The sequence below is a fragment of the Salmo trutta genome, chromosome 3 (genome assembly GCF_901001165.1).
Source record: "Salmo trutta chromosome 3, fSalTru1.1, whole genome shotgun sequence".
Lineage (NCBI taxonomy): Eukaryota > Metazoa > Chordata > Actinopteri > Salmoniformes > Salmonidae > Salmo > Salmo trutta.
In genome coordinates this window covers 41,699,072-41,771,160 of record NC_042959.1, presented here as the reverse complement: position 1 = coordinate 41,771,160, position 72,089 = coordinate 41,699,072, and the positions used below count along the sequence as shown (strand labels likewise).

At 42.7% G+C, this 72,089-nt stretch overlaps 1 protein-coding gene, 1 long non-coding RNA gene and 2 pseudogenes across 9 annotated transcripts; 1 reads left to right on the top strand and 3 right to left on the bottom strand.

Annotated features, from left to right (window-relative positions):
- Positions 1 to 7,356, bottom strand: part of LOC115165376 (receptor-type tyrosine-protein phosphatase U-like) — a 282,163-nt pseudogene extending 274,807 nt beyond the window's left edge.
- A 23,186-nt stretch (positions 7,357 to 30,542) lies between these two features.
- Positions 30,543 to 49,522, bottom strand: LOC115175320 (uncharacterized). Of its 3 annotated transcripts, none has more exons than XR_003872020.1 (4): positions 48,360 to 49,522; positions 48,146 to 48,222; positions 47,676 to 48,055; positions 30,543 to 31,225 (listed from the first exon to the last, which is right to left on the bottom strand). It is a non-coding gene; the product is annotated as an uncharacterized LOC115175320 (long non-coding RNA). The 3 variants fall into 3 exon arrangements; XR_003872021.1 differs by lacking the exon at positions 30,543 to 31,225 and adding an exon at positions 45,025 to 45,181; XR_003872019.1 differs by lacking the exon at positions 30,543 to 31,225 and having other exon boundaries at positions 47,428 to 48,055; positions 48,360 to 49,520.
- Positions 49,523 to 49,637: 115 nt separating this feature from the next.
- On the top strand, positions 49,638 to 56,360 carry LOC115175265 (transcription initiation factor TFIID subunit 12). Of its 6 annotated transcripts, none has more exons than XM_029734471.1 (7): positions 49,638 to 49,754; positions 49,959 to 50,100; positions 50,941 to 51,191; positions 51,615 to 51,692; positions 51,812 to 51,926; positions 52,825 to 52,913; positions 55,527 to 56,360. In XM_029734471.1, exons 3-7 carry the CDS (start codon positions 51,021 to 51,023, stop codon positions 55,560 to 55,562), a joined length of 489 nt encoding a protein of 162 aa, XP_029590331.1. In that variant the 5' UTR covers positions 49,638 to 49,754; positions 49,959 to 50,100; positions 50,941 to 51,020; the 3' UTR covers positions 55,563 to 56,360. The 6 variants fall into 6 exon arrangements, with proteins under 6 accessions (XP_029590331.1, XP_029590332.1, XP_029590333.1 ...); XM_029734473.1 differs by having other exon boundaries at positions 49,661 to 49,754; positions 49,959 to 50,082; XM_029734472.1 differs by lacking the exon at positions 49,959 to 50,100 and having other exon boundaries at positions 49,650 to 49,754.
- Positions 56,361 to 58,489: 2,129 nt separating this feature from the next.
- LOC115165367 (ras-related protein Rab-39A pseudogene) lies at positions 58,490 to 59,331 on the bottom strand (annotated as a pseudogene).
- Between the last annotated feature and the right edge of the window lie 12,758 nt (positions 59,332 to 72,089).

Here is a 72,089-nt window from a genome sequence, read left to right as displayed (position 1 = left end):
AGAACTTTGCAGGGGAGTGTAGGAGATAAGAGACTAGTCAGACATTCCACGAATAAATCAACTTTGGGGAGTGGACATTTATTGTCTAGGCCTTAGAAAACACTGGAACTACTCTTGCAAGTTTATATAGCTGTGTATGCATGGACTTGGTCTGAAGAGTAGAAGGTAATGATGCATACAGTGACATCACAAGGGCTGGACTTCGGGTTTAATAAAATAACTTGGGACCTTTAAAATTTTGCAGAACTTACTCGGAAACATGCGTTATGTTCCTGATGTCAACTTCTGTCTGCAATTGCATTAATAAAGGTTTTTGAATGATTTAGTTAAAGATATTGTCATAATGCTAATTTCACCAATTGGACAATGATTGACAAGGAACAAGGAAACGAACCCCAACAGCTTCCAGAGGCAATTTGGAACTTGGTAGTGAGTGTTGCAACCAAGGATAGACAGTTTTTACCCACTATGCACTTAAGCGGTCCCGTTCTGTGAGCTTGTGTGGCCTACCACTTCACGGCTGAGCTGTTGAAGCTTCTAGATGTTTCCACTTCACAATAACAGCACTTACAGTTGACCGGGGCAGTTCTAGTAAAGCAAAAATTGTACTAACTGACTTGTTGGAAAGTTGGAATCCTATGACGGTGCCACATTGAAAGTCACTGAGCTAGTCAGTAAGGCCATCTACTGCCAATGTTTGATTTTTTTCACACCTTTATTTAACCAGGTAGGCTAGTTAAGTTCTCATTTACAACTGCGACCTGGCAATGATAAAGCAAAGCAGTGCGACATAAACAACAACACAGAGTTACACATGGAATAAAACATACAGTCAATAACACAATAGAAAAAGTCTATATACAGTGTGTGCAAATGAGGTAGATTAAGGGAGGTAAGGCAATAAATAGGCCATAGTGGCGTCGTAATTACAATATAGCATTTAAACACGGGAGTGATAGATGTGCAGAAGATGAATGTGCAAGTAGACATACTGGGGTGCAAAGGAGCAAAATAAATAAAATAACAGTATGGGGATGAGGTAGTTGGATGGGCTATTTACAGATGGGATATGTACAGGTGCAGTGATCTGTAGGCTGCTCTGACAGCTGGTGCTTAAAGTTAGTGAGGGAGATAGATATCAGTCATTGGCAGCAGAGAACTGGAAGGAAAGGCAGCCAAAGGAGGAATTGGCTTTGGGTGTGACCAGTGAAATATACCTGCTGGCGCGCGTGCTACAGGTGGGTTCTGCTATGGTGATCAGTGAGCTGAGATAAAGCAGAGCTTTACCTAGCATAGACTTATAGATGACCTGGAGACAGTGGGTTTGGCAACAAAAATGAAGCGAGGGCCAGCTAACGTGAGTGTACAGGTCGCAGTGGTGGGTAGTATATGGGGCTTTGGTGATAGACTGCATCCAATTTGCTCAGTAAAGAGTGTTGGAGGCTATTTTGTAAATGACATCGCCGAAGTAAAGGATCGCTAGGATGGTCAGTTTTACGAGGGTATGTTTGGCAGCATGAGTGAAGGAGGTGGATATGAGAATCACCCGCAGCAAGATCGACATCATTGATGTATACAGAGAAGAGAGTCGGCCCAAGAATTGAACCCCGTGGCACCCCCATAGAGACTGCCAGAGGTCCGGACAACAGCCCCCCGATTTGACACACTGAACTCTATCAGAGAAGTAGTTAGTGAACCAGGCGAGGCAGTCATTTGAGAAATCAAGGCTGTTGAGTCTGCCGATAAGAATGTGGTGATTGACAGAGTCGCAAGCCTTGCCAGGTCGATGAATACAGCTGCACAGTAGTGTCTTTTCTCGATGGCGGTTATGATATCCTTTAAGACCTTGAGCGTGGCTGAGGTGCACCCATGACCAGCTCGGAAACCAGATTGCATAGCGGAGAAGGTACGGTGGGATTCGAAATGGTCAGTGATCTGTTTGTCAACTTGGCTTTCGAAGACCTTAGACCTATATCTATCCTACCTTTCTGTAGCAGTTTGGGTCTAGAGTGTCTCCCCCTTTGAAGAGGGGGATGATCGCGGCAGCTTTCCAATCTTTGGAGATCTCAGATGATACGAAAGAGAGGTTGAACAGGCTAGTAATAGGGGTTGCAACAATTTTGGTGGATAATTTTAGAAAGAGAGGGTCCAGATTGTCTAGCCCGGCTGATTTGTAAGGGTCCAGATTTTGCAGTTCTTTCAGAACATCTGCTATCTGGATTTGGGTGAAGGAGAAATGGGGGAGGCTTGGGCGAGTTGCCGGGGGGGGTGCAGGGCTGTTGACCATGGTAGGGGTAGCCAGGTGGAAAGCATGGCCAGCCATATAAAAATGCTTATTGAAATTTATCGGTGGTGACAGTGTTTCCTAGCCTCAGTGCAGTGGGCAGCTGGGAGGAGGTGCTCTTATTCTCCATGGACTTTACAGTGTCCCAGAACTTCTTGGAGTTTGTGTTACAGGATGCAAATTTCTGTTTGAAAAAGCTAGCCTTTGCTTTCCTAACTTCCCTGAAAAGTTGCATATCGCGAGGGCTATTCGATGCTAATGCAGTACACCACAGGATGTTTTTGTGCTGGTCAAGGGCAGTCAGGTCTGGAGTGAACCAAGGGCTATATCTTTTCCTGGTTCTATTTTTTTTATGGGGCATGCTTATTTAAGATGGTGAGGAAAGCACTTTTAAAGAATAACCAGGCATCCTCTACTGACGGAATGAGTTTAATATCCTTCCAGGATACCCAGGCCAGGTCGATTAGAAAGGCTTGCTCGCTGAAGTGTTTTAGGGAGCACTTGCCAGTGATGAGGGGTGGTCGTTTGACCGCAGACCCATTACGGACGCAGGCAATGAGGCAGTGATCGCTGAGATCCTGGTTGAAGACAGCAAAGGTATTTGGAGGGCAGGTTGGTTAGGATGATATCTATGAGGTTGCCCGTGTTAACGGATTTGGGGTTGTACCTGGTAGGTTCATTGATAATTTGTGTGAGATTGAGGGCATCAAGCTTAGATTGTAGGATGGCCAGGGTGTTAAGCATGTCCCAGTTTAGGTCACCTAACAGCACGAGCTCTGAAGATAGACGGGGGGGGGCAGTCAATTCACATATGGTGTCCAGGGCACAGCTAGAGACAGAAGGTGGTCTATAGCAAGTGGCAATGGTGAGAGACTTGTTTCTGGAAAGGTGGATTTTTATAAGTAGAAGCTCAAATTGTTTGGGCACAGACCTGGATAGTAAGACAGAACTCTGCAGGCTAACTCTGCCCCCTTTGGCAGTTCTATCTTGTCGGAAAATGTTATAGTTATGGATGGACATTTCAGGGTTTTTCGTGGTCTTCCTAAGCCAGGATTCCGACACGGCTAGGACATCTGGGTTGGCATAGTGTGCTAAAGCAGTGAATTAAAAAGACTTAGGGAGGAGGCTTCTAATGTTAACATGCATGAAGCTAAGGCTTTTACAGAGTGCCTGGGTAATGGGAGTGGAGCTAAAGGCTATAAGAACTGGTCGTCTAGTACGTTTGGAACAGAGAGTAAAAGGAGCAGGTTTCTGGGCACGGTAGAATAGATTCAAGGCATAATGGACAGACAAAGAAAGGTATGGTAGGATATGAATACAGTGGCGGTAAACCTATGCATTGAGTGACAATGAGAGATGATGTCTCAAGAAACATCATTTAAACCAGGTGAGGTCACCGCATGTGTGGGAGGTGGAACTAAAAGGTTAGCTAAGGAATATTGAGCAGGGCTAGAGGCTCTACAGTGAAATAAGGCACTAACCAAAACAGCAATGGACAAGGCATATTGACATTAGGGAGAGGCATGCGTAGCCGAGTGATCATAGAGGTCCAATGAGTAGCTAGGCGGGCTGAAGACACGGCCATTCAGACAGCTAGCGGGCCGAGGCATTTGGTTTAAATAATGCAAAAACAAAGTGTTGGAGAAGAAAGTAAAACTGCAATATGTGCCATGTAAAAAAGCTAACATTTAAGTTCCTTGCTCAGAACATATGAAAGCTGGTGGTTCCTTTTAACATGAGTCTTCAATATTCCCAGGTAAGAAGTTTTAGGTTGTAGTTATTATAGGAATTATAGGACTATTTCTCTCTATACAAATTTGTATTTCATATACCTTTGATTATTGGATGTTCTTATAGGCACTTTAGTATTGCCAGTGTAACAGTATAGCTTCCGTCCCTCTCATCGCTACCTGGGCTCGAACCAGGAACACATCGACAACAGCCACCCTCGAAGCAGCGTTACCCATGCAGAGCAAGGGGAACAACTACTCCAAGTCTCAGAGCGAGTGACGTTTGAAACGCTATTAGCGCACATCCCGCTAACTAGCTCGCCATTTCACATCGGTTACACCAGCCTAATCTCGGGAGTTGATAGGCTTGAAGTCATAAACAGCACAATGCTTGAATTATTACGGAGAGCTGCTGGCAAATGCACGAAAGTGCTGTTTGAATGAATGCTTACGAGCCTGCTGGTGCCTACCATCGCTCAGTCAGACTGCTCTATCAAATCATAAACTTAATTATAACATAATAACACACGGAAATACGAGCCTTTGGTCATTAAAATGGTCGAATCCGGAAACTATCATTTCGAAAACAAAACGTTTATTCTTTCAGTGAAATACGGAACCGTTCCGTATTTTATCTAACGGATGGCATCCCTAAGTCTAAATATTGCTGTTACATTATACAACCTTCAATGTTGTGTCATAATTAATTACGGCCTGTTAGGAATAAATGGAGTTCACACAGTTCGCAATGAGCCAGGCGGCCCAAACTGCTGCATATACCCTGACTGCTTGCACGGAACGCAAGAGAAGTGACACAATTTCCCTGGTTATAAAGAATTTATGTTAGCAGGCGATATTAACTAAATATGCAGGTTTAAAAATATATACTTGTGTATTGATTTTAAAGAGAAGGCATTGATGTTTATGGTTAGGTACATTGGTGCAACAACAGTGCTTTTTTCGCAAATGCACTTGTTAAATTATCACCCGTTTGTCGAAGTAGGCTGTGATTCAATGAGAAATTAACAGGAACCGCATCGATAATATGCAATGCAGGACACCCTAGATAAACTAGGAATATCATCAACCATGTGTAGTTAACTAGTGATTATGTTATTAAGATTGATTGTTATGAAAACTTGAAATCGGCCCTAATTAATTGGCCATTCCGATTAATCGGTCGACCTCTAGGTCCAGGCCAATTGGCAAAATAGCTATATTGACGGGCCTCTTCAGTTAACAGTCCGATATGCTCTAGACAGCTAGCGGGCCGCGGCTAGCAGGCTAGCAGATGGGCATTCAGGGGGAGGTCGCGATGGAGGAGCCTGTTGAGAAGACCCTTGGGCAGATTACGTTGGTAGTCCAGTCGTGATGGATCGGCGGGGCTCCATAATCGGCAGTAAAAGGGGTATAGGCCAATTGGCAAAATAGGTATTGTAGCCCGAGGAGTGGCTGATGGACCTCTTCAGCTAGCAGGGAGATGGGCCTAGCATAGGCTAGCTCCAGGTTAATTGGTGCTTGCTTCGTGACAGAGATGTTAGCCAGGAGTGGCCACTCGGATAGCAGATAGCTAGCTGCGATGATCCAGGTGAAACGGTTCAGAGCTTGCTGTAGGAATCCGGAGATATGGAGAAAAATAAGTCCGATTTGCTCTGGTTTGAATTGCGCTGTGCAGACTGGCAAGAGCTGTCCGGGCTAAAAGTTAACTGATGACCACTAGCAGTGGCTAGCTGACTACTAGCTAGTAGCTAGTTAGCTGGCTAGCTACTGTTGGGGGTTCTGGTTCTAAAGTAAAGAAAATAGCAGATCCATACCACATTGAGTGAGGCGGATTGCAGGAGAGTATGTTGAAGTTGAGGTTAAGAAAAATATATGCAAAGAAAAAATATATATACACGGGACATATGGCATCTTGGATGTCGATTATGGAGATTGCATGGCTGTGTGCTCGATTTTATACACGTCAGCAACGGCTGTGGCTGAAATAGCCGAATCCACTCATTTGATTGGATGTCCACATACTTTTGTATATATAGCGTAGGTGTTTCTCCAGGTGGGAGAGGGCAGTGTAATAGAGATTGCGTCATCTGTGGAGGCTGTATGCAAATTGGAATGGGTCCAGGGTGTTTGGGATGATGGTGTTTATGTGAGCCATTACTAACCTTTCATGGCTACAGATTTGATGCTATGAGGTGATAGTCATTTAGACAGTTATATTGGCGTTCTTGGGCACATAGCCTATGGTGGTCTGCTTGAAACATGTAGGTATTACAGACTGGGTCAGGGAGAGGTTGAAAATGACAGTGTAGACACTTGCCAGCTGGTCAGCACATGTTCTCAATCAAAGCGTGATTTTCCCTCAGCAGTCTGCATATTTCAATTAGATATGAGGCTTTAAAACGGAACTTAACACAAAACATCGGTGAAGCTGTATCCACATTTACAGGTTGGAATGCAATTTCGGGAATTTAATGTCCAGAAATGTTCATCTAGAATTAGAGTAGCAAAAAATACGAATAGGTTATCATGACAGGGTAGCCGACGCACTGTTTGAATAGCCTACTTCCAAGGGGGAAATATTGGCTGTAAAGGATTAGGCGAATATACTAATAACATACCCTAGACTACCCGTTTCTTTAAATATGGTAAAGCTATAACAAAAAGCGGGAATGTGAGGTGGATTCTGATCTGTTAAACTGAGGGTCAAGTCTTAAAACAGTAAGCCACAAAACAAGCACTATTCTCAGATTCGAAGCAATCTAATGAAACACATTTTCATAAAAGTTGCCTATTCTTATGAAAAGCCCCTCATCTCGCATCTTGACAATTATCAGTAAACCCTCTTCATTATCCAATAAATCGAGCCTTCCATTGAATAGCCTTCAGTCGCCTATGAATAAAGTTAACTGCGGAAAACATACTGCGACACCTTTCACACCCCTTTTCAGGATCAATACATCGATTTAAAACTCTCCACACTGGATGCATCGCTTCCCAAGTGCGCAGTGACTTGAAAACATGAAGAAATGGGCTCTTTACCTGTTGGTCCCTCTATGCCTTCGGCGTAGATTTGAACGGCCAGGATCAGTAGAAATGCGCAGTTGTTCATTGTGCTGTTTTAGTCCAGTTTGGAATAGATGCAGAAATAATTTCAGTGACTCCGCGAGGACCGATGTGCTAATTGTGGACTCCAGCCTATCGATTCCCTAATTCTTTCTGAAACGTAGTTGCGAGACAGCAGCAGTAGTGCAAGACGTGCTAACTGACGCCAGGATAAACAGTACAGAACATTTTCACTCTTCCGCCAAGCACACGTTCTGTCTCGATATGTGTGTGATTAAAAATATGCGACGGACGCCTCCAAGTGGCACCATCTTGCAACTATTCTGGCGTCTAAAGGTTTTTCTGAGGTAAGACTGAACTCGCTACATGTCTCTCACTCTCCGTGTGTGTGTGCCTCGCCAAGCATTCACATACATCCACCTAGTCTCTTGCAATAGCCTAGTCTCCATCAAAATGGAGTAACTGATTGGTTCTGGGTGCTGAGGTCATCCACCTGATGATCTCCCAAAAGATGTCACACCAGATCCACTGTGACCAGTGACTCAAAGTAGCCTCAACAATGGATTCACTGGTGGCTTTATGATCAAAGGTGAGATGAGCAGATCTGCAGCAATGGACACAGTCTGCAGAATGGGAAACAGATTAATTATTCTGACAGCTTCGCAGGTTGAGTGGATACGGCAAATCTTTTTAGCACACGACAAAAGACCAGGTACCTTTTGAGCCATGAATAGGAGTACCTTGTGCGGAGCCGACCACTTTGGCTGGCTGCTATGTCATAACTGGGGTAGTGGAAGGGACATAGATATCCAAATGTTAATCCATCTATCAATGTAAATGTACTCTGTATAGCTCAGTCTCTATGACATTGTACTGTGTAGGCTATGGGTATGTGTGACTTGTTCAGAGGTGCATATCTCTACTCCATAAAGGATGCACACAAGTAAAAATACACCTTATGGAAAAGTGGGGACTGTGAAGAGACACAGGCACAGATAGACACACATACACACACGTACACATGGATTTTTTTGTTGTAGATATATGGTATTAGAGGGCACACTGTGTTGTGAAATGTAATCTAACGTTTTTATTTGAATATAACCGCCTTCATTTTGCTGGACCCCAGGAAGAGACGAGAAAATACAAATTAGAGACTAACAGATCAGCTAATGGGGATCCATAATAAATACAAATACATTTGTTTATGGGAGAATCTCAATTGCATACTCCTCACGTCCTCTCTCCTTGCCTCCTTCTCAAAATCCATTGGAGAAGGTCAGAGGGGAGGGGCTTTCTCTTCCAATATGTTTTGAGGAGAGGAGAGGAAAGAGGAGAGAGGATGCGAGAAGTATGCAATTAAGATTATCCCAATGTGTTGTTCTGAAGAAGAAGATTCCTGCATGTTACTGATCTGTTAAAGTCTCTAATTTAAGTATTTTCTCTTGTCTGGTCTGTTTACTGAAAATCATTGTTACATGTTCCATCAGGCATTTTAGTCCTTAGCTAATCCTTCAACACAGGTTAAGGACACTTAAATTAGGACGCTTGGTCTGTCACTCTTACTGGTCATTTACTAGAGGTCGACCAATTATGATTTTTCAACGCCGATACCGATACCGATTATTGGGGCCCAAAAAGGACTATACCGATTAATCGGCAGATTTTTTTTGTTTATTTATTTGTAATAATGACAATTACAACAATACTGAATGAACACTTATTTTAACTTAATGTAATACATCAATAAAATCAATTTCGCCTCAAATAAATAATGAAACATGTTCAATTTGATTTAAATAATGCAAAAACAAAGTGTTGGAGAAGAAAGTAAAAGTGCAATATGTGCCATGTAAAAAAGCTAACGTTTAAGTTCCTTGCTCAGAACATGAGAACATATGAAAGCTGGTGGTTCCTTTTAACATGAGTCTTCAATATTCCCAGGTAATATGTTTTAGGTTGTAGTTATTATAGGAATTATAGGACTATTTCTCTCTATACGATTTGTATTTCATATACCTTTGACTATTGGATGTTCTCATAGGCACTTTAGTATTGCCAGTGTAACAGTATAGCTTCCATCCCTCTCCTCGCTCCTACCTGGGCTCGGACCAGGAACACATCAACAACAGCCACCCTCGAAGCAGCGTTACCCATGTAGAGGAAGGGAAAAAACTACTCCAAGTCTCAGAGCGAGTGACGTTTGAAACGCTATTAGCGCGCACCCTGTTACATTGCACAACCTTCAGTGTTATGTCATAATTACGTAAAATTCTGACAAATGACCCAAAGTGTTGCATATACCCTGACTGCGTGCAATGAACGCAAAATGACACAATTTCACCTGGTTAATATTGCCTGCTAACCTGGATTTCATTTAGCTAAATATGCAGGTTTAAAAATATATACTTCTGTGTATTGATTTTCAGAAAGGCATTGATGTTTATGGTTAGGTACAGTTGTGCAACGATTGTGCTTTTTTTGCAAATGCGCTTTTGTTAAATCATCCCCGTTTGGCGAAGTCGGCTGTCTTTGTTAGGAAGAAATAGTCTTCACAGTTCGCAACGAGCCAGGCGGCCCAAACTGCTGCATATACCCTGACTCTGTTTGCAAGAGTAGTGACACATTTTCCCTAGTTAAAATAAATTCATGTTAGCAGGCAATATTAACTAAATATGCAGGTTTAAAAATATATACTTGTGTATTGATTTTAAGAAAGGCATTGATGTTTATGGTTGGAGCAACGTGTACCTAAGCGATTATATTCAACGCAGGACAGGCTAGATAAACTAGTAATATCATCAACCATGTGTAGTTAACTAGTGATTATGATTGATTGTTTTTTATAAGATAAGTTTAATGCTAGCTAGCAACTTACCTTAGCTTCTTACTGCATTCGCGTAAGCTCGTGGAGTGCAATGTAAAGCAGGTGGTTAGAGCGTTGGACTAGTTAACCGTAAGGTTGCAAGATTGAATCCCTGAGCTGACAAGGTAAAAATCTGTCTTTCTGCCCCTGAACAAGGCAGTTAACCCACCGTTCCTAGACCGTCATTGAAAATAAGAATGTGTTCTTAACTGACTTGCCTAGTTAAATAAAGGTAAAATAAATAAAAAGTGCTGACAAGGCAACAGCATCCCAATGAGCACACCACATAATTTCAACGTAATATTTTGTAAAGAAGTTGATCAATGAGATTTCAACCTTTATTCACCACTCAAAAAGACAGTAAACAGTTATTTAATTTCAGTACTATCAAGTTTAAAAACTATATTCGACTAATATCAACTACATTTAAATATTGGAATGAGGTTGAGAACACATTGTCATCCTATTTTTCCAACTTAATTGAGGAAAATAAGAATAATCCGAAATTTATTTTTGATACTGTCGCAAAGCTAACTAAAAAGCAGCATTCCCCAGGAGAGGATGGCTCTCACTTCAGCAGTGATGAATTCATGAACTTCTTTGAGGAAAAGATCATGATCATTAGAAAGCAAATTACGGACTCCTCTTTAAATCTGCGTATTCCTCCAAAGCTCCGTTGTCCTGAGTCTGCACAACCCTGCCAGGACCTAGGATCAAGGGAGACACTAAAGTGTTTTAGTACTATATCTCTTGACACAATGATGAAAATAATCATGGCCTCTAAACCTTCAAGCTGCATACTGGACCCTATTCCAACTAAACTACTGAAAGAGCTGCTTTCTGTGCTTGGCCCTCCTATGTTGAACATAATAAACGGCTCTCTATCCACCGGATGTGTACCAAACTCACTAAAAGTGGCAGTAATAAAGCCTCTCTTGAAAAAGCCAAATCTTGACCCAGAAATTATAAAAAACTATCGGCCTATATCGAATCTTCCATTCCTCTCAAAAATTTTAGAAAAAGCTGTTGCGCAGCAACTCACTGCCTTCCTGAAGACAAACAATGTACACGAAATGCTTCAGTCTGGTTTTAGACCCCATCATAGCACTGAGACTGCACTTGTGAAGGTGGTAAATGACCTTTTAATGACGTCAGACCAAGGTTCTGCGTCTGTCCTCGTGCTCCTAGATCTTAGTGCTGCTTTTGATACCATCGATCACCACATTCTTTGGAGAGATTGGAAACCCAAATTGGTCTACATGGACAAGTTCTGGCCTGGTCTAGGTCTTATCTGTTGGAAAGATATCAGTTTGTCTCTGTGAATGGTTTGTCCTCTGACAAATCAACTGTAAATGTCGGTGTTCCTCAAGGTTCCGTTTTAGGACCACTATTGTTTTCACTATATATTTTACCTCTTGGGGATGTCATTCGAAAACTTAATGTTAAATTTCACTGCTATGCGGATGACACACAGCTATACATTTCAATGAAACATGGTGAAGCCCCAAAATTGCCCTCGCTAGAAGCCTGTGTCTCAGACATGAGGAAGTGGATTGCTGCAAACTTTCTACTTTTAAACTCAGACAAAACAGAGATGCTTGTTCTAGGTCCCAAGAAACAAAGAGATCTTCTGTTGAATCTGACAATTAATCTGGATGGTTGTACAGTCGTCTCAAATAAAACTGTGAAGGACCTCGGCGTTACTCTGGACCCTGATCTCTCTTTTGATGAACATATCAAGACTGTTTCAAGGACAGCTTTTTTCCATCTATGTAACATTGCAAAAATCAGAAACTTTCTGTCCAAAAATGACGCGGAAAAATTAATCCATGCCTTTGTTACTTCTAGGTTGGACAACTGCAATTCTCTACTTTCCGTCTACCCGGATAAAGCACTAAATAAACTATACTGGCTTCCTGTTAAGGCAAGGGCTGATTTCAAGGTTTTACTGCTAACCTACAAAGCATTACATGGGCTTGCTCCTACCTATCTTTCCGATTTGGTCCTGCTGTACATACCTTCACGTACGCTACGGTCACAAGACGCGGGCCTCCTAATTGTTCCTAGAATTTCTAAGCAAACAGCTGGAGGCAGGGCTTTCTCCTATAGAGCTCCATTTTTATGGAATAGTCTGCCTTCCCATGTGAGAGACGCAGACTCAGTCTCAACCTTTAAGTCTTTACTGAAGACATATCTCTTCAGTAGGTCCTATGATTAAGTGTAGTCTGGCCCAGGGGTGTGAAGGTGAACGGAAAGGCTGGAGCAACGAACCGCCCTTGCTGTCTCTGCCTGGCCGGTTTCCCCTCTTCCCACTGGGATTCTCTGCCTCTACCCCTATTACGGGGACTGAGTCACTGGCTTACTGGTGTTCTTCCATGCCGTCCCTGGGAGGGGTGCGTCACTTGAGTGGGTTGAGTCACTGACGTGGTCTTCCTGTCTGGGTTGGCGTCCCCCCTTGGGCTGTGCCGTGGCGGAGATCTTTGTGGACTATACTCGGCCTTGTCCCGGGATGGTATGTTGGTGGTTGGAGATATCCCTCCAGTGGTGTGGAGGCTGTGCTTTGGCAAAGTGGGTGGGGTTATATCCTACCTGTTTGGCCCTGTCCGGGGGTTTCGTTGGATGGGGCCACAGTGTCTCCTGACCCCTCCTGTCTCAGCCCCAGTATTTATGCTGCAGTAGTTTATGTGTCGGGGGGCTAGGGTCAGTCTGTCACAGCTGGAGTATTTCTCTTGTCTTTTCCGGTGTCCTGTGTGAATTTAAATATGCTCTCTCTAATTCTCTCTTTTTCTTTCTTTCTTTCTCTCTCTCGGAGGACCTGAGCCCTAGGAGCATGCCTAAGGACTACCTGGCTTGATGACTCCTTGCTGTCCCCAGTTCACCTGGCCGTGCTGCTGCTCCAGTTCCAACTGTTCTGCCTGCAGCTATGGAACCCTGACCTGTTCACCGGACGTGCTACCTGTCCCAGACCTGTTGTCCCAGACCTGCTGGAACCCTGACCTATTCACCGGATGTGCTACCTGTCCCAGACCTGCGGTTCTCAACTCTCTAGAGACAGCAGGAGTGGTAGAGATACTCTCAAAGATCGGCTATGAAAAAGCCAACTGACACTTACTCTTGTGTTACTGACTTGTTGCACCCTCGACAACTACTATGATTATTATTATTTGACAATTCTGGTCATTTATGAACATTTGAACATCTAGACCATGTGCTGTTATAATCTCCACCCGGCACAGCCAGAAGAGGACTGGCCACCACTCATAGCCTGGTTCCTCTCTAGGTTTCTTCCTAGGTTTTGGCCTTTCTAGGGAGTTTTTCCTAGCCACCGTGCTTCTACACCTGCATTGCTTGCTGTTTGGGGTTTTAGGCTGGGTTTCTGTACAGCACTTTGTGATATCAGCTGATGTAAGAAGGGCTATATAAATACATTTGATTTGATCTGCTTTGACCAAAACTCATCATGAATTCAACAGGGATTATTGCCAATCCATGAAGTGTGTTGATTATATGTTTAGTTGCCATTTTGTGATATCCTTATTTAATGTAAAAAATCTTATAAGAGCAAAGAATAGGAAAACAAACTATCAACCAGGACCTTTCTGATGTTGCACTGAACAAAAATATAAACACGACATGCTACAATTTCAAAGATTTTACTGAGTTACATTTCATATAAGGAGATCCGTCAATTTAAATAAATGCATTATTAGGCCCTAATCTATGGATATCACATGACTGGGAATACAGATATGCAACTATTGGTCGAAGATAACTTAAAAAATAAGTAGGGATCGGGGATCAGAAAACCAGTCAGTGTCTGGTGTGACCACCATTTGCCTCATTCAGCGCGACACATCTGTCATCCCTTTGCCTTGATGACAGTTTTGCATTTTTTGGCATTCTCTCAACCAGCTTCACCTGGAATGCTTTTCCAATAATCTTGAAAGAGTTCCCATATATGCTGAGCACTTGTTGGCTGCTTTTCCTTCACTCTGTGGTCCAACTTATCCCAAACCATCTCAATTGGGTTGAGGTCCGGTGATTGTGGAGGCCAGGTCAACTGATGCAGTACTCCATCACTCTCCTTCTGGGACAAATAGCCCTTACACAGCCTGGAGGTGTGTTGGGTCATTGTCCTGTTGAAAAACAAATGATAGTCCCACTAAGCACAAACCAGATGGGATGGCGTATCCCTGCAGAATGCTGTGGTAGCCATGCTGGTGCCTTAAATTCCTTGAATTCTAAATAAATCACAGATCACCAGTGTCACCAGCAAAGCACCCCCAAACCATCACACCTCCTCCTCCATGCTTCACTGTGCGAACCAAAAATCTCAAATTTGGACTCATCAGACCGAAGGACAGATTTCCACTGGTCTAATGTCTATTGCTCATGTTTCTTGGCCCAAGCAAGTCTCTTCTTCTTATTGGTGTCCTTTAGTAGTGGTTTCTTTGCAGCAATTCGACCAAGAAGGCCTGATTCATGCAGACCCCTCTGAACAGTTGATGTTGAGATGTGTCTGTGACTTGTACTCTGTGAAGCATTTATTTGGCCAGCAATTTCTGAGGCTGGTAACTCTAATGAACTTATCCTCTGCCGCAGAGGTAACTCTGGGTCTTCCTTTCCTGAAATTTTCCGCATTTACATGTCTTAAAAGTAAAGATGGACTGTCGTTTCTCTTTGCTTATTTGAGCTGTTCTTTCCATAATATGGACTTGGTCTTTTACCGAATAGGGCTATCTTCTGTTTTCTTCCGCTACCTTGTCACAACACAACTGATTTGCTCAAGCGCATTAAGAAGGAAAGAAATTCCCCAAATTAACCAAGGTTGCCACGGTTATTTCTCTGTTGACTGGGCGGGCGTTGGAATGGGCCATGGCCGTCTGGGAGAGGAGGAGCTAGATTCATATGAGGGGTTCATGGCTCTGTTGAAATGTATCTTCGATCATCCAACGGAGGGCAGAGAGGGGGGTGAGCGCCTACTCCAATTACGGCAGAGGGATCAGACGGCTGCCGAGTACACGCTCACCTTCCGGACAGTAGCAGCATCCAGAGGATGGAATGAGCCGGCGCTTCGTGCGCTATTCAGAAGAGGTCTGAGCGAGGTGGTCCAGACGGAACTGGCCTGTCGAGATGACAACCTCTCCTTGGACGCACTCATTGCGATGGCCATCCGTCTGGATAATCTACTTCAGGAGCGTCAGTACTCTCATCGCTTCTCTCCCTGCCTCAGTGAACACCCTGGATCAGAGCCTGAACCCATGGAGGTAGGGGTCACACGCCTCCAAGCGGTGGCGCGACGCAAACGGAGACAGCTGGGGCTCTCTCTTTATTGTAGTCAAGGAGGGCACCAGCTCCAGCGGTGTCCGATACTTCCCAACCCGGAATCCACGAGAGTAGAGGAACGGTCACGTGATCTTCCACCTCCTGGGGCAGGAGTGAGTATTCCCTTTTCATCACTTTCTGCTGAACTCTTTGTTGTCCACCACAATAGTTGACTGTCCCTCATGTACAGCGTTAGTGGATTCCGGTGCCGCAAGGAACTTTATTGACCAGACCCTTGCCTCCTCTCTTAACATCTCATACCGCTCCCCTCTCCTTCCCCGGTTCAAGCCCTCCAATAGTCAGGCCACTAGGATCCGGAACCATCACACACATCACCCAACCACTCACCCTCACCGTGGAGTCAATTTATCAGAGAACATCCCCATCTTCATCACCAGTGTACTAGTTCACAAGATCATCTTCGGCCTCCCTTGGCCATAACCCCACCATCTCATGGTCGAGGATGAGAATCACAGACTGGTCATCCAAATGCCGGAGGACCTGCTTCCCCATCCCCTGTGGTTCCACGTTGGTTGAGTCCTGTGGTTGCCCTTAAGCCCAACATCCCGGAGGTATTTTCCAAGACCCGTGCCATCCGTCTTTCTCCTCATCGCCCCTGGGACTGTGCCATCGACCTGCTTGCAGGTTCTGCGCCCCCGTGCAGACACATCTACCCTCTGTCGGTGGCTGAAACCCAAGCCATGGAGGAGTACATCCAAGAGGCACTCCAACAAGGTTTCATTCGCACATTCACTTCTCCTGCGTTGGCTGGTTTCTTCTTCGTGGCCAAGAATGTTGGAGGGTTACGTCCATGTATTGATTACAGAGGACTCAATGAAATCACCACTAGGCACCGTTACCCTCTCCCGTTGGTGCCGGCAGCCATCGAACAGCTCCGCGGGCCCGGTTCTTTACCAAACTGGACCTGCGGAGTGCATACAATCTCATCCGAATCTGTGAGGGGGATGAATGGAAGATGGCTTTTAGCACGATGTCTGGTCACTACGAGTACTTAGTGATGCCATTTGGCTTAGCCAATGCTCCGTCAGTGTTCCAGGCATTTGTCAACGAGGTGTTCAGGGACATGCTTGGACGCCAGGGGATCATGTATATCGATGACATCCTGGTCTACTCGGCTACCCTGGAAGATCACATCGCTCACGTTCGGGCAGTCCTGGAACGCCTCCTGGGTAAACCACCAGTTCGTCAAGGCTGTGAAGTACCAGTTTCATCCGAAGGCGATCTCCTTCGTAGGCTACCAAATCAGCCTGCAGGGAGTGAGGATGGACGACAAGAAGGTAGATGCGGTCTGGTCATAGCCAGCCCCAACCACCATAAATGGGTTACAACGGTTTTTGGGGTTAGCCAACTACTACCGCCGTTTCATCAGGAACTTCAGCTCCGTCTCCGCCCCTATCTCTCCTTAACCTCTATGGGCTATGTGGGACGCAAGCGTCCCACCCCTGGTACACCCTATTAACAACAGGTGAAATATCAAGAGCGCCAAATTTGAAAACAATTAAATGTCATAATTCAAATTTCTCAAACATACAACTATCTTACACCCTTTGAAAGATAAACATCTCCTTAATCTAACCACGTTGTCCGATTTCAAAAAGGCTTTACGGCGAAAGCATAAAGTTAGATTATGTTAGGACAGTACATTGAAAATAGCTGTGTGTTATGTTTTGTCGATTCAAAGACAGGCGTCACCAAAAGCAGAAAACCAGCTAAAATTATGCACTAACCTTTGACAACCTCCATCAGATGACACTCCTAGGACATTATGTTAGACAATACATGCATTTTTTGTTCTATCAAGTTCATATTTATATCCAAAAACGGCGTTTTACTATGGTTTTGATGTTGAGGAAATCTTTTCCCTCCAATACCGCCAGTCAAATCAGCACAACAAATTAAATAATTACTATTCGAAAACATTGGTAAAATATTATATTGTCATTCAAAGAATTATAGATTTACATCTCTTGAACGCAACCGGATTGCCAGATTTAAAAATAGCCTTACTGGGAAATCACACTTTGCAATAATCTGAGCACTGCGCCCAGAAAAATATGCTTTGCGATACAGACTAACCGCCATGTTGGAGAGATCTAAAATCGAAAATACTATGTAAATAATCCATTACCTTTTGATTCTCTTCATCAGATGTCACTTCCAGGAATCCCAGGTCCATAACAAATGTAGTTTTGTTCGAAAAAGCTCATAATTTATGTCCAAAAAGCTCCGTGTTGTTAGCACATGATCTATGCCCGCCGGACTTCTCTTCATGAAATAGGGGAGAAAAATATTTACGTTCGTTCAAACATGTCAAACGTTGTATAGCATAAATCATTAGGGCCTTTTTCAACCAGAACATGAATAATATTCAAGGCGGACGATTGCATTCTCTTTTAAAACGTATTGGAACGAGAGTACCCAACATGAACTCGCTCGCCAGAGTCTTGTCGGCCACCACCGTTCCAAGGCTCTTGTTCGTTCAGTTCTCACAGTAGAAGACTCAAACAACTTTGTAAAGACTGGTGACATCTAGTGGAAGCCATAGGAAGTGCTCAACGATTAATAAGCCCCCGTGTGTTTCAATGGCATAGGCTTAAAGGTAATTCAACACATCAGGTATCCACTTCCTGTCAGAATTTGTCTCAGGGTTTTGACTGCCATATGAGTTCTGTTATACTTACAGACACCATTCAAACAGTTGTAGAAAATTCAGAGTGTTTTCTATCCAAACCTGAACAATAATATGCATATTCTAGCTTCTGAGTTGGTGTAGGAGGCAGTTAAAAATGGGCACATATTTTTTTCAAAATTCTCAATACTACCCCCTATCCCCAACAGGTTTTAAGGTTGGCCCCCGTAGGAGGCCTTCCGTCTACTCAATGGACGTTTCACCTCCACCCTACTGATCCCATGATATCCTTTGTGGTGGAGGTGGACACTTCAGAGGTGGGCGTGGGGGCAGTTCTGTCTCAACGACAAGGTTATCCACAGAAATTGTATCCGCTACTCTAAGAAACTGTCACCTGCAGAGAGGAATTACGACATTGGTGATCGAGAGCTCCTGGCAGTGAAGTTGGCATTAGAGGGCGTCAAGGACGCATTCGCCATCCTCACTGACCATCAGAACCTGAAGTACATATGGACAGCGAGGAGACTGAATCTGTGCCAAGCAAGGTGGGCCCTTTTCTTCACAAGATTTGACTTCACGCTGACCTATCGCCCAGGTTAAAAAAACACCAAGGCCGATGCCCTGTCCCGTCTCTACGATTCTGAAGAGGGTCCTGTCCAGACTGCACCTATAACCCCATACTCTCGAGTCATTACCCCTGTGGTCTGGGACGTGGATGTGGACATCCGCCAGGTTCTGGAGAGGGATCGGCTGCTGACCTAGGCACACACAGCTGTCGTCGCTGGACATCCAGGTATTTCTCACACTACCCAATCCATCTCTGAGAAGTACTGGTGGCCCACATTGGCGCAGGATGCCACTCGCTACGTCAACTCATGTGCCCAAACCAAATCCACCCATAACGCTCCAGCAAGGAAACACCTCCCCGTGCCTCAGCGTCCCTGGTCTCATCTATCCATTGACTTTGTTACTGATGTCCCCTCTGACAGTTTCACCACCATTTTGGTGGTTGTGGATAGAGTTTCCATATCCTATCGTTTTATCACTCTCTCTGGTCGCCCTACTGCTCTCCAGATCACTGCGTCACTATTCCAGCAGGTCTTCCGGCATTATGGCCTTCCGGAGGACATCGTCTTCGACCGTGGCCCCCAATTCACATCACAGGTATGGAGTCTTTTTGGAGAAACTCGGGGTCATGGTCAGCCTCACTTCCGGGTATAGGCCTAAGTCAAACAGGTAGGTGGAGAGGATTAACCAGGAGCTGGGGAGGTTCCTGAGGAGTCACCGCCAGGGCCGGCCAGGAGTGTGGGCCCGATTCCTTCCATTGGTGGATTACACCCAGAATTTGCTATGTCATTCCTCCACTGGGCTGACCCCCTTCCAGTGTGTTCTGGGTTTTCAGCCGGCCCTGGCTCCGTGGACCCCCGGGCCAGACCAAAGCTCCTGCAGTTGATGCGTGGTTCAGGTGCGCAGAAGTGGGGAGAGTTATACTCACGTGAGACTCCAGCGTGCAGACCCCCACCGCAGTGCGAATCCCATTTTCAATCCTGGGGATCATGTCTGGTGCTCTACCAGGAACCTCCCACTCCACCTGCCCTGCAAGAAGCTGAGCCCCTGGTTTGTGGGGCCGTTCAAGGTTCTCCGGAGGATCAACGAGGTGAATATAGGTTACAGTTTCCCAGTTAAGTATCTCACCTTCTTTTCATGTCTCCCTTCTCAGGCCGGTGGTTCCTGGTCCCTTAGCTGATGCAGTCCCCCACGACACGAGGGATCAGTCAGATCCTGACTGAACTCCCGAGGTCGTGGGGGTCGGCTCCAGTGCCTGGTGGACTGGAAGGGGTGTGGCCCAAAGGAGCGGTGTTGGGTTCTAGTGGAGGAAATTCAGGATCCAAACATCATCCGTGATTTCACCTTTGGCAACTGGCCCGCTCCTCGTCCTCGGGGCCGTTCCTCTGGTTGGCGTCGTCCTCAAATCAAATTTTATTTGTCACATGCGCCGAATACAACAGGTGTAGACATTACAGTGAAATGCTTACTTACAAGCCCTTAACCAACAATGCAGTTTTAAGAAAGATACGTGTTAAGTAAAATAGATATAAAAAAAAGAAATACAAGTAACAAATAATTAAATGGCAGCAGTAAATAACAATAGTGAGGCTATATACAAGGGGTACCGGTACAGAGCAATGTGCGGGGGCACTGGTTAGTCAAGGTAATTGAGGTAATATGTACATGTAGAGTTATTAAATGACTATGCATAGATAAACAGAATAGCAGCAGTGTAAAAGGGGGGGGGGCAATGCAAATTGTCTGGGTAGCCATTTGATTAGCTATTCAGGAGTCTTATGGCTTGGGGGTTGAAGCTGTTTAGAAGCCTTTTGGACCTAGACTTGGTGCTCTGATACCGCTTGCCGTGTGGTAGCGGAGAGAACAGTCTATGACTAGGGTGGCTGGAGTCTTTGACACTTTAAAGGGCATTTTAAGGGTATAGAGGTCCTGGATGGCAGGAGGCTTGGCCCAGTTATATACTGGGCTGTATGCACTACCCTCTGTACCAGGCAGTGATGCAACCAGTTAGGATGGTGCAGCTGTAGAACATTTTGAGGATCTGAGGACCCATGCCAAATCTTTTCAGTCTCCTGAGGTGGAATAGGTTTTGTCATTCCCTATTCACAACTGTCTTGGTGTGCTTGGACCATGATAGTTTGTTGGTGATGTGGACACCAAGGAACTTGAAGCTCTCAACCTGCTCCACTACAGCCCTGTCGATGAGAATGGGGGCTTGCTCGGATCTCCTTTTCCTGTAGTCCACAATGATCTCCTTTGTCTTGATCACATTGAGGGAGAGGTTGTTGTCACGTTGAGGGCCAGGTCTCTGACTTCCCTATCGGCTGTCTCATCATTGTCATTGATCAGGCCTATCACTGTTGTGTCATCAGCAAACTTAATGATGGTGTTGGAGTCGTGCCTGGCCATGCAGTCATGAGTGAACAGTGAGTACAGAAGGGGACTGGGCACCCACCCTTGAGGGGCCCTGTGTTGAGGATCAGCGTGGCTGATGTGTTACCTACCCTTACCACCTGGGGGCGACCCATCAGGTAGTCTAGGATCCAGTTGCAGAGGGAGGTATTTAGTCCCAGGGTCCTTAACTTAGTGATGAGCTAAGAATTTTGGTCAGATTTGCCAAATGGAGGGTGAGAGTGAGCTTTGTGTGTGTGGAGCAAAGGTGGTCTAGAGCTTATGGCCATATACAGCTTTTTGAGTGCGGTCTTAGTGCCAACATCGGTTTGTGGTGGTAAATAGACAGCTACAAAGAATATGGAAACTCTCTAGGTACACAGTGTGGTCTGGAGCTTATAATGAGATGCAAAATCTCAAGACCTTAGATTTCGTGCACCAGCTGTTGAGAAATACACATAGACCGCCACCCCTTGTCTTACCAGAGGCTACTGTTCTATCCTGCCGATACAATGTATAACCCACCAGCTGTATGTTATTCATGTCGTCGTTCAGCCAGAAACATAAGATACTAGTTTTTGAAGTCCTGTTGGCAGGATATACAATTGAAGTCGGAAGTTTACATACACCTTAGCCAAATATATTTAAACTATGTTTTTCAAAATTCCTGACATTTAATCCTAGTTAAAATTCCCTGTCTTAGGTCAGTTAGGATCACCACTTTATTTTAAGAATGTGAAATGTCAGAATAAAAGTAGAGCTTTCATCACATTCCCCGTGGGTCAGAAGTTTACATACACTCAATTACTATTTGGTAGCATTGCCTTTAAATGTTTATACTTGGGTCAAATGTTTCAGGTAGCCTTCCACAAGCTTCCCACAATAAGTTGGGTGAATTTTGCCCCATTCCTCCTGACAGAGCTGCTGTAACTGAGTCAGGTTTGCTCGCACACGCTTTTTCAGTTCTTCCCACAAATGTTCTATGGGATTGAGGTCAGGGCTTTGTGATGGCCACTACAATATCTTAACTTTGTTGTCCTTAAGCCGTTTTTCAACAACTTTGGAAGTATGCTTGGGGTCATTGTCCATTTGGAAGACCCATTTGCGACCAAGCTTTAACTTCTTGACTGATGTCTTGAGATGTTGCTTCAATATATGCACATAATTTTCCTCCCTCATGATGCCATCTATTTTGTGAAGTGCACCAGTCCCTCCTGCAGCAAAGCACCCCCACAACATGATGCTGCCACCCCAGTGCGTCACGGTTGGGATGGTGTTCTTCGGCTTGCAAGCCTCCCCCTTTTTCCTCCAAACAAAATGATGGTGATTATGGCAAACAGTTCTATTTTTGTTTCATCAGACCAGAGGACATTTCTCCAAAAAGTACGATCTTTGTCCCCGTGTGCAGTTGCAAACCGTAGTCTGGCTTTTTTATGGAGGTTTTGGAGCAGTGGCTTTTTCCTTGCTGAGTGGCCTTTCAGGTTATGTCGATATAGGACTCATTTTGCTGTGGATATAGATACTTTTGAACCCGTTTCCTCCATTATCTTCACAAGGTCCTTTGCTGTTGTTCTGGGATTGATTTGCACTTTTCTCACCAAATTCCTTTCATCTCTAGGAGACAGAACGCGTCTCCTTCCTGAGCGGTATGACGGCGGCGTGGTCCGATGGTGTTTATTCTTGCGTACTATTGTTTGTACAGATGAACGTGGTACCTTCAGGTGTTTGGAAATTGCAGGGTTATCCAGGGTTACTCCAAGCAGTTTAGTCACCTCAACTTGCTCAATTATTTATTACAATATTTAGTTAAGGTTTAGGGTTTAGTGAATGATGTCCCAAATGCAATGCTTTTAGTTTTAGAAATATTTAGGACTAACTTATTCCTTACCACCCATTCTGAAACTAACTGCACCTCTTTGTTAAGTGTTGCAGTCATTTCAGTCGGTGTAGTAGCAGACATGTTGAGCCATCCGCATACTGACTTTACTAAAAGCCAGAGGCATGTCATTATTAAAAATTGAAAAATTACGGGGCCTAGTCAGCTGACCTGGGGAATTCCTGATTCTACCTGGATTATATTGGAGAGGCTGCCATTAAAGAACACCCTCTGTGTTTTGTTAGACAGGTAAATGTTTATCCACAATATAGCAGAGGTTGTAAAGCCATAACACATACATTACTGTTAAGTTCAGAGTCACTTAGAAATGTCCTTGTTTTTTAAAGAAAACCACATTTTTGTTAACCTGTCTGGGCCAGTGGGACGCTTGCGTCCCACCCTAATCAACAGCCAGTGGAATCGCGTCGCGCTAAATGCAAAACCTCATAAATGCTATAACTTCAATTTCTCAAACATATGACTATTTTACACTGTTTTATAGATACACCTCTCCTGAATCGAACCACGTTGTCCGATTTCAAAAAGGCTTTACAGCAAAAGCAAAACATTAGATTATGTCAGCAGAGTACCCAGCCAGAAATAATCACACAGCCATTTTCAAAGCAACTAGCATGCATCACAAATACCCAAAACACAGCTAAATGCAGCACTAACCTTTGACAACCTTCATCAGATGACACTCCTAGGACATCATGTTACACAACACATGCATTTTTTGTTCGATAAAGTTCATATATATAAAAACAGCATTTTACATCGGCACATGACGTTCAGAAAATCTTTTCCCTCAAATGCTTCCGGTGAAATAGCGCTACAATTTACAAAATTACTATTCGAAAACATTGTTAAAATGTAATATTGTCATTCAAAGACTTATAGATTAACATGTCTTGAATGCCATCGCTTTGCCAGATTTAAAAATAACTTTACTGGGAAATCACACTTTGCAATAAACGACGTGGTATGCCCAGAAAAAAAGTCTAGGCTATAAATGTTGGAGCCGTCTTGGAACGATCAACCATCAAAAATACTATTGTAAATAATCCCTTACCTTTGATTATCTTTATCTGAAGGCACTTCTAGGCATCCCAGGTCCATAAAAAATGTAGTTTTGTTCAAAAAAGTTAATAATTTATGTCCCAATAGTGTTAGCGCGCTCCGAAGGCTAGTGAAAATGTACCGTGTGCGTCTGACTTGTCAGGAATGAGCAAAAAATATATATTTAAGTTCGTTCAAACATGTCAAACATTGTATAACATAAATCTTTAGGGGCTTTTTCAACCAGGCTTCAATAATATTCCATTGGGACGGTTGCATTGTTTTTCAAAACGTTTCGAAAAGGGAGAGTAGCCATGGGCGCCGACGTCACAATGGTAATGGCCCATCCCCTGTGACCAAGATAAACAGCCTCTCTTTGGGTCAGTTACTACCATAGAAGACTTAAACCACTTTGTAAAGACTGGGGACATCTAGTGGAAGCCATAGGAAGTGCTAAATGATTCACAAGCCCCTGTGTGTTTCAATGGCAAATGTTTGAAGTGATATCCACACATCAGATTTCAGTTTCCTGTCAGGATTTGTCTCAGGGTTTTGACTGCCATATGAGTTCTGTTATACTCACAGACACCATTCAAACAGTTTTAGAAACTTTAGGGTGTTTTCTATCCAAATCAAATTATATGCATATTCTAGTTACTGGGCAGGAGTAGTAACCAGATTAAATCGGGTACGTTTTTTATCCGGCCGTGCAAATACTGCCCCCTATCCCTAACAGGTTTTAAGGTCAGGAAAAGGGTTTTATTTTATTTAACCTTTATTTAAGCAGGGAATCATGCTGAGCCACGGTCTATTTTGCAGATGAGCTCTGAATGAACATATCAATAAACAACAATTACACTATGCAAACAGTGTCTATATACACATTAATTACACAATACATGAAAAGCAAACACAAAGCACGATTTAGGGTAAGGGTTAGCTAAAATGCAGAAAGGGTTAGGCGGAGCAGTATGACCAATTAGCTGCTTGCTTTCAAAACGACCACTCCTTTCCTCACGCCCATACTCTGATCGCCATACTGGTCTGCAGCTAACCCCTTCTTGCTCAAGGGCCGAATGAATCCCAATAAACTATAGCTGCAGACCTCATCTCTCAGGCCCCTCTCATCGAGAAGGGTGTGATCGCGTCCTGCAATTCGGGTTACCACTAGATAACACAAAGATAACAATAGATAACAAAGTAAAAATGTTCTATGTTGTAAAAATTCATGAAAACAGAAATTCGCTTTTTTGTCTTAACCTGTTATGGCTAGGGGGCAGTATTTTCACCGCCGGATAAAAAACGTACCCGATTTAATCTGATTATTACTCCTGCCCAGAAACTAGAATATGCATATAATTATTGGCTTTGGATAGAAAACACCCTAAAGTTTCTAAAACTGTTTGAATGGTGTCTGTGAGTATAACAGAACTCATATGGCAGGCAAAAACCTGAGAAGATTCCAAACAGGAAGTACCCTCTTCTTGCCTCTGTTTATTGAGAACTTAGGATCTTTGCTGTAACGTGACACTTCCTACGGCTCCCATAGGCTCTCAGAACCCGGGAAAAAGCTGAATGATGTAATTCCAGCCGCTGGCTGAAAAACATTAGCGCCTTTGGTAAGTGGCCGATCAGGGGACCATCAGACTGAGGCGCGTGCACGGGGCGACCTCATGTTTTTACTTTCTCTCTCTTTGAACTAAAACACAGATTCCCGGTCGGAATATTATCGCTTTTATACGAGAAAAAAGGCATAAAAATTGATTTTAAACAGCGGTTGACATGCTTCGAAGTACGGTAATGGAATATTTTGAATTTTTTTGTCACGAAACACGTCGGGCGCGTAACCCTTCGTCACCCTTGGATAGTGTCTTGAACGCACGAACAAAACGCCGCTATTTGGATATAACTATGGATTATTTTGAACCAAACCAACATTTGTTATTGAAGTAGAAGTCCTGGGAGTGCATTCTGACGAAGAACAGCAAAGGTAATAACATTTTTCTTATAGTAAATCTGACTTTGGTGAGGGCTAAACTTGGTGGGTGTCTAAATGGCTAGCCCTGTGATGCCGGGCTATCTACTTAGAATATTGCAAAATGTGCTTTCACCGAAAATCTATTTTAAAATCGGACATAGCGAGTGCATAGAGGAGTTCTGTATCTATAATTCTTAAAATAATTATGTTTTTTGTGAACGTTTATCGTGAGTAATTTAGTAAATTCACCGGAAGTGTTTGGTGGGAATGCTAGTTCTGAACATCACATGCTAATGTAAAAAGCTGGTTTTTGATATAAATATGAACTTGATTGAACAAAACATGCTTGTATTGTATAACATAATGTCCTAGGCGTGTCATCTGATGAAGATCATCAAAGGTTAGTGCTGCATTTAGCTGTGGTTTTGTTTTTTGTGACATTATATGCTAGCTTGAAAAATGGGTGTCTGATTATTTCTGGCTGGGTACTCTGCTGACAATCTAATGTTTTGCTTTCGCTGTAAAGCCTTTTTGAAATCGGACAGTGTGGTTAGATAAAGGAGAGTCTTGTCTTTAAAATGCTGTAAAATAGTCATATGTTTGAGAAATTGAAGTTATAGCATTTTTAAGGTTTTGGAATATCGCGCCACTCGATTCCACTGGCTGTTGACTAGGTGGGACGATTTTGTCCCACATACTCGAGAGAGGTTAACAAAGCAAATTTGAGGAAATGAATGCCGAAATTCAATTATCACATTGACTGTAGTACTCGGCTGCTAAAAAACTCGACCACTGCTACTCCATCTTCCGGGATGCCTACAAGGCCCTCCCCAGTTCTCCTTAAGGCAAATCTGATCACGACTCAATTTTGCTCCTCCCTTCCTATAGGCAGAAACTCAAACAGGAAGTACCCGTAGCCGGGCTAGCGGAACGTCTAGATGTAAGAGGTTAAGCAAATTCTCATAACCTGCTATGTTAATTCTCTTAACCTGCTATGATTCTTTTTTATTATTTTTACGTAAGCTGTCAAAAGCTCTAACCAATAGCAGAGTGCTTTTGACATACGTACTCCTTTTTACACGCCCACTCCTTCCTTTCAACACACCCACATGCCCACTACTCCAGAGTGCAGCATAGTTGCATAGTTGCCTTGAGCTAGCGGGTACATCAAACATGCGCCATTCAGACTGCCTTGGTGTAGGTTTCCTCCTTACCTTCCTTCTTAACTCGCAAGGGGAGGAGGTTTAAAAGACTGGGAAAGTATGCCTACAGTAAAACAAAATCTCCACCACCATGCCAGTGCTACAACAGGAAGTAATGTTCGGCGTTCAGCCAATCATTTGCACATTGTACATACACACCAGGGCTTGACTCTGTTTGTTAGCAGCCACCTGATTGACTGAACAATGTTAACTACACTTACCATGGTGATGGATTTATTTATTTATTAAGACTGCAGGCATATTTTCCCAGTTCATAAGCCTGCTCACCTTTAAAGTTGGTTAGGAGGAAACCAAGCCATATAGGCATAGCCTAAGTCTAGCCTCATCCCACTGGGCAAAAACTGGTTGAATCAACATGGTTTCCACGTAATTTCAATCCAAAAATTCAATGGAATTTCATATTTTTTTTAACCCAACTTTTAACCTAAATCCAATGACATGGTGACATTTTTTGTTGAGTTCACATTGAATTCACGTTAGTTGAAAACTCAGCCAAATGTAAATCAAAACTAGAATTTGAACTGTGGAATATTTTTAAGTTTTGTCCCAAAAACGAACCAAAAAAATCCTGCAATTTCAATATTCTTTACTGGATCTGGAACTCTGCACCTTTTTTGTAAAATAAACCAATGGTGACTCCACACCGCTGCATCCGCTCTTTAAGCCTCCAAACGCTGTGCCAACCCTACAATCACGGTATTGCGATGTAAATGTAAAGCAATGACAGTGTGGGTTGTTGTCATGTGTCTTTCATTTTTCTAATGAATTCACAGATAGAGATCTCATATGCAATGGGGTTTTAATTATACTTTTACAAAACAAGTTTGTACAATTGTCATTATCAGTCTTACTCAATGTGGTGCATTTACCCTCACAATTAAAGGTGCTATGAAGTTTCAATATATATTGTTTTGCAATCGTTGTTAGGTAGATGATGTGGGAGGAAAGTGACAAACACTAAAAAAGAGGTGCTCAAAACTGTAGCACACATTTTCCGGTTAAAAAATAATCACAAAATAATGTAACTTTTTCTCATCTTCTCCACAACTTTAGGTGAGGGAAGTGCATAGTGAAATATTGGCTCCATTTCCTGGATATTTAATCACAAAAGTGGGACAGTATCAGAATACAGATGGTCTCATATCAATAAGAAAGGGATCTAAACAGTAACTTAAGTGCTGAGCTACTAAAAAAGAGAACTATAACACTACAGGCACATATCTCTGAGTATAATATCTCAAATTATTTTGCTATACAAAATAATAATCTTGAAGAAGGCAATATGATGTTGAAATGTTGGTGGTTTACCCAATACATTTCTGGGAGGCTTATACATGGTGTGTGACTATTTATTTTTTATAGTATACCAAATAATAAAACATTAGATGTGAATGCATCAGAAGCACCTATAAAAACCAAAACATGTATCATGGAGCATTCCATTACTAACAAAAATAGTAACAAGTAATTAAAGAGCAGCAGTAAAAAAGAACTATTTTTTTTTACCTTTATTTAACTAGGCAAGTCAGTTTAGAACAAATTCTTATTTTCAATGACGGCCTAGGAGCAGTGTAACCCACCTAGGCCGTCATTGAAAATAAGAATTTGCCTTGTTAATGGGAAGAACGACAGATTTTTACCTTGACAGCTCAGGGATTCGATCTTGCAACCTTTCGGTTACTAGTCCAATGCTCTAACCATTAGGCTACCTGCCGCCCCTTAATATATACAGGGGGTACCAATACAGAGTCAATGTGCGGGGGCACCGGTTAGTTGAAGTAGTATGTACATGTAGGTAGAGTTATTAAAGTGACTATGCATAGATGACAACAGAGAGTAGCAGTGGTGTAAAGAGGGGGAGGGGTGGGAAATACAAATAGTCTGGGTAGCCATTTGACTAGATGTTCAGGAGTCTTATGGCTTGGGGGTAGAAGCTGTTTAGAAGCCTCTTGGACATAGACTTGGTACTCTGGTACCGCTTGCCGTGCGGTAACAGAGAGAACAGTCTATGACTAGGGTGGCTGGAGTCTTTGGCAATTTTTAGGGCCTTCCTCTGACACCTGGTATAGAGGTCCTGGATGGTTGGAAGCTTGGCCCCAGTGATGTACTGGGCCGTTCGCACTACCCTCTGTAGTGCCCTCTGGTCAGAGGCCGAGCAGTTGCCATGCCAGGCAGTGATGCAACCAGTCAGGATGCTCTCGATGGTGCAGCTGTAAAACCATTTGAGTATCCATGCTAAATCTTTTCAGTCTCCTGAGGGGGAATAGGTTTTGTCGTGCCCTCTTCACGACTGTCTTGATGTGCTTGGACCATGTTAGTTTGTTGGTGATGTGGACACCAAGGAACTTGAAGCTCTCAACCTGCTCCACTGCAGCCCTGTTGATGAGAATGTGGGAGTACTCAGTCCTCTTTTTCCTGTATTCCACAATCATCTGTGCTGTTTAAGGATCAGGTCCCCCCTTTTATCCATTATGATTTAAAATGCAAAACTGATCCAAAAGCAGCAATCCTACTCTGATATGCTTGATGAATAGAAGCTGTGATTTACAGGAGTTGATGAGAACTACTGAAGAGGTTGTGATAAAACCCTGTAAGGGAGAGTGGGGTAAGCAGAGCCAAAAGGGTAAGTTTTTAAAGAAACCATTCACAACATTTTTTATTATTTGACCAAATATTTAGGAAGAGCTCTGTGAAGGAAGAAACCACATGGAAAAAGTGTTAGGTTAAAGGTTAGGTTAAAAAAATGCATTTATTGTGTTACAGTTTTCATGATGCTAAACCAAAGTAGATCATTTTAAGATTGTTCTATACATCAGTCGGGGTCTCTATAAGCTTCAATGTGAGGTCCTAAACCTAGCATGAAAGTGCATCCTTGTAGCTGTGTGGGCTAATATAATCAACATTTTTGCCTTGGGGTGAAAGTTGAGCAAATGTAAGTGTTTTCTTCACATTATCGCTGGGATATGAGGTGAAAACAGAGTCTGGCCTAAGTTAAAAGTGTTTTAAAAAAGTAAAGTGTTAGTCAGGTTTTAAGCCAGTGTTAAATATGCTTTATATTATTAAAACACAAAAAAGTGATTTGTGTTGATTTGTGTTTGGGAAATAAAGATAGACAGTGTTTTAAAACAGTAGTGGTAATATTTAATTCAGTACAGAAATAGGCGGCTTAACTTACCTTGTCCCGCAAAACTGTAATATTTAAATTATTCAGATTATTTCCAGGGATGCACATCCTGAAATATATGTAGATATCTTTGTTAGAAAGAATACAATATTTCCCTAGACGGAGTAATGCTGAATGTAAAAAATGGCTCAACTTAGCCTACTGTCCCTTATCATTAAGTATTTCAATGTCCTTGATGATGAAGACCATGGGTACTGCAGTAATAAACACCATGTGAAAATGTACTGTACGTAAAAAAAAAAATCTGAAACGTCTGTGTGGAGTTACACATGACATGGCGAAGTTCACCTTCTTGTTCTCTTCCACATGGACACACCCTCTCTCGCTCGCTCTATTTTCTTTTAACTGTTTTCATTACGGTTCTCTCTTCTCTCACTTGGTTTTATGTTCTTTTAATGCCCTCTTCTTGCCAAAGACATGCTCTACATTATGCAACCCTTCTGTACCTTCATTCTCCTGTCCCTCCCCTGCTCCTCCTCCCCCATCTCTGATTGAGACCCCACTGTTCCCAGCCTAGTGTGTGTGAATCTCTGGAGTATCCAGTAGTACCCCCTGCTGCACAAGTACTATCCTCTCCTCCCCCAGCCTCTGGCTCGCCATGTCCCCAGACTCCTGCTCCCTCTCCTGGGTTAGATGAAGCACCTGTAGAGGGGTCTCCACCTCTGTGGTAGTGTTGAGCAGTCACCCTGTAGGCTGCATGGAGAGCCACAGACCCGGCCCTGCCTCTCTTTCCTGCAGAGGTGTTGCCAGTGGTGTAGTGGGTGAAGAGCTGGGAGCCGATGGGGAGTTCGGACAGTGTGGCCACAGGCAGGCCAGCCACATTGAGAGGCTGACCCACTGGGGATGTGGTGATGCGGAATAAGACAATGGACGATTGGGTGGCCTGGTTCTGAGGCTGGGTGGTGGAAGAGCTAGAGCAATGCAGCTATGGGCACTTTGAGGGGGTGGCCTTGGAGAAGCTGCCCACATAGAGGTGACCAGGGCTGGGTGGGGGCTCATCCTGCCTCGGCTTCCTCTGGTCCTCCAGCACTGAGGAAGGATACATGGTTGTACTGGTATATCATCGGGCAATGAACACTGAAATAAGAAAACCTAACATAGTAATAGTCTATATACATATCAGGTAAGCAGAAATAACTTAAGCAATGGTGTTACTTTTAGTGCAGGGATCCAAACCTAGCTATTGTAAGTACAGTACAAATGGTGTTTCCTCTGATATAGAGTACTGTATATGACAATGTTTATGTTACACTCTTATAAAAAAAGTGCTATCTAGAATCCCATAGGAGAACCCTTTAAAGAACCCCTTTTGGTTCCAGGTAGAACCCATTTATTTGAGTTCCATGTAAAACCCTTTACAGAGGGTTCTACATGGAACCCAAAACAGTTATACTTGGAACCAAAAAGGGTCCTCCAATGGGGACAGCTGAGGAACCCTTTTTTAACCCTTTTTGTATACAGTGGTGTACAGTGGTTCATCCTTTAAAAGTTGCAGCGTACTGTGCCGCGGAATTCTATGGCACTTTATTTAAACCTGTTTGGGATAGGGGGCAGTATTTTCACGGCCGGATGACAAAAACATACCGGATTTAAACTGGTTACTACTCTTGCCCAGAAACGAGAATATGCATATTATAAGTAGATTTGGATAGAAACCACTCTAAAGTTTCTAAAACTGTTTGAATGGTGTCTGTAAGTATAACAGAACTCATATGGCAGGCAAAAACCTGAGAAGATTCCAAGCAGGAAGTGGCCTGTCTGAGAATTTGTAGTTCTTCTTTCTAGTCCCTTTCGAAACTACAGTATCTGTGGGGTTACGTAGCACTTTCTAAAGCTTCCATTGGCTCTCTAAAGCCTTCAGAAAGTGGATTGAGGCGTCTTCTGTCTCTGGGCAGAGTATAGTAGCTCAGTTTGTTAGTGGTCTGCCTGGTGACAAAGAGATTGGATATGCGCCTTCACGCGACCATGCTGTTTTTTCTTTTCCTCTTTGAATGAATACACTATTGTCCGGTTGGAATATTATCGCTATTTTACGAGAAAAATACCATAAAAAAATGATTTTAAACAGTGTTTGACATGCTTCGAAGTACGGTAAAGGAACATTTTGAATGTTTTTGTCTCGAAATGCACTCGCGCGTTACCATTTGGATAGTGACCTGAACGCACGAACAAAACAGAGGTATTTGGACATAACTATGGATTATTTGGAACAAAAACAACATTTCTTGTGGAAGTAGCAGTCCTGGGAGTGCATTCTGACGAAGATCAGCAAAGGTAATACAATTTTTCTAATAGTAATTGTGTGTTTAGTGAGACCCGAACTTGGCGGGTGTCAAAATAGCTAGCCGTGATGGCTAAGCTATGTACTCAGAATATTGCAAAATGTGCTTTCGCTGAAAAGCTATTTTAAAATCTGACATAGCGATTGCATAAAGGAGTTCTGTATCTATAATTCTTAAAATAATTTATGTATTTTGTCAACGTTTATGATGAGTAATTTAGTAAATTCACCGGAAGTTTTGGGTGGGAATGCATGTTCTGAACATCACATGCCAATGTAAAAAGCTGTTTTTGGATATAAATATGAACTTGATTGAACAAAACATGCATGTATTGTATAACCTGTTGAGGGCAGACGTTGCGCTAGCGGAACCCCGTTCCGCCTGCGGAACCCCTAGCCAACAGCATCGCACGGCGCGAAATACAAAACCAACTAAAATACCACAATTCAATTTTCTCAAACAATGAACTATTTTACACCATTTTAAAGATAACTCTTTACTCTAACCACATTGTCCGATTTCAAAAAGGCTTTACAGCGAAAGCAAAACGTTAGATTATGTTAGGAGAGTAAATAGACAGAAAAAAAATCACACAGCCATTTTCCAAGCAAGCATATATGTCACATAAACCTTTAATGATCTTCATCAGATGACACTCCTAAGACATTATGTTATACAATACATGCATGTATAACATACATTAGCACGTGATGTTCAGAACTAGCATACCCACCGCAAACTTCCGGTGAATTTACTAAATTACTCATGATTAACGTTCACAAAAAACATAACAATTATTTTAAGAATTATAGATACAGAACTCCTTTATGCAATCGCGGTGTCAGATTTTAAAATAGTTTTTCGGCGAAAGCACATTTTGCAATATTTTGAGTACATAGCCCGGCCATCATGGCTAGCTAATTTGACACCCACCAAGTTTGGCCCTCACCAAACTCAGATTTACTATAAGAAGAATTGGATTACCTTTGCTGTTCTTCGTCAGAATGCACTCCCAGGCCTTCTACTTCAACAACAAATGTTGTTTTGGTTCCAAATAATCCATAGTTATATTGAAATAGCTCCGTTTTGTTCGTGCGTTGAGGTCACTATCCGAAGGGTGACGCGCGAGCGCATTTCGTGACAAAAAAATTCAAAATATTCCATTACCGTACTTTGAAGCATGTCAAACGCTGTTTAAAATCAATTTGTATGCTATTTTTCTTGTAAAATAGCGATAATATTCCAACCGGGCGACGTTGTATTCATTCAAAGGCTGAAAGAAAACAATTTAGTAGTCTCGTGGACGCGCATCTCCAGTGTCACTGTTCACAGCCTGACCACTAACAAATACTCCTGCTGTTCTTAGCCCAGAGACAGGAGACACGTCATTCCACTTTCTGGCGCCTTCTGAGAGCCAATGGAAGACTTAGAAAATGTCACCTTACAGCACAGATGCTGTATTTTCGATTGAGATGCTACAGAAGGACAATAAATTGTCAGACAGGGCACTTCCTATATGGAATCTTCTCAGGTTTTGGCCTGCCATATGAGTTATGTTATACTCACAGACACCATTCAAACAGTTTTAGAAACTTTAGAGTGTTTCCTATCCAAATCTACTAATTATATGCATATTCTAGTTTCTGGGCAGGAGTAGTAACCAGATTAAATCGGGTACGTTTTTTATCCGGCCGTGAAAATACTGCCCCCTATCCATAACAGGTTAAGCACCAGCTGTCAGAGCAGCTCACAGATCACTGCACCTGTACATAGCCCATCTGTAATATAGCCCATCCAACTACCTCATCCCCATACTGTATTTATTTATTCATTTATCTTGCACCTTTGCACCCCAGTTTCTCTACTTGCACATTCATCTTCTGCACATCAATCACTCCAGTGTTTAATTGGTATATTGTAATTACTTCACCACCATGGCGGATTTATTGCCTTACCTCATTTATCTTACCTAATTTGCACACACTGTACATAGATTTTTTTCTACTGTATTATTGACTGTATGTTTGTTTATTCCATGTGTAACTCTGTGTTGTTGTATGTGTCGAACTGCTTTGCTTTATTCTTAGACAGGTTGCAGTTGTAAATGAGAACTTGTTCTCAACTAGCCTACCTGGTTAAATAAAGGTGAAATAAAAAATGTAAAAGTAGTACAGCGCCCCTGGAGCAAATTAGAGTTATGTTCCTTGCTCAAGGGCACATCCACAGATTTTCACATTGTCGGCTTGGGTATTCAAACCAGCGAGCTTTCGGTTACTGGCCCTGGACCACATAGGTAAACACAGATGAGAGTTCACTATCTGCCTCTAGACCGGCAATGGAATGCCACCATGACATCACAGATTACCTTTGAACTATCGGGATTGTTTACTCCAGACAGACCCAGAGATATTTGTGGCTTTGGTTTGATCCACCCCATGTGTGGAAGAGAGTTAGTCACCGGAGCACTGAGCCAGTGTTGTTACAACTAGGCTATAGCTGTACCCTTATATTAATTTAATCCCTATCAAAGCTAGTGTTGTTAACTACTTGCACGCACCCCTTTTGCTGAAGTCAACTGTATGTGTGACAGGGTTTTTGCATAAAATATTTCATCTTTGACACAAATTAAAAGGATGCTCAGCAATGGAAAGGATACTCAGTTTGTCGTAAATACTTGGAATGGCTAACACAAGCAGAACAGCTCCAAACGAGGATTGGTACACACAACTCACCCTTTGCCAATAAGAATGAGTTACCAAAGAAGGGCAGTGTACCTTTAATTTACCAATACGACAGCTACCTTGTTAATGAGGATTTTTATAAGAAACTTGAATTAAACTCATGCATCATCTGATTGATCTATAATCTATGATATATACCTTCTGAAAACTGGAAATTGCAGCAGGAGCACATTGTCTATTTATGTCACTAATAGCCACTTTAGAAAATTTCAAATGTGGACAATGTGTGTAGCCCTCAGCCAACAAAAAAGAACATAGAAAGTGATGACAATATCTTCAATAAAGTAAGCACCACACAACATTAAAATGAAGATAATCTGTGAATATGTTAATTTATGTAGGCTATTCGTCGATTAAACTCAGTTTACAGTACCAACTAAATTCCACAACTTTTATTATATAAATATAATAGCTTACAATTTATAGTTATTTGATAATCATCCAGTCAAGGCTCAGAGTAATTATCTCAATAAAACTATAAGTGATGGATAAAAAAAGATAGCTAGTCTAATGTATTTGGTTGTCTATTGCTCTACAGATCTTATACTATTCTATACATTGACGAGAAAAGATACAAGGGAATAAATAGCTTACCCTCCTATGCGGAGCTGGTGAGAAACATTCCCTATATTTTCTGAATTTGAGTGCTAATATAAATAGATGGTTGAGCCCATAGCCTAATAAAACTATGTGCGCTCTGTTTAGGGGCGGCAGGTAGCCTAGTGGTTGGAGCGTTGGGCCAGTAACTGAAAGGTTGCTAAATCGAATCCCTGAGTGGACAATCTGTCGTTCTGCCCCTGAACAAGGCATTTAACCCACTGTCACTCTAAATAATAATTTGATTTTAACTGACTTAATATTTTTGTAAAAGTAACTGTATAACTGTAAAAGTCCGCCACCATTTGGTACAACGTGTGCATTGATTTCTACATATTTATTATGCTAAATAATTTTACACTCTCAACCAACATTACTTATTGCATGCAAATAATATATTCATATTAATTATAATAACACTCCTTTAGTGGCCTAATGATGATCCGTGCGGTCAAATAAAACAGCATATTTGTCGTTGTTGTCCACACATATATAGAGGGAAGAGTTAATTGAGAGCTACACATGTTTTATTTAATGTATGATTTTATGCCCTGCTTTGAATGTAGCCTTAGATTTCCAAGGGAATCTAAGGCTTAGAAAGAGAGCTAAGTTCCTCCCAGACCAAGGCATCTAGCTCCATGTGCTTTCTGGTCACTGGATGGGGCTCAGGGCCTAGTCCAAGCACATGCTGTGGTCTGTACCATATGATGTCGTCTCTCATTGGCCAAAAAGAAACGGTTGGGGTCAACGCAGCTCATGGTTTTTACAAGAGCACCACTCTGCGTGAACATCTTGCACGATACCAGGGTAAACGTCCTGATCATACTCCACCACACACCACTTTCCAATCAATGCTTCACTTAGATCTTCAATGGGCTGGATGGTGCTTTGAGATGAGTTGAATTTTCCATCTTGGTCCACCTTTTCTTTTACTGTCAAATGTACAGTGAACTTCTCCATGTTTCCCTCTGTTTTTCTTCTCTCTCTCTTCAGCTTTGTTTTTCCACTCAAACCACCATTTCTGCTCACCAGCATCAAAGTCAGATGTTTTAAGCTCTTTTGCTTGGCAAAGGGAGCACTCTCTATACATGCACTCTTTCTTCAGGTTCTCACAGCACAAAGACTCAAACTTTCTCAATTGCTGCAGCTGATCACTTTGTGATACTGTAGTTTGTCCGCCATGAACTGGAGGTTGGCGTGGGTTTTCCAGAGGCATGTGTCCCTATCCAGAATCGTTGGCTTGACAACCCAAAAAGGACATATTTTGCAGAATTCACAGTAGGAAATTTGAATTTCTGAATATTCCCTCTTAAACTTTTGATAAAGTTTCTGGGTTGTTCCATTCCAAGAAGCACTTCTGCTTTTTCTTCTTGTTCCTCGTTAGTGTGTCCTTTTCCCCTGTTGTTGCTCTACTGTTGTCACCACATTCATATAATCTAAAGATTCTCTTCTGTGGCTGTGGTAATTATGTTACACTGCTTTTTCCTGGAGTATTGAAGACTTGATGGCCTGTTTTCATTTGCCCTCATTGCTTTTGCTGAAAAGCAAAATTCTCTGTTTGCATCTTTGGCCAGGCCATACTTTCTCAGGATGTTGCCTCTGAGCATTTTTGAAGCCACTTGTTTGTCCTTGGCAATGCACATTTTTTTTATATTTTTGTTTTAACTCTGCAATGATGGCATTTTGAAACAATAAAATCCTTCAAGTTCTTCGGAGTTCCCTTCATTTGCTGTTTTGTCTTTGGGGAATCTTGTCTCTCCATTTTGTTCATCAGTTGATCATACTTTTTTTGTATTTCTCAGCTTTCCATAAAGCATTATCAAGTTTGACATTTGTCCTACTAATACAAATCAATCCCAGAACAACAGCAAAGGACCTTGTGAAGATGCTGGAGGAAACAGGTACAAAGTACGGTAAATTCCGGACTATAAGCCGCAACTTTTTCCCCAGCTTTGAACCTCGCGGCTTAAAGAATGACGCGGCTAATATATGGATTTTTCCCGCTTTCACATTTTTTTCTAAAAAAAAAAAACACATTCTGTGACGTGCTCAGATTTTTGGCGGCATGAAGCTTTCATTAGACCAATGAAATTGCCGAACAGGTTAAGGTCAAACAACTTTTTTGTTTACTGTTTAGATTAAATCGAGCGCTCTCAAACTTCCCATCATTCTGATTACGGTAGTCATTTTGTCACCCTCATCATGGCAAAGACATGGAGAAATGCATATGATGCAGCTTTCAAGTTGAAGGCGATTGATCTGGCTGTTGGAAAAGGAAATAGAGCTGCTGCACGGGAGCTTGGTCTTAATGAGTCGATGATAAGACGTTGGAAACAGCAGCGGGAGGAATTGACTCAGTGCAAAAAGACAACTAAAGCTTACTGCTAATTTTGTATTTTTTGTTACAAGCCGTGTTTCGTTAAAGCCTGTGTAAAGTTCATTTGTTTCAATGTACCGGTAGGCACCTGCGGTTTATAGACATGTGCGGCTTATTTATGTTCAAAATAATATGTTTTTTTTAATTCAGTGGGTGCGGCTTATATTAAGGTGCGCTTAATAGTCCGGAAATTACGGTATCTATATCCACAGTAAAACAAGTCCTATATCGACATAACCTGAAAGGCCGCTCAGCAAGGAAGAAGCCACTGCTCCAAAAACGCCATAAAAAAGCCAGACTACAGTTTGCAACTGCACATGGGGACATGTCCTCTGGTCTGATGAAACAAAAATAGAACTGTTTGGCCATAATGACCATCGTTATGTTTGGAGGAAAAAGGGGGATGCTTGCAAGCCGAAGAACACAATCCCAACCGTGAAGCACAGGGGTGGTGGCATCATGTTGTGGGGGTGCTTTGCTGCAGGACGGACTGGTGGACTTCACAAAATAGATGGATCATGAGGAATAACATTTTTGTGGATATATTGAAGCAACATCTCAAGACATCCGTTTAAATATATGTAAACTTCCGACTTCAACGGCATATAATTATGGTGTAGTTTTATTAATTTAATTTGTTGTCTTGTCTTTTATAAGAAAAAAGCTGCACACATGAAAAAGTATTCCTTACCCAAAAGGTATTCTTGCGCTTTGCTCACTGTTTCTTTTTTACTTTTCCAGAGGCATAAAAGTTGGTTTAATTTATTTGAAATGAAAGTCTACTGAAGTGAGGTTTTGTCCTCATGTTTCTTGGCTATTTACATAGTTTTGTTCACAAATTAGGTTGTTTTTCTATGTTTGAGTTTCAACTGTTAGGGAAGAGAAGACAACGTTTCAACTAGCCAGACTCAATCTCACAGGCACAAATATGACTGGAGTCATGCTACCATGTAACCTCACACCCTTAAAGGGTCAGGTGAACATTTTTGTCTCATTTGTGAAATTTGGTTAAAAGACTCGGGTCACAAAAAATGAAATTAAACAATATACCACATTACTTCTTAATGGTAATACATTTGTTTTAGAAACATACAAAGCATGCTCATCTGTTTTTTGATGGTGTAATTTTAGCAACAACAAAAATATTTTGGCTGGTAAAAAAATAAATATATACCAGCTACTCAGATTTGTCTACCTGACACAATGGCTGGTGGACCAAAAATACAATTTTATGTCCTGCTCCCCTTCCTTGCCAAGACTGGAATGGACTGCTGCCTCCCAATTCCAAACCCACCTGCTAATCGAGCCCTTCCAGTCTGGTTTCCGCCACCTTCGCAGAGCTGAAACTGCACTCCTCAAAGTTGTCAATGACCTCCTCACCTCTGCTGATGCCCTCAACATCCTGATTCTTCTCGATCTAAGTTCCGCTTTTGACAGTGAGCCATCAGATCCTCCTCACCAGGCTACAATCATACCTCACAAACCGGACCCTCAATGGCCACACACTGAGGCCCCTCATGCATGTAACCTTGGCATCAGCCTGGACTCTACCCTCTTCCACCTCTGCAACATTGCCAAAGTCAAGACCTCCCTCTCCCGTGGGGGGTTAAGTGCCTTGCTCAAGGGCAGAACAGCAGGCAGTGGCCCATAGGATTAGAACTGGCAACCTTCCGGTTGCTGGCTCACCTCTAACCGCTAGGCTACCTGCCGCACCAACCTCCAAGCTCACTCCGTTCCACCACAGCAGGCCACCTTGACATTCCCAGGTCCAAGCTCCAGGGTTGCTCCTAGGCTCTGGAACTCCCTCCCTCCAGCCATCGATGACTCTGAGTCCATCACCGTCTTTCAGTCCCACCTCATCTCTCGACAAGCAAACAGCTTTCTCCATGGGCTGCCCATTCTTCCCCTTCCCTTAGTCAGTCTCACAATTGCAGTATAAACATTCCTTTCTTTGGTCTGCGGAGCCCGCTCTAAAAGAGACCCTTTAATAGGTGCTGGATCAAAGGCACTCATGCCAGGGAAGCACAGCCTCCCCCTCCTTCCCAGAGATGAGGGGGCCCTACAATGAGAAGGCCAGTGATAAACAAGACAGAGGGTCAGTCGCTAAGACAATTATAGGTGTCTCTAATTAAAATAGCTCCTTCTCGGAGGTTGGGTACGGAATAGGGTCTGAGGCCTCCCCTGTCAGCCCTCATCCCAGCCACAGAGCTCTTGTAGGGGCTCAACAATGCCCATGATATGAGCCCTACTGAGTATGAGGGAGGCCCTTTCAAGACATGGCTGGAGAGAGTACAGAGCAACACTTGAATTTGAATGTATTTTCCCCCTTATGAGCCCTAATGCCAGTACTGTAAAAAACATTTAACCTTTATTTAACTAGGCAAGTCCGCTAAGAACAAATTTTATTTACAATGAAGGCCTACACCGGCCAAACCCAGACGACGCTGGGCCAATTGTGCGTCGCCCTATGGGACTCTGAATCACGGCCGGTTGTGATACCCTGGTTCGAACCCAGGCTGTATCTGTAGTGACGCCTCTAGCACTGAGATGCAGTGCCTTAGACCACTGCGCCACTCGGGAGCCCTGCGTGTACAGTACTGGGGTATGTTGTCATTACAATCCTTAACCCCGTTACCCTTTCTGAAATTAAGGATGTTACTTCAGCTATATGTTTCTGGTGCATCATAGAACTATAAATAATATGTGAGCGCTATGACACCTTCATGTTTGTTGTGTTTCTGCTTCTTAAACTATGCAGAGCCAGATGTGATGGCTGGGGGGCAGAAGCTTGGCTCCACCTTCCGGCTCACAGTGGAGTAGGGCTACACCGTCCCCTTCACTTTCAAGTCACTATGACACCCCTGGAAAGCTCCTAGAGCACACTGAGCCCAAGTATGCCACCCCATTCAGTGACCAGATCCCAATCTGGCAACTCCACAGGGACACTACACAACAACAAACATGTACTGCCTATGGTTTCGACAGGGACAATGACCACAATAACCCAGGCCCAGTATGACTGCCCCTCTCACAGAGAGTTTCCCAATGGCTATTGCACTACATCTCGCCATGCCAATGGCCCACACCCGGCCAGTGTGGCCTACACTGAGCCTGAGCCCCTGTTGTCTGACTCCCTGCTGCTACAGCACACATATGAGGAGTACCAGTACGCATTTGGTGGCACCATTGGCTGCTCTCTGCTTGGCACTCCCAACCCTTAGGCCACCTTAATTAACCTGTTGGGGATAGGGGGCAGTATTTGCACGGCCGGATAAAAAACGTACCCGATTTAATCTGGTTACTACTCCTGCCCAGTAACTAGAATATGCATATAATTAGTAGATTTGGATAGAAAACACTCTAAAGTTTCTAAAACTGTTTGAATGGTGTCTGAGTATAACAGAACTCATGGCAGTCAAAACCCTGAGACAAATCCTAACAGGAAGTGGAAATCTGATGTGTGGAATCACTTTCAAGCTTTGCCATTGAAACACACAGGGACTTATTAATCATTTAGCACTTCCTAAGGCTTCCACTAGATGTCAACAGTCTTTACAAAGTGGTTTGGGTCTTCTATGGTAGAAACTGACCCAAAGAGAGGCTTGGGAAGTTGGTCACAGGGGGAGGGCCATTACTACTATGACGTGGGCGCCCATGGGAACCCTTTTGATTTGGATAGAAAACACCCTAAAGTTTCTAAAACTGTTTGAATGGTGTCTGTGAGTATAACAGAACTAATTTGGCAGGCCAAAACCTGAGAAGATTCCAAACAGGAAGCGCTCTCTCTGACTATTTCTTGGCCTTCTTGATCATCTCTAACCAAAACAGGGGATCTCTGGCATAACGTGACATTTTCTAACGCTCCCATAGGCTCTCAGAAGGCGCCAGAACGATAAATGGTGGCTTTGCAGGCCCTGGCTGAAAAACATTAGCGCATTTGGATAGTAGTCGATCTGAGGACAATGAGACTGGAGGCCCGTGCACGAGCCGACACCATGTTTACTTTCTCTCTCTTTGAACGAAAACAACGACTCCCGGTCGGAATATTTTTGCTTTTTTACGAGAAAAATAGCATAAAAAATTGATTTTAAACAGCGGTTGACATGCTTTGAAGTACGGTAATGGAATATTTTGAAATTTGTCACGAAACGCATCGGGCGCGTCACCCTTCTTTACCCTTCGGATAGTGTCTTGAACACACGAACAAAACGCCGCTATTTGGATATAACTATGGATTATTTGGAACCAAACCAACATTTGTTATTGAAGTAGAAGTCCTGGGAGTGCATTCTGACAAAGAACAGCAAAGGTAATCAAACTTTTCTAATAGTAAATCGGAGTTTGGTGAGTACCACACTTGGTGGGTGTCAAAATAGCTTGCCTGTGATGGCCGGGCTATCTACTCAGAATATTGCAAAATGTGCTTTCACCGAAAAGCTATTTTAAAATCGGACATAGCGAGTGCATAAAGGAGTTCTGTATCTATAATTCTTAAAATAATTTGTTTTTTGTGAACGTTTATCGTGAGTAATTTAGTAAATTCACCGGAAGTGTTCGGTGGGAATGCTAGTCACATGCTAGTCACATGCTAATGTAAAAAGCTGGTTTTTGATATAAATATGAACTTGATTGAACAAAACATGCATGTATTGTATAACATAATGTCCTAGGATTGTCATCTGATGAAGATCATCAAAGGTTAGTGCTGCATTTAGCTGTGGTTTGGGTTTATGTGACATTATATGCTAGCTTGAAAAATGGGTGTCTGATTATTTCTGGCTGGGTACTCTGCTGACATAATCTAATGTTTTGCTTTCGTTGTAAAGCCTTTTTGAAATCGGACAGTGTGGTTAGATTAACGAGAGTCTTGTCTTTAAAATTGTGTAAAATAGTCATATGTTTGAGAAATTGAAGTAATAGCATTTCTAAGGTATTTGAATATCACGCCACGGGATTACACTGGCTGTTGAGTAGGTGGGACGCAAGCGTCCCACTGGCCCAGAGAGGTTAATGGGCAATGCAGGGACCATTCATGACCAGTACCATCCAACGTTGATGACCTGTTATTTACAAGAAAATGTGTCTAATGTTTTAGCATTGAATGGCTAAAGGCTATATATTGATTCCAATATCTAATATATTTCGTAAATAAAACAGCACAAAAAGTAAAATATGAATTACAAATCAAAGTTTAACATATTTGAAAGCTGAAATGCACATTGAAGTGTCATATGAACTTGTTATACAGTTGAAATCTTTGTTTTACAGGAGCTGTACAAAAAAAGAGCATATATTGGAAACAGCAATATGACTGTCTGATTACAGTGTATTATCTTGTATCAAGTTGTGACTAATCTGTTTAGATAATGCTTACTATTTTCTTTTTTACTGTGATATTTTTTAAAGAATTTATGAGAACTTCATGTTCACAGAGTGAACTGAATGACATTGAAATGTGAATGTTTGTACTGTAAAACAATTGTGACGAATAGTTATTTCTATTATATTTAACACTATTTTATTTGGGCCTCAAATGTTTGTGTACAGAGCTAAAAGTGTGTGTTATGGTTAAATAAAACTGACACACAAACGTGCTTTGTTGACATCAAGTGGTAAAGAAAATGATGTGTGAAAACATAAAACCAATAATTTTTATTTAGTATTAAATTATGTTACGCCCAAATTTACCCATACACAATCACACTGACCAGTTGTGGGTTATTGACTAGGCTACACGTGATATCAGTTTTGGGGGATTGAGTTCACATTCATATTGTAGATAGACTTTTGCACAACATAGCAACGCCCACTAACGCTCAACTTCCTACTCGATACATAACTTCCTGTCCCGATCGCGTCTTGCCAGTAGTGATGGGCATTCCGGCTCTTTTCAGTGAGCCGGCTCGTTCGGCTCAGCTCACCAAAAAGAGCCGGGTCTTTTGGCGCCCAAAATGTATTTTTTCAAGTCAAACAGTTTGCAATAGTTTGACTATGATTGGTGTTAAAACAATTCTAATAAAATGAAATTAAATCCTACTCTACCATAACCACAATGTATTTAATAAATGCATTGGTTTGTTATGAAAAAGAATGCTATTAAACATTTGCATTTAAAGTATATAAACAAAGTGCATATAAATCTAACAATTCAAAACGAATACAATCTGAACATAATAATAGAATATTGCACCAGATCAAAGAAAAATAAATAATGTGCAAAACTGCAGCATCCTACTTAAAACACTAAACTGGTCCCTCTTTTCGCTCTATTCTTTATTGCCATGTTATAACCAGCAGCACACAGCAATGCTGACCATATTTTGCGTTTATGAGAGATTTGCAATCAGAAATGCAAGCTACCTCACTTTTGAGGGGCTGATGCGGCTTCTTCTCTCAATAATTATTTGTCCCGTTTTCGAGAAGACCATCTCAGAGGGAACGGATGTGGCCAATATGCAGTCTCCCTGTCATGACTTTAGTAAGCCGTGGGTAGACCGAGGCCTTGTTCTTCCACCAGCTCAGAGGATCTGCAGATCTTTGGAGGGCCTCCTCCAAATAGGATCGGACCTCCATTATGGCTGAGGGATTCCTTCGTGCTGCATCCCCAGTTGCTCTCGTCAAAAAGCATATAAACAGCAGACGTTTGTGGCACTACTGCTGGTGCTTCTGCTCCATCTGATCCCTCTTCTTCCTGTTGCCCGAGCCAGCTGACTGCTGGGGTTGTCCCTCCCTGCTGCTGAGGTTATTCTTTGAAGAGCCTCATCAATCACTCTGGCATCACTGAAGGCTAACTTCTTAAACCTGGTGCAGCGGTTTCTTATAGCACGTGATTATATTCCATTCTATGGAACTTTCTGTCTGTTGATGAACATAGGGTGTCCATCAACTCTGTCACATGTCCTGTGGTAACATTTGCTTCTCACTGGCGGCTGGCTGTGATCACTACAGACCCTTACACAGGAGTATCATTTTTTAGGCTGTCACATAGCTGAAGAGAGAGAACAGTAACTTATTAGTTCAGGTTCATGTTGTGTCTACTGATACTACATTCTCATCTACTGCTCATATACATATATAATACTGGATTAAATAATGATGTAGTAATAACTGCCCTCTCCACTGATCTCCACAGTGACCTGCTCAAAGGGATCCAGGACTCTGCACACCTCCTCCACCACCTCCCATTCATCTTGGGTCAGAGCATCAACAGGCTTCCCTGTGGCTCAGTTGGTAGAGCATGGTGTTTGCAATGCCAGCATGGTGTGTGCAACGCCAGGGTTGTGGGTTCGATTCCCACGGGGGGCCAGTACAAAAAAAAAAAAAAAAAAATGCATGAAATGTATGTATTCACTACTGTAAGTCGCTCTGGATAAGAGCGTCTGCTAAATGACTAAAATGTAATGTAAATGTAGGTGCATTGACAATGGCCAGGGTAGAGATGATGGCATCCTTTGACTCAAAAAACCGCTTCAACATATAAAATGTTGAATTCCACCTTGTGGTGCAGTCTTGTTTAGGTCTCAGCTCAGGCATCCCCATCTGGCGTTGTGTAGACTTTAGTTTTTCAGCACCTACTGTGCTCCTGTGGAAGTATTCCACAGCTCCTTTCACTTTGTCCAGTGGGCTTCATCACCTTCAGAGCATCTCTTACAATCAGGTTGATTGTGTGGGCAAGACATGGATGATGGGTCTATTTTAAAATGTTCATTGCTTTGGTTATGTTAGCTGCATTGTAGCTAACACAACAGACCACTTTTCCATCTACTTGCCATTCTCTGGCCACTCAACAGTTCCTCCGAGGTGTCTGTCGCTGAACTCAAAGCAGTCCAGAAGACAGCTAGACATTGAAAAATCTTCAATGAAGTAACATGTAACCGTCAGTGGTAAGGCAAACTGCAGTAGCTTTTTGGACTCTTTCCTGCACTGAAGCCTGTGTGCTCTCGTACAGTTGTGGAATAAGTGATTTTAAAAGGGTTTTCCTGCTTGGAATTGTGTACATTGGATTTAGACTATTGCGATAATTTCTAACACCGCTGTCCTCCACGATCGAAAATGGCTGGAAATCGGTGCCAATCATTTTGGCCAATGCAATATCAATTTGGCCTTGTTTTGCTGCATAGACTTTGGCATAAACTGGTCCATAGAAGACTGTGTTGCTGTGGGTCGCGGTGTAGGCCTACTTGACTGAGTGGATACATCTCCACGTGTGGAGGTGGTGGCTCCACCACTATCACTAGCTTCTTGAAGCTTCGCTACAGCTAGCTTCACAGTTGGGTGCACAGTTCGCATATGCCGGTGTAGGTTGTGCGTAGAACCGGCTTTATATGAGATTTTGTTTTGGCAAAATGTACACTGTGCTCTAACAAATGCATCCAAATGCTACTGTGCTTCCAACTGTTGTTTTCACAGCTGTCCTTCCTCTCTCTCCTCGGCTGCTAAGTGTGTGACAGTGGGTGAGTTGGCTCAGCCCTTCCTCGCGGTTCATTGGTTGACATTGCGTGTCTGATTGACAGGAACAACAGGTAAGGCTGTTAGTCTGAGCAGTCAGAACGAATGTGTGCACTTGAGTATTTAGGCCTATATTCTTTTATTTATTTTTTCGTTCTTTGAATTAGTTTATTCTATTCATTTAAAATCTTTTGATTATTCATATCTTCATTTTTTTGTAAATAGATTCGGCTCTTCTGATATGCGAGCTGGCTCTTAGAGCCAACTTGTTAGCCATACTAGCCTCGAAGTCGCTCGTTTTATCATTACCCCAGTATATTAATATAATCATATTTCTATAGATTTTTGTCATTCGATTGGGTTCTGTCTTTTGTCTATTTAGCTAGCAAACGTTAGCTACCAGTACCTAGCTAACGTTAGTGCTAAGGACGTTAACATTATTAGTTGGTGCGGCATCTTTATTGAAAGTTAGGAATTTAAGAAGATTTCATTGAACCTTTTTAGTGGGCTTCGACGTCTAAAAAAGCGAGCAGTACCTTTGCTATTCCAGTGGAATATTACCATGTCCAAGAGATCCTCATGTCACTGATGGGAAGCATCAACTGCATCTGGGCTGTGGCTTGCCTTCTCACAAAACTACCAGTTTAGGCCTCTTGTGAAGGCATGGGCCAAGGAGCAATGAGCTACTACTGCAATGCATCTTTCCTTTTTTTGCTGTGACCATCCACATTGTCTAACACCAGTAGTCCCTTTATTGATAATAAACACCTCTGCTTATACTCCAAACAAAATGTTAGAGTTTTTATTTACAGTGATGAGAACAGAAACATTTTACTGAATTATTTTAAATTATTAATGAATTGCACAGACAGATGTTGGTTTGTTTCCCTTTCATTAATTGAAAGATGAAGGAGCCTGTCCCTTGTTATTTAGTCTTTCCTGCCTAAGAACTTTTGCATGTACACATAAGTAGTACCAGTCACCCTTCTCTCTAATTAGTGAGAACACCGCTGGGTCTCTATGTATTCTCTCACCTGAAGAGACTATGTGAAACTGGTCTTCTTCATTGAGCACAAGTGCAGCCTTGAAAGTTGCTCTCCAGTCTGTAGCCATCCAGGGGCAGTAAAGGGAATGGTGATGTCTCCTTATAGTGAACTATGGTCACGTTGTGATTGGAGGCCGCTGGTAAGACAGGAGGCTCCCCAACTATACCTTTCCAAAGTGGGAGTCAACTAAAAGCTTTTCAGCAGACATCCCCATGCTGCAGATCAATAGCTTGGATAGAGGGTCAAAGTTCTTGTATGCCTCTTCTATCTGGAGAACTGAGAGGTCAGGGAGCATTCCAAAAAGGGCGCTGTACTTCCGCAAAGCAGCCGCTGTGGTTAGCCAATCTAAACAATGTACTTGAAACCACCTGAAATTAAATAATTTTATATAGTCAAAGTTTAATAGGATATGACCAGCTACTTACTACCTATTATACTGGCTATTAGGGAATACTCACCTAATCCCTCCTTCTGCCATGCGGTTTTTGGTGGCCTTGGTGATGGTCATTTTGCCTATGGGCCCAGGTTGCAGACCCTGTAAAAAGAAAGTACAAGGGCACTATTCTAAATCTAATCATGAGACGATTTAAGTTTTCATTAAATAATTTATTAGCATTGTGATGGGATTATAACCATATGATTTTGATATGTGGTATAGCTATTAAAACATACCATAGTCCTTGGCTTATGCCACTGCTGCTCGGCCTCTGTGCAGCTGTGCACAGATGGGACGACTGGTGTTCCCATCTTAGTGTGCAGACTAGAATAGTAATGCAACTGTGTGGTGATGTGTCATTGTTAGTGGCTCAGAGGGCTTCAGTATAACCCACGCAGAGATATAAAAAGAAAATGATTAGACTAAAATCACTCAACGCAAACAGAAATGACTGCCGCAACATGCAACAGCCACTAAATTCATTACAACAATACGGATTTAAACTTTTCTATTAATGGTATATGTCCTTGTTTAATTGTAATCTAATGCGTCCAACATAACAGAGCTCACATAAACAGCAAGGAAAACAACTGAACAATTACTACACTAAGAACGGTTTGATAGACATGGGTTAAAGCCTATTCCTAGACTAAGCAATGCCTCTTAATGCAGATCTCCATTGACAGGAACTCCTTAGTCTAAGACTAGGCTTCATCTCTGACTGTGTAACCTGCATATAGTGTGTCACAAACACCTGCCTTTTCACCCTACACTCAAACTGTGTGGTTTCTAATTTTTCCTCATGGACCTATAGCAGCAAGCCCTTATGCTGACCTCTCCTGTCACGTTGGCCCTGTTCGAAGCTGTTTTGGAATAAAAAGAAAGAGCAATCATGTTAGCTAGCTACTGTAAAAGGCATGTCTTAAACTACGTTACAGCCTTGAGTAAACGTCCTTGTCTGATCTGATAGGCAACTTGGCTATACTTACCTTCATAGTTGAAAAGGTAACTGGACACAAAGTTTGAATCCTTGCTTTTAACTTGGAGTTCGGTGCTTTGCTACTTATCTTGGCCAGACGATGTACATCCGTCAATGTGATCTTTGGTAGCTTTTACGAGCGTCCTGAGTAAAACAGTGCCATGATTGGTAGGGGAGGGAGGCGTTGGCTAATTGCGAGTCACCTTACTAGTTAGAATGTTAATAGCTAGCTAGCGAAGAGACCAAAAAAGACACAGAACAAAATAATCGAATTACAAAAATCCCTAACTGAAGGGATAAACATAATTTTCAACAAGAATTATAACAATAAAAAAACGCTATAAAAATATGATTATATTAATATACTGAGATAATAAAACGAGGGACTTCGAAGCTGCTATGGCTACAATCAGGCTGACAGGACGTGATCGAGACAGGAAGCTATGTATCGGGTAGGAAGTAGAGCGGAAGTGGGCGTTGCTACATTGTGCAACATTTCCCTCATCAGACACTGGGGGGAGAAGTACGTCAATTTGGGTGTACCGGAAATACATAAGAAATAAATCGGACTTTCTAGCCATAGACGGGTTTGTGTTGTGTGGACTTAAATTAGCTAGTTTAAAACATGGGGAGATAGTGTTTATTTTGTCATGTAAGTATTTAAAATACACACACGCATATATATATATACTTTTTTTTTTTGAGAGAGAGAGAGAGAGAGAGAGAGAGAGAGAGAGAGAGAGAGAGAGAGATGACTTGTACATCAAGCTTGCATATTTGTCCAGCAAGCTTGCACAGCGTAATGATTATGGGAAGATCCCAGTTATTTACTGCTCGCGTCCTCTTTCCTTCTCAGAAACACATTGGATGACAAAGCCAGAGGTCCCGCCCTTCGGACCCTCTCCTCCAATGGTTTTTGAGAAGGAGGTAGATGATAGATGACGTCTGCAATTGAGATCCTCCCCATGTTGTGTTAGCAGGTATCTAGCTGGCTAAAGGTATTTATTTGCTATATGTAGATACGCTTGCTTGGACCATTCCATGGAAAATGTCTTCAAGCTGAATATTTGCTAAATCTGTAACGTTACCTAGCTAAACCATGTTAGCCTGCTAACTAACTGATGTTAACTGAAATTAGCTGTGGTTGGGATGCATTTGTTACCAACGTTAGTTTTTCAACGTGATTACGGATTCCTTTAAGTTAAATTTAACGCTTGTCTCACGATATCATACAATCAACATGTACTCAATAAATAGTTATCCAGTTAACATGTCGGCCGGCTAGCTAGTCAACAAACATAGCCAGCTAGCTAACTTAGCTGTCACGTGAGTGTTGATATGCCCATACGCGATAATGTAAGACTGACTGGCAGACGTGTAATGTTTACTTGTTTGCCAGCCGCAATGTGTGATATTTGTTTTTTTTAACTACTCAGTAAATATCCATAGAAATATCATGCCAGGTTTTAGTTAGCTATTTAAATGTCAGACTAGCTAACTACCTAGATGTCATGATTTGACTAGGACCCTATAAGATGTTTTTTCCCAAATTATGTTTGTTTTTCAGGTTTTCATGCTCAAAATCACACTTAAAGCATTGTTGTGGACTACAATATTAACTACATCAGGATACCACTTTTGAGGTCTGGGGAAAAATAGAAGAAATGTGGGTTTGGGGTTGTAATTACCCTTTAGTGTAGGCGTTCTCCACAACGCACATTTTATAAGGCCCTAGTCATATCCCATGTACCAGTCTGTCCTCACCCTGGCATTCTGTGTGCTTGTTGATTGAGGGCGCAAGGAGCTTTTTTTCTCACACTTTTCCCTTCTGATTCCAGTTTCACGGACCTGGTCCTTACGACGACAGTGCAGACCCAGAGAGAGGCCCCACCATCTGACATCCTAGGTCTGGCAGATTATGACCCAGTACCAACCACAGTCCAACCACTCCAACTTCTTCACCGTGAAAGCCGAGGCCTCATCAACACCACCTCTCGCCACCAGCATGGCCAATAGCAACACCGCCGCCCCAGGGAAGGTGATGGGCACACCTGGCCCTGCCGGCAGAATCAGCCCAGAAGGAAGTCAGGTGAGTCCTCCTATCCATCTCCTCATCACCAACCTGGGGCATGCTGTAAAAAGTTTTGCGACAGAAAATGAAAATGTATCTTTCTTATTGGACAGGAAGTCCCTCCCTGTTTCAGTTTGGATTCTTCCATTTGGTGGCTAATAATTACTACCATGGTATACTCTTGCTGGGTGACGTTTTTCAATAGAATTGTTCAAAGAATTCACTATAACTGTAAGGTACAATTACTACTTGTCTTTACATACATTGACGCCAATCCTTCAGTTTCATGTGCTGGTTGGTTCTGTAAAAACATGCCTTCTATGTTCATCTCCCTAGCCAGATGCCAAGTTTCAGGGTGTACAATGAGCGTGTAGCCACTCTGCTTGACTGCTTCTAGTGCACCATTGACTATGACGAACAACCTGTTTGCCCTCCACTCAGGTGTTGAGTAAAAAGAAGCTGCAGGACCTCGTAAGAGAGATTGACCCCAATGAGCAGCTCGATGAGGATGTGGAGGAGGTATGCTTCCTAGCTCAGAAGTGTCTTTCACTGAAGATGGCGTCCCAAACCACAATGCATGCAATGTTTTGGAGCCTCATCACTTGTGACCTGAGGTCCCCCATCTGTCTTCCTCTCAGATGCTGCTGCAGATTGCAGATGACTTCATTGACAGTGTGGTGACGGCTGCCTGTCAACTGGCCCGCCATCGCAAATCCAACACCTTAGAAGTGAAGGACGTTCAGCTACACCTGGGTGAGTAAAAGTACAGGCTGATACTGGCTTTTCTCTGGATACATCAATGATGTCGCTCTTGCTGCTGGTGATTCACTAATCCACTACGCAGACGACACCATTCTGTATACTTCTGGCCCTTCTTTGGACACTGTGTTAACTAACCTCCAGACGAGCTTCAATGCCATACAACTCTCCTTCCGTGGCCTCCAACTGCTCTTAAATGCAAGTATCTTCTGCACATCTATCAACTCAGTGTTTAATTGCTATATTGTAATTATTTCGCCACTATGGCCTATTTATTGCCTCACTTCCCTTATCTTACCTCATTTGCACACTGTTTATAGACTTTTTCTATTGTATTATTGACTGTGTTTGTTTATCCCATGTGTAACTCTGTGTTGTTTGTGTCGCACTGCTTTGCTTTATCTTGTCCAGGTTGCGGTTGTAAATGAGAACTTGTTTTCAACTAGCCTAACTGGTTAAATAAAGGTGAAATAAAAAAAAATGGTTGCAGCAGCTGCAGTCAGGGCTATATGCTGAACTTTTTTACAAGGAGCACGTGTGCGCCTAAGTTGAGAAATGTTGGCGCACACAAAGAAATTTAGGATCACAATATTAGCGGTAATAACGCTGGAATCCTTAATTTTTCTAGGTGCACTGGTGCTTCTAAATAAAAATTCCAGGTGCATATATGAGTAAAATGGTCGTACCGTAGAGCCCTGGCAGCTATTGTGGCATAAGCAGTGTTTGTCTCCATTACTGGAATGATTAATTTACTATGCCAAAAATGAACAGAGTCTTGAGAGCAGTTTTGAGTTTTAAAGATATGCATATAAAAGGTGGATGAAGTTAATGGACCATTTCCTGTTGAGTGTATTTTTTATTCTCACTCCCTGTGTTGTCTGCCACTCAACAGAGCGCCAATGGAACATGTGGATTCCTGGCTATGGTTCAGATGAGATTCGGCCGTATAAGAAGGCTTGTACGACAGAGGCGCACAAACAGGTTTGTTTGTCACTCTTTCTTCTTGATCACATCCAGGGTTCACATTTATACTAATGAATTGTGCTAAACGTTCAATAATTTAAATGAACAGTGCTGTGAAAGTTTTCCCCATTTCTGAGTTTTTCCATTTTTCAATATTTTTGATACTGATTGTTATCAGATCTTCAACCAAAACATAATATTAGATAAAGGGAACCTGAGTTTACAAGTAACAAAGAAAGATGTACTTATTTTATTAATTAACAAAGTTATGCAACACCCAATTCCCCTGTGTGAAAAAGTAATTGCCCCCTTACACTCAATAACTGGTTGTGCCACCTTTAGCTGAATGAATGCAACCAAATCTCATCGGAAAAGTTTACTCAAGTTTGCCAAAAAACACCTGGATGATCAACAAGACTCTTAGAAGAATGAATGCAATGTTTGGTTTTCACCAGGCATAATGGGACCCATGTCATCCAAAGAACATTCTTCAAAGATTCTTGATGATCATCCAGGTGCTTTTTGGCAAACTTGAGTAAACTTTTCCGATGAGATTTGGTTGCAGTCATTCAGCTAAAGGTGGCACAACCAGTTACACAGCAAGAACCTTATACCAATGGTCAAGCATGGTGGTGGGTGGTAGTGTGATAGTTTTAGGATGCTTTGCTAGGACCTAGACGACTTGCCTTAATAGAAGGAACTAGGGCTGGGCGATATGACGATATATATCGTGTGAAGATAGAGCATAATATGAAACGATAGACGTTTTTCTATCGTTTATTTCGTTGTCGCAAATCACTATTTACGGCAATATTTGTCGTCAGTTGGACGACGCTTTGCGTTCTTCCACACGAGGAAATTTGCAACACAAACAAACATGGAGGAGAGTGAACGTGACACAGAGCAAGGAGCTCCTACCTAAAAGAGGGGCTACTTTGGTCCCATGGACGTGGTTTGGGTATGATAAGTCTGACATGGACCAGAAAACCGTCCTCTGCAAAATATGCCGCAGGCCGGTCCCAACAACAGGCTCAAACATCACTAACCTCTTTTACCACCTACGCAATAATCATGTGAAACAGTACGGAAAGAGTCTACAGGTGAGACCCAAAAAAGTACAGTCGAGTGCTCAAAACAAACCCCCTACTCGCAAGAGGCTTTTGCCCGCGGCACACCATATGGCAAAGAATCACGAAGATGGGAGAGAACAGCTGCCATTACAACTTACATCTGCAAAGACATGGCCCCAATTTACACGGTTGAGAACGGGGGTTTCGTGAGTTGGTGCTCACACTCGATCCAAGGTACCAAATGCAAATTGATATGTGACACATTAATGCCAAAATAACATACAAAACAGGCAAGCCCACAAATATATATATATATATATATATATATATATATATATATATATATTTAGATTTTATACATTAATATTTTATATTTTGTTACATGCTTAATTGAACATTTGCGCAAAGGTTGTAAATAAAAGGAGAAATAATCAAATATGAGTAAGTACCTTTTATTTGTTGAGTATAATTCAAAATGTAATAAGAAATAGGCCTTTACATGTGGTCATTTTATATAAACAATTTATTCATTGAATTTACAGCAAATGTGATATGTATCGTTATCGGGATATGAAATTATCTATATCGGGATATGAGATTTTGGCCATATCACCCAGCCCTAGAAGGAACCATGAATTCTGCTCTGTATCAGATGATTCTACAGGAGAATGTCAGGCCATCCGTCTGTGAGCTGAAGCTGAAGCGCAGCTGAGTCCTGCAGCAAGATAATGATCCAAAACACACAATCAAGTCTACATGAAAATGGCTAAAAAGCAGCCCATTCGAAGTTTTGGAATGGCCTAGTCAAAGTCCGGACCTAATCCCAATTGAGATGTTGTGGCAGGACTTGAAATGAGCAGTTCATGCTTGAAAACCCACATGTTGCTAAAGCAGTTCTGCATGGATGTGTGGGCCAGACATCTTTACAAACGAAGCATTTGTGTTTAGTGAGTCCACCAGATCAGACCAGGAATGTTTTCTTGATGTGTGTGTGAATTTGACAATTTTCCTGTCCTGCTAAGCATTCAAAATATAACGTGTACTTTAGGGTGTCAGGGAAAATGTATGGAGTAAAAAGTACATTGTTTTCTTTAGGAATGTAGTGAAGTAAAAGTTGTCATATAAATAGTAAAGTACAGATACCCCAAAAGCTACTTATTTAGCACTTTAAAGTATTTTTACTTAAAAGTACTTTACACCACTGGAAATGAGTATGTAATTGTTGTGTTATTTGTTCACTCAGGTTCCCTTTGTCTAATATTAGGTTTTGGTTGAAGATATAACATTCAGTATCAAAAATATGCAAAAGTAGAGAATTAGAAATGGGGCAAATACTGTTTCACAGCATTGTACATGTATTATGTAATTATTATTTTTGGTGTATTGTTTGTTTAGGAAGTATTGAAAATAATTTCCAGAATTTAATATGGGACTAATATGTGGTTGTCTTACCAACCTTAGTTGAATGCACTGACTGTACGGTGCTCTGGATAAGAATGTCTACGAAAAAATGACCTAAATGCAATAGTGATTGAGCATGTTTTTCATTTGTCTCATCCAGAGAATGGCATTGATCCGCAAAACAACCAAAAAGTAGCAAGACCTGGAACCAGCCTCGCACAAACCCTCTGTGCTGTTTGTCTTTGTCTTTTCTCTGTGTATTTCTAATAATGGGGGACATTCTTTCACCCATGTCTTCATCTTCCCCAGGTGTTGTGTGTGATTTGTCAGCTCCATCATCACACAAGTATTTTGATCTTGAGTCCTTTTTAATGCTTTTCACCACAGACTGGCCAAAATCACACACTCCTCATTCAGTGTAAATGTACACTCCGGTAATGGAGTGTTGTTTTGGGACAGTGTTTTGTTTTTGGAATTATCTGTTCAACTTTACTTTTTTGTTCAGGGGGTAACCACCAAACACACACCTTCAATATGGTGGTGGCTTCCATACTCTTTCCCACTTTTTGTTTTTTTTTATTTTGTCTGGCATGCGTTTGCTGTTATGTGTTTAGTTTTTGTCACATAAACTAACCCCCTTCATCTAACATCAGAAATATACACCATTTGCATTTAGTTGGTTTTCAGGATACTGTCATGGCACAATGTTTTTGTGTGCTGTAGGGATCTGATGTCATCTCCATAGTTCATTAGAAAATTACCCAGGACATTGTTTTTCATAAGATGTCAACAATTAACAACAAATGAAGTTATTCAAAAATAATAAGTATGTGAAGTATGTCTTATGTTGCCAGACTGCAGTGAGATGGGGTTGGGTAATGGTCCTTATTTGGGGATGTGTGGGGAAGCTGTAACATTTGTTTTACTTTATATGGCAGTGTTTTAGTTAAACCTGTTATTTTTATTCCATAAATAAGATTCATATTTCACTTGACATTTAATTTGTGTGTTTATTTCACTGTTCAGTCATGTTCTTTCTCATTTGTTGGAAACTTTAGTTTTTCAGAGTTCACTTTCTATATAAATGGATTACATCAGTATATCACTATTCAGGGTAAAGAGATTTGACAACATTTTCATAACTGTAATACCACTGGTATAGAGTTTCTCGATTCTGGAGGACAAACTAATGACCTCCTTCAGAAAATTCCCTGTTCACGCACTTGCAAAGAATTTTACATGTGTTATGTCCATGTTCTGACAAATTGGCACAATTGGTAATGCCCATCTTGTAACATTTCTTCTCCTCATCCGGTGAAGAGCCTCAAGTCAAGACTATCTTATGATCTTTTGTCTAAGATGGCAGTCAGTTTTCAAGGGCAGCATTGTGACATGGCATACAGTTGAAGTCGGAAGTTCACATACACTTAGGTTGGGGTCATTAAAACTCGTTTTTCAACCACTCCACAAATTTCTTGTTAACAAACTATAGTTTTGGCAAGTCGGTTAGGACATCTACTTTGTGCATGACACAAGTAATTTTTCCAAAAATTGTTTACAGACAGATTATTTCACTTATAATTCACTGTATCACAATACCAGTGGGTCAGAAGTTTACATACACTAAGTTGACTGTGCCTTTTTTAAACAGCTTGGAAAATTCCAGAAAATTATGTCATGGCTTTAGAAGCTTCTGATAGGCTAATAGACATCATTTGAGTCAATTAGAGGTGTACCCGTGGATGTATTTCAAGGCCTACCTTCAAACTCAGTGCCTCTTTGCTTGACATCATGGGAAAATCAAAAGAAATCAGCCAAGAACTCAAAAGAAATTGTAGACCTCCACAAGTCTGGTTCATCCTTGGGAGCAATTTCCAAATGCTTGAAGGTACCACGTTCATCTGTACAAACAATAGTACGCAAGTATAAACACCATGGAACCACGCAGCCATCATACCGCTCACGAAAGAGATGCGTTCTGTCTCCTAGAGATGAACATACGATGGTGTGAAAAGTGCAAATCAATCCCAGAACAACAGCAAAGGACCTTGTGAAGATGCTGGAGGAAACGGGTACAAAAGTATCTATATCCACAGTAAAACAAGTCCTATATCGACATAACCTGAAAGGCCACTCAGCAAGGAAGAAGCCACTGCTCCAAAACCGCCATAAAAAAAGCAAGACATTGGTTTGCAACTGCACATGGGGACAAAGATTGTACTTTTTGGAGAAATGTCCTCTGGTCTGATGAAACAAAAATAGAACTGTTTGGCCATAATGACCATTTATGTTTGGAGGGAAAGAGGGGAGGCTTGCAAGCTGAAGAACACCATCCCAACCGTGAAGCACGGGGGTGGCAGCATCATGTTGTGGGGGTGCTTTGCTGCAGGAGGGACTGGTGCACTTCACAAAATAGATGGCATCATGAGGTAGGAAATTATGTGGATTGAAGCAGCATCTTAAGACATCAGTCTGGAAGTTAAAGCTTGGTCACAAATGGGTCTTCCAAATGGACAATGACCCCAAGCATACTTCCAAAGTTGTGGCAAAATGGCTTAAGGACAACAAAGTCAAGGTATTGGAGTGGCCATAACAAAGCCCTGAACTCAATCCTATAGAAAATTTGTGGGCAGAACTGGAAAAGGTGTGCGAGCGTGAAGCACGTGAAGCACCGGACTATTACACCAGCTCTGTCAGGAGGAATGGGCCAAAATTCACCCAACTTATTGTGGGAAGCTTGTGGAAGGCTACCTGAAATGTTTCACCCAAGTTAAACAATTTAAAGGCAATGCTACCAAATACTAATTGAGTATATGTAAACTTCTGACCCACTGGGAATGTGATGAAAGAAATAAAAGCTGAAATAAATCACTCAACTATTATTCTGACATTTCACATAGTTAAAATGAAGTGGTGATCCTGACTTACCTAAGACGGGGAATTTTTACTGGTATTAAATGTCAGGAATTGTGAAAAACTGAGTTTAAATGTATTTGGCTAAGATGTATGTAAACTTCTGACTTCAACTGTATATGACAATACAGCACAAGTCCAAAGACCCAACTCAGGAACAGCACTTCTTTCTGTTGTTGGGTATGTTGATCTTGGGCTGCTGTAGCTCTACTAGTGAACATGTGGAGCCAGGCACTTCACCCTGTCCCAGTCCTCTTGCAGCTCCACCTCCCCACTCAGCAGGCCCTGGTACACCCGGCCGGTCAGCAGCTCGAAGGCCTCCCATCACACACTGACCAGTCTTAGCCAACACCTCGATGTAGGGCATCCCCAGCTGGCCAGCCAGTTTCTCAGCCATGTTATGGCGGGCCACCCGGTCATTCTTGTGTTAAAACAGCACTGTGTGGGGCTGCACATGTTCACACACCTCTGCGTGCCACTCCTGCACATGCTCAAAGGCCCGGTTAGTCAGGTCAAACACCAGCAGGTCCCCCACTGAGTTATGGATGTAGGACCGAGTCACTGACCTGAGAGAAAAGAAAAACATCAAAAAGTTAAAGGAATTGTTAAAAATATGGATTAAATTTATGGATGTGGATCAATGATCAGCAGATATGTTGTGATAATTACTATAAACTCATACACATTGGTAAATGTTAACCTAAATTAGGATATTGTTGACTATATATGGAGGAACTTAGTTGACCTCTGCCTATTGCATCTGCAAATTAGGATGTGGTATTCATTGGAGGTTTCACCAGATTAGGCATCCTCATTGAACGACACCTAGTAGTAGTTTCAGTAGAGCTAGTCAGACGCATTGTGTCTGACATTCTTAAAATAAAGTGTTGTTCCTAACTTAACTAAAACCGGGAATTTTTACTGGGATTAAATGTCAGGACTTGTGAAAAACTGAGTTTAAATGTATTTGGCTAAGGTGTATGTAAACTTCCAACTTCAACTGTACATATTTTGCACTACATTAACATTACCATTGAGCCATTCAACAGATGCTCCCATCCAGCGTGACCCACAACTAGTGCATTCATCTTAAGATAGCCATGCGAGAACCACATATCACAGTCGTACCCCAATCACATATCACATACATCAGTGATTCCCAAACTTTTTATAGTCCTGTACCCCTTCAAACATTCAACCTCCAGCTGGGTCAGCGCACTCTCAAATGATGTTTTTTGCCATCATTGTAAGCCTGCCACACACACACTATACATTTATTAAACATAAGAATGAGTTTGTCACATCCTGGCTCGTGGGAAGTGAGTAATAGCTCTTATAGGACCAGGGCACAAATAATAATATAATAATAATCAATAATTCTGCTCTTTATTTAGCCATCTTACATATAAAACCTTATTTGGTCATCAAAAATTGTGAATAACTCACCACAGGTTAATGAAAAGGGTGTCCTTGAAAGGATATACATAACTCTGCAATGTTGGGTTGTATTGGAGAGGATCATTCTTAAATCATTTTCCACACACAGTCTGTGCCTGTATTTAGTTATCATGCTAGTGAGGGCCGAGAATACACTCTCACATAGGTACGTGGTTAAAAAGGGCATCAGTGTCTTAACAGCGCGATTGGTCAATGCAAGAAACTCTGAGTGATGCCCTATCCATAAATCTGGCAATGGCTTCTGATTAAATTCAATTTTCACAGAACCGCTTGTTGCAATTTCGATGAGGCACTCTTGTTCAGATATCGGTAAGTGGACTGAAGGCAGGGCATGAAAGGGATAACAAATCCAGTTTGTGTTGTCCGTTTCAGGAAAGTACCTGCGTAATAGCGCTCCCAGCTCACTTAGGTGCTTCGCTATATCACATTTGACATTATCTGTAAGCTTGAGTTAATTTGCACACAAAAAATCATACAATGATGGAAAGACTTCTGTGTTGTCCTTGTTAATGCAGACAGAAAAGAGCTCCAACTTCTTAATCATAGCCTCAATTTTGTCCCGCACATTGAATATAGTTGCGAAGAGTACCTGTAATCCTAGATTCAGATCATTCAGGCAAAAAACATCACCCAGATAGGCCAGTTGTATGAGAAACCCGTCATCATGCAAGTGGTCAGACAAGTGAAAATGATGGTCAGTAAAGAAAACTTTAAGCTCGGAAGTTTACATACACCTTAGCCAAATACATTTAAACTCAGTTTTTCACAAATCCTGACATTTAATCCCAGTAAAAATTCCCTGTCTTAGTTCAGTTAGGATCACCACTTTATTTTAAGAATGTGAAATGTCAGAATAATAAAAGAGAGAATGATTTATTTCAGCTTTTATTTCTTTCATCACATTCCCAGTGGTTTGATATTTACATACACTCAATTAGTATTTGGTAGCATTGCCTATAAAAGGTTTAACTAGGGTCAAACGTTTCGGGTAGCCTTCCACAAGCTTCCCACAAAAAGTTGGGTGAATTTTGGCCCATTCCTCCTGACAGAGCTGGTGTAACTGAGTCAGGTTTGTAGCCTTCCTTGCTCGCACATGCTATTTTAGTTCTGCCCACAAACTTTCTATAGGACTGAGGTCAGGACTTTGATGGGCACTCCAATAATTTGAATTTGTTGTCCTTAAGCCATTTTGCCACAACTTTGGAAGTATGCTTGGGGTCATTGTCCATTTGGAAGACCCATTTGCGACCAAGCTTTAACTTCCTGACTGATGTCTTGAGATGTTGCTTCAATATAGCCACATAATTTTACTACCTCATGATGCCATCTATTTTGTGAAGTGCACCAGTCCCTCCTGCAGCAAAGCACCCCCACAACATGATGCTTCACGGTTGGGATGGTGCTTCACGGTTGGGATGGTGTTTTTCGGCTGGCAAGCATCTCGCTTTTTCCTCCAAACATAACAATAGTCATTATGGCCAAACAGTTCTTTTTTTGTTTCATCAGACTAGAGGACATTTCTCCAAAAAGTATAATCTTTTTCCCTATGTGCAGTTGCAAACCGTAGTTTGGCTTTTTTTATGGTGGCTTTGGAGCAGTGGCTTCTTCCTTGCTGAGCGGCCTTTCAGGTTATGTCAATATAGGACTTGTTTTACTGTGGATATAGATACTTTTGTACTTGTACTTGTACCATCTGCGTGGTCCCATGGTGTTTATACTTGCGTACTATTGTTTGTACAGATGAACGTGGTACCTTCAGGCATTTGGAAGTTTCTCCCAAGAATGAACCAGACTTGTGGAGGTCTAAAAAACAAATTCTGAGGTCTTGGCTGATTTTTTTATTTATTTGCCCATTATGTCAAGCTAAGAAGCCTGAGTTTGAAGGTAGGCCTTGAAATACATTCACAGGTACACTTCCAATTGACTCAAATTATGTAAATTAGCCTATCAGAAGCTTCTAAAGCCAAGACATAATTTTCTGGAATTTTCCAAGCTGTTTAAAAAAGGCACAGTCAACTTAGTTTATGTAAACTTCTGACCCACTGGAATTGTGATACAGTGAGTTATAAGTGAAATAATCTGTCTGTAAACAATTGTTGGAAAAATGACTTATGTCATGCACAAAGTAGATGTCCTAACCGACTTGCCAAAACTATAGTTTGTTAACAAGAAATTTGTGGAGTGGTAGAGAAATTAGTTTTAGTGACTCCAACCTAAGTGTATGTAAACTTCCGACTTCAACTGTATCTCTAGGTGAAACTGGAGGATTTTGATGGGATTTAAAAAAAAATGATGTTACTTAGATTGATGCACCGGTGCGTCAACAGACTCTAGGGGGATATTATTCAAGGTCAGTGGAAGGTCATTAGTAAACACAGAAAACAATAATGGTCCAAGCCGGCTGCCTAGCTGTACACCACACTCAACAGAATTTGCATTAGAGAGGCTTCTGTTAATGTTTTCTGGTTGAATTGGGCAATGGCCCGTCATGTCATTGGGTGAAAGCGGGGATGGAGGAGTGCCCTTCTCAAAATAGTAATCTTCATTGCTCGGTCATGTTGTCAACAAGGCAGCTAGGTGCATTGTCCAGAAACATACAACAGCTCTTTTCCATGAAATAAATATTAGAATTTTCAAACTAGTTTTCATTGGGAAGGCAGATAAAGCATTTTGATAACACTTTACTTGAAACCCGGTTTCATATGTTATGACACAGTCATAACCATAGCATACAATGTCAAAACAGCTGACATTACTTGTCATAACGTGGTCATAACACTGTCATGACCCATATATTTACACATGTTGTGACATATATTGCATTATTTTGTGGCTGGTTATGAAACCTACATAAGAGTGTTAAAACCCACATTTTTTCAAATGTTTTTCCGTTTGAAAGTTTGTTTCTTAAAACCTGTTAGGGTATAGGGGGCAGTATTGAGAATTTTTTGAAAAAAGATGTGCCCATTTTTAAATGCCTCCTACACCTACCCAGTAACTACAATATGCATATACTTATTATATATGGATAGAAAACACCCTAAAGTTTCAAAAACTGTTTGAATGGTGTCTGTGAGTATAACAGAACTCATTTGGCAGGCAAAACCCTGAGACAGATTCTGACAGGAAGTGGATACCTGATGTGTTGAATTGACTTTGAGCCTATGCCATTGAAAAACAAAGGGGGTGAATTATATTCTGGCACTTCCTATTGCTTCCACAAGATGTCCCCAGCCTTTACAAAGTGTTTTGAGTGTTCTACAGTGAGATCTGACCGAATAAGAGCCATGGAACGTGATGGTCCATCATTCACCCTGGCGCGCGATTTGATGGTGGGTACTCTCATTCCGAAACGTTTTAAAAGAAAACCCAATGGTCCGCCTTGAATTTTATTCATGTTCTGGTTAAAAAAGGCCCTAATGATTTATGCGATACAACGTTTGACATGTTTGAACGAACGGAAATATATTTTTTCCGTTCTTGAAGTGAAGTGAAGTCCGGCTGGCTTAGATCATGCGCTACAACACGGAGGTTTTTCGACATAAATGATGAGCTTTTTTGAACAAAAATACATTCGTTATGGACCTGGGACTCTTTGGAAGTGACATCTGATGAAGAGAATCAAAGGTAATGGATTATTTATATAGTATTTTCGATTTTAGATTCCTCCAACATGGCGGTTAGTCTGTATCGCGATGCGTATTTGTCTGGCGCAGTGCTCAGATTATTGCAAAGTGTGATCTCCCAGTAAGGTTAATTTAAAATCTGACAAGTCCATTGCGTTCAAGAGATGTAAATCTATAATTCTTTGAATGACAATATAATATTTTAGCAATGTTTTCTAATATTAATTAATTATTTTGTCGTCATGACTTGACTGCCGGTATTGGAGGGAAACGATTTCCTGAACATCAACGCCATAGTAAAACACTGTTTTTAGATATAAATATGAACTTGATAGAACTAAAAATGCATGCATTGTCTAACAAAATGTCCTAGGAGTGTCATCTGATGGAGATTGTAAAAGGTTAGTGCATAATTTTAGCTGATTGTATGGTTTTGGTGAGGCATGTCTTTGAATCGACAATGCATTGCACACAGCTATTGTCAATGTACTCTCCTAACATAACCTAACTTTATGCTTTCCCCGTAAAACCTTTTTGAAATCGGTAAACGTGGTTAGATTAAGAAGATGTTTATCTTTCAAAGGCTGTAAGTTAGTTGTATGTTTGAGAAATTTGAATTTGTACATTTATTTGGTTTCAAATTTGCCGCTCTTGAAATGCACCTGCTGTTGATAGGGTGCGCCACAGGTGGCACGCTAACGTCCCAGGTAGCCTCAAGAAGTTTTAAGTCCTTTGTTGTTATTGTAATGAATTCTTTACAGTCATGTTTTTTTTCCATCATATTTTAAATAACTTGTTGAAAATACACTTTCTGACCCCATCATAAAGCATTATGACCATCCTGTGTCACTTTACTTGGACTAAGAAAATACACTTCATGACATTGTCAAGAAGCATTATGACTTTACTGTGTCACTTTACTTGGACTAAGAAAATACCCTTTATGACACTGTCAAGAAGCATTATGACCATCCTGGGTCCCTTTACTTGGACTAAGAAAATACACTTTATGACACTGTCAAGAAGCATTGTGACCATCATAGTCATATAAGCCAGATAGGCCTATGACGTACATGCCCTTATGTTAGTCATCAGTTAAAGTGTTTCTTGCCCTGCTCCTGAAATATGCTCCTGCATTCATCCTTCTTCAGAAAGAGCATTGAGGTAGGTACATGTCTGACATCAATGTGTGCGCAATTACAATGGTAATTTAATATGGTCAATTTCAGAAAATGTTATATATAACATAGCCGACTTGTTTATGGTGTAATGGAATGTTTTGCCTTGTGTGGTAGGGTTTGTGGGTTTTGACACTTATGTAGATGTCAAAACCAGCCATAACATAATATATACTGTACTGTATGTCACAACAGGTCTAAATACATGTGTCATGACAGTGTTATGACCATATTATGACCGGTTATGACAAGTTATATGAGCTGTTATGACATATTATGGCCTGGTTACAACTGTGTCATAATGCTGGGTGTCAACTGTTACCAGCATTTTTATCAAAATCAATCACTTTTGCTTCAGAATCCTACTTAATCACTCCACGTGCTTGATTACTTCACTTTTGTTTTGAGCTGACTTCACCATCGGCCAGAGCGGGGCACCTGGTTCACGCCCAGGAGGCAGCACGGTTCCAAAACATATGCAATCACTTTTCACCCTGTTCAAACTCCTCCCACTGGGGTAATCCGGGCCAGATAAATGAACCCTCTCATTTACAACCCTCCGTTGATCCCTCTCATTCACAACCCTCCATTGTTTCATCACCCCCAACGCGTTCAAAGGATCACAGCCGGTTGAAATGAGAGGGTTCACAGCCAATGAAAAAGTCATTAAAGTAGTTGGCAATATCAGTGGGTTTTGTGATAAATTAGCCGTCTGATTCAATGAATAATGGAGCCGAGTTAGCTTTTTTCCCCAAAATGTCATTTAAGGTTCTCCAAAGCGTTTTACTATCATTCTTTATATCATTCATCTTTGTTTCATTCTATAGTTTATTTTTATTTAGCTTAGTCACATGATTTCTTAATTTGCAGTACGTTTGCCAATCAGTTGGGCTGCCAGACTTATTTGCCATACCTTTTGCCTCATCCCTCTCAACCACACAATTTTTCCATTCCTCATCAATCCAAGGGGATTTAACAGTTAGTACGGTCATTTTCTTCTTAATAATGGGTGCATGCTTATTAGTAACCGGAATAAGCAAATATTCTTTACATCATCAACATATGAATCACTACAAAACTTATTGCATGACCTCTTATACAATATATTAGGCCCAGACTTTGGAACTTTGGTTTTCCTAGATATGGCTATTATATTGTGATCACTACATCCTATAGATTTGGATACTGATGTTAAGCAAATTTCTGCAGCATTAGTAAAGATGTGATCAATACATGTTGATGATTTCATTCCTATGCTGATTGTAAATACCCTGGTAGGTTGACTGACAACCTGAACCAGGTTGCAGGCACTGGTTACAGTTTGAAGTTTTTTCTTCAGTGGACAGCTTGATGAGAGCCAGTCAATATTTAAATCACCCAGTGTCATGACTCCCACCGAAGGTGGCTCCCCCTCCTGCTCGGGTGGCGCTCGGCGGTCGTCGTCACCGGCCTACTAGCTGCCACTGATTCCCTTTTGGTTTTCCCTCTTTCCGTTATTGTTTGCACCTGTTCTGTGTTGGGTTGATTAGCGGGGCTATATTAGCCAGTAGGCCCACCTGCTCTTTGTGCAGGATTGTTTCTCTGTATGTATATGCTTGTGTACACGCTGATGGTGTTTTGCGCTAGTGCGTGGTTTTGCGCCGACTGTGTTTGTCCCCTGTGTTTTGGGCACTTTGTTTTGTGTGCGCTCAGTTCACTGTTTGGGGTGGCTTGTGTTTTCGCCGTTGGGCTCATTAACTTCTTACATCTACACGTTCCGCTAGCGGAACGTCTGCTCCAATATCCAATGATGGGCGGGGCGCGAAATTCAAACTCCTCTAAATCCGAAAACTTACACTTTTCAAACATATGACTATGTTACAGCTATTTAAAGACAAGACTCTCCTTTATCTAACCAAACTGTCCGATTTCAAAAAGGCTTTACAGCGAAAGCAAAACATTAGATTATGTCAGCAGAGTACCCAGCCAGGAATAATCACACAGCCATTTTTCAAGCTAGCATATCATGTCACATAAACCCAAACCATATCTAAATGCAGCACTAACCTTTGATGATCTTCATCAGATGACACACCTAGGACATTGTGTTATACAATACATGCATGTCTGTTCAATCAAGTTCATATTTATATCAAAAACCAGCTTTTTACATTAGCATGTGACGTTCAGAACTAGCATTCCCACCGAACACTTCCGGTGATTTTACTAAATTACTCACGATAAACGTTCACAAAAAGCATAACAATTATTTTAAGAATTATAGATACAGAACTCCTCTATGCACTCGATATGTCCGATTTTAAAATAGCTTTTCGGATGAAGCACATTTTGCAATAATGTAAGTACATAGCCCGGCGTTACAGGGCTAGCTATTTAGACACCCACCCAGTGTAGCCTTCACCAAAATCACATTTCCTATAAGAAAAATGTTCTTACCTTGCTTGTTCTTCATCAGAATACACTGCCAGGACTTCTACTTCAATAACAAATGTAGGTTTGGTCCCAAATAATCCATCGTTATATCCAAACAGCGACGTTTTGTTCGTGCGTTCTAGACACTATCCCAACGCTAAATCTCGGCCACGAGCATGACGCAAAATATGACAAAAAATTTCGAAATATTCCATTACCGTACTTCGAAGCATGTCAACCGCTGTTTAAAACCAATATTTATGCAATTTATCTCGTAGAGAAGCGATAATATTCCGACCGGGAATCTGCCTGTCTGTAAACTGAGGAAAAAACCAAAAGCCGGGGGCGGGGCGTGTCACGCGCCTAAGGCTTAGTCCATTGACTGACCACTCAGCTTTTGCTCTCGTGTGCTTCAGCCAGGGCTTTGAATGACATCATTCCTGTTTTTCCCGGGCTGTGAGACTCCATTGTTGACGTGAGAAGTGTCACGTAAGAGCAGAGATCCTTTGTAAACGATAGAGAGAATCAAGAAGGGCAAGAAATGTTCAGACAGGGTACTTCCTGAACAGAAGCATCTCAGGTTTTTGCCTGCCATAGGAGTTCTGTTATACTCACAGACACCATTCAAACAGTTTCAGAAACTTTGGAGTGTTTTCTCTCCAAAGCTAATAATTATATGCATATTCCAGTTTCTGGGCAGGACTAATAATCAGATTAAATCGGGTACGTTTTTTATCCAGCCGTGAAATTACTGCCCCCTAGATGTAACAGGTTAAAAGCCATTACCCTATATTGCTGCTTCCTGCGTCTGATTCCTCTCCTACAACGCTCAAGCCTTACAGAATCCCGCACCACCTATGGAGTCAGCAGGAGCAGCTGCCAACCCCCTTCCCTTGATGGAGGAACGCGTGCTCCATCACACCTCAGTCCTCCATCGGATTGGATCCGGAATGGACAAAATGATGGAGAGGAGTGGTCTCCTCTCTTCACCTCCGGCTCCTCCGACTCCGCCACCTCCTCCTCCCACTGTGTCTGGCTCCGGCGCGCTGCGTCTTGCGCTCCCGAGGGAGTATGATGGAGCGGCAGCTGGGTGCCAGGGATTTGTGCTCCAGCTCGAGCTGTACCTGGCCACCGTAAGACCTGCTCCCTCGGGGGAGGAGAGTGTGAGTGTCCTCGTTTCCTGCCTGACGGGCCGAGCTCTGGAGTGGGCCAACGCAGTCTGGAATGGTCCGGACTCGGCGAGGGATCACTATCCGGAGTTCACCCGCCGCTTTCGGGCCTTGTTCGACCACTCTCCGGAGGGACGAGCGGCGGGTGAGTGGCTGTTCCAACTCAGGCAAGAGACGAGGAGCGCGCAGGACTTCGCGCTGGAGTTCAGGACCTTGGCCACTGGGGCGGGGTGGAACGACAGGGCCCTGATAGACCATTACAGGTGTAGTCTCCGGGCAGACGTCCGCAGGGAGCTAGCTTGTTGGGACACCGCTCTCTCCCTCGACGAGCTTATTGACATGTCTATCCGACTGGACAATCTGCTGGCTGCCCGCAGGCGTTCGGAAAGGGTCCTGTCTGTTCCACCTCCGTGCACTCCCGCCCCTACTCCTATGGAGTTAGGGGGGGCCGTGCCGATGGGTACCAGAGGAGGTGGCTCCTCCTGCACCAGCTGTGGTCGGAGAGGATACACGGCCGACCGGTGCTGGAGGAGTCAGTCTGGGAGTCGAGAGGGCAGGCAGAACACCTGGTTGAAGGTGCTGTTCACCGAGGCATCCGTGTTGGCGCACCCGGACCCCTCTCTAGCATTCATAGTGGAGGTGGATGCATCCGAGGCTGGGGTGGGTGCCATGCTATCACAGCGCTCGGGTACGCCACCGAAACTCTGCCCCTGCGCTTTCTTTTCGAAGAAGCTCAGTTTGGCGGAGCGCAACTATGATGTGGGGGACAGGGAGTTGCTAGCGGTGGTAAAAGCCTTGAGGGTGTGGAGACACTGGCTTGAGGGGGCTAAGCACCCCTTTGTCATCTGGACTGACCATCAGAATCTGGAGTATATCCGGGCAGCTAGGAGACTGAATCCACGTCAGGCAAGGTGGGCCATGTTCTTCACCCGTTTCAGGTTTACTATTTCCTATAGACCAGGCTCCCTGAACATGAAGGCCGACGCGCTGTCCCGTCTCTGTGACACTGAGGACCGGCCCATCGATCCTACTCCCATTATTCCAGCTTCTAGGCTGGTGGCACCGGTGGTATGGGAGGTGGACTCGGACATCGAGCGGGCGTTAAGGGTGGAACCTGCGCCTTCACAGTGTCCCGTGGGTCGCATGTACGTGCCGCTCGGTGTTCGTGATCAATTGATTCGGTGGGCCCACACACTACCCTCTTCGGGTCATAAGATTTTTTAGTCAATAAGATTTTCGCAACGTAAGCTTAACTTTCTGAACATTCGAGACGTGTAGTCCACTTGTCATTCCAATCTCCTTTGCATTAGCGTAGCCTCTTCTGTAGCTTGTCAACTATGTGTCTGTCTATCCCTGTTCTCTCCCCTCTGCACAGGCCATACAAACGCTTCACACCGCGTGGCCGCTGCCACTCTAACCTGGTGGTCCCAGCGCGCACGACCCACGTGGAGTTCCAGGTCTCCGGCAGCCTCTGGAACTGCCGGTCTGCGGCCAACAAGGCTGAGTTCATCTCAGCCTATGCTACCCTCCAGTCCCTAGACTTCCTGGCGCTGACGAAAACATCGATTACCACAGATAACACTGCTACTCCTACTGCTCTCTCCTCGTCTGCCCACGTGTTCTCGCACACCCCTAGAGCATCGAGCCAGCGGGGTGGTGGCACTGGAATCCTCATCTCTCCCAAGTGGACATTCTCTCTTTCTCCCCTGACCCATCTGTCTATCTCCTCATTTGAATTCCATGCTGTCACAGTTATCAGCCCTTTCAAGCTTAACATCCTTATCATTTATCGACCTCCAGGTTCCCTTGGAGAGTTCATCAATGAGCTTGACGCCTTGATAAGTTCCTTTCCTGAGGATGGCTCACCTCTCACAGTTCTGGGTGACTTTAACCTCCCCACGTCTATCTTTGACTCATTCCTCTCTGCCTCCTTCTTTCCACTCCTCTCCTCTTTTGACCTCACCCTCTCACCTTCCCCCCCTACTCACAAGGCAGGCAATACGCTTGACCTCATCTTTACTAGATTCTGTTCTTCCACTAATCTCATTGCAACTCCCCTCCAAGTCTCCGACCACTACCGTGTATCCTTTTCCCTCTCGCTCTCATCCAACACTTCTCACTCTGCCCCTACTCGGATGGTATTGCGCCGTCCCAACCTTCGCTCTCTCTCTCCTGCTACTCTCTCCTCTTCCATCCTATCATCTCTTCCCTCTGCTCAAACCTTCTCCAACCTATCTCCTGATTCTGCCTCCTCAACCCTCCTCTCCTCCCTTTCTGCATCCTTTGATTTTCTCTGTCCCCTATCCTCCAGGCCGGCTCGGTCCTCCCCTCCTGCTCCGTGGCTCGACGACTCACTGCGAGCTCACAGAACAGGGCTCCGGGCAGCCGAGCGGAAATGGAGGAAAACTCGCCTCCCTGCGGACCTGGCATCCTTTCACTCCCACCTCTCTACATTTTCCTCTTCTGTCTCTGCTGCTAAAGCCACTTTCTACCACTCTAAATTCCAAGCATCTGCCTCTAACTCTTTGCTACCTTCTCCTCCCTCCTGAATCCTCCTCCCCCTCCCCCCCTCCTCCCTCTCTGCGGATGACTTCGTCAACCATTTTAAAAAGAAGGTTGACGACATCCGATCCTCGTTAGCTAAGTCAAAACGACACCGCTGGTCCTGCTCACACTGCCCTACCCTGTGCTTTGACCTCTTTCTCCCCTCTCTCTCCAGATGAAATCTCGCGTCTCGTGACGGCCGGTCGCCCAACAACCTGCCCACTTGACCCTATCCCCTCCTCTCTTCTCCAGACCATTTCCGGAGACCTTCTCCCCTACCTCACCTTGCTCATCAACTCATCCTTGACCGCTGGCTACGTCCCTTCCGTTTTCAAGAGAGCGAGAGTTGCACCCCTTCTGAAAAAACCTACACTCGATCCCTCCGATGTCAACAACTACAGACCAGTATCCCTTCTTTCTTTTCTCTCCAAAACTCTTGAACGTGCCGTCCTTGGCCAGCTCTCCTGCTATCTCTCTCAGAATGACCTTCTTGATCCTAATCAGTCAGGTTTCAAGACTGGGCATTCAACTGAGACTGCTCTTCTCTGTGTCACGGAGGCTCTCCGCACTGCTAAAGCTAACTCTCTCTCCTCTGCTCTCATCCTTCTAGACCTATCTGCTGCCTTTGATACTGTGAACCATCAGATCCTCCTCTCCACCCTCTCCGAGCTGGGCATCTCCGGCGCGGCCCACGCTTGGATTGCGTCCTACCTGACAGGTCGCTCCTACCAGGTGGCGTGGCGAGAATCTGTCTCCGCACCACGTGCTCTCACCCCTGGTGTCCCCCAGGGCTCTGTTCTAGGCCCTCTCCTATTCTCACTATACACCAAGTCACTTGGCTCTGTCATACCCTCACATGGTCTCTCCTATCATTGCTATGCAGACGACACACAATTAATCTTCTCCTTTCCCCCTTCTGATAACCAGGTGGCGAATCGCATCTCTGCATGTCTGGCAGACATATCAATGTGGATGACGGATCACCACCTCAAGCTGAACCTCGGCAAGACGGAGCTGCTCTTTCTCCCGGGGAAGGACTGCCCGTTCCATGATCTCGCCATCACGGTTGACAACTCCCTTGTGTCCTCCTCCCAGAGTGCTAAGAACCTTGGCGTGACCCTGGACAACACCCTGTCGTTCTCCACTAACATCAAGGCGGTGACCCGATCCTGTAGGTTCATGCTCTACAACATTCGCAGAGTACAACCCTGCCTCACACAGGAAGCGGCGCAGGTCCTAATCCAGGCACTTGTCATCTCCCGTCTGGATTACTGCAACTCGCTGTTGGCTGGGCTCCCTGCCTGTGCCATTAAACCCCTACAACTCATCCAGAACGCTGCAGCCCGTCTGGTGTTCAACCTTCCCAAGTTCTCTCACGTCACCCCGCTCCTCCGCTCTCTCCACTGGCTTCCAGTTGAAGCTC

Excerpts from the sequence above, each read along its gene's own strand:
- LOC115175265 (XM_029734471.1), top strand. The coding sequence starts at position 51,021 with ATGACCCAGTACCAACCACAGTCCAACCACTCCAACTTCTTCACCGTG. Across the intron at positions 51,693-51,811 it reads TCGATGAGGATGTGGAGGAG|ATGCTGCTGCAGATTGCAGA; the intron begins GTATGCTTCCTA and ends TCTTCCTCTCAG. Across the intron at positions 51,927-52,824 it reads GGACGTTCAGCTACACCTGG|AGCGCCAATGGAACATGTGG; the intron begins GTGAGTAAAAGT and ends GCCACTCAACAG.